The sequence below is a fragment of the Vicia villosa genome, linkage group LG1 (genome assembly GCF_029867415.1).
Source record: "Vicia villosa cultivar HV-30 ecotype Madison, WI linkage group LG1, Vvil1.0, whole genome shotgun sequence".
Classification (NCBI taxonomy): domain Eukaryota; kingdom Viridiplantae; phylum Streptophyta; class Magnoliopsida; order Fabales; family Fabaceae; genus Vicia; species Vicia villosa.
In genome coordinates this window covers 36,638,256-36,710,344 of record NC_081180.1, presented here as the reverse complement: position 1 = coordinate 36,710,344, position 72,089 = coordinate 36,638,256, and the positions used below count along the sequence as shown (strand labels likewise).

At 34.3% G+C, this 72,089-nt stretch overlaps 2 protein-coding genes across 2 annotated transcripts; both read left to right on the top strand.

Annotated features, from left to right (window-relative positions):
• The first annotated feature begins 33,814 nt into the window (after positions 1-33,814).
• LOC131634107 (probable inactive receptor kinase At2g26730) lies at positions 33,815-37,463 on the top strand. Its single transcript, XM_058904776.1, has 2 exons — positions 33,815-35,352; positions 36,456-37,463. The coding sequence occupies exons 1-2, from the start codon at positions 34,068-34,070 to the stop codon at positions 37,118-37,120; spliced, it is 1,950 nt and encodes a 649-aa protein (XP_058760759.1). The 5' UTR covers positions 33,815-34,067; the 3' UTR covers positions 37,121-37,463.
• Positions 37,464-39,249: 1,786 nt separating this feature from the next.
• On the top strand, positions 39,250-39,892 carry LOC131613975 (uncharacterized). Its single transcript, XM_058885631.1, has 2 exons — positions 39,250-39,552; positions 39,692-39,892. The coding sequence occupies exons 1-2, from the start codon at positions 39,250-39,252 to the stop codon at positions 39,890-39,892; spliced, it is 504 nt and encodes a 167-aa protein (XP_058741614.1).
• The last annotated feature ends 32,197 nt before the right edge of the window (positions 39,893-72,089 follow it).

Genomic DNA, 72,089 nt, shown 5'->3' with positions numbered 1-72,089 from the left:
ATTTTAATATTCTAATAAGAAAAATAATATAATCAACTAATTATAGTACATTTGTTTTAAAATCCAATTACTTATATATATTAAAATGCTATAATAATTTTTTAAAGTATCTTTAAACAAATTTATTAAAAAAATTTATATTTCATATCAACTAAATTTCGTCTTAAATTAACATGGTTAAGGTTTTAACTCTTATCTGATTCATAGATTGTTGGACTTTGTTCGTGTTTAGAGAAGGGGTAGGATTTTTAAAATCGACTAATTAAAATTTAGAATATGATTATCACTAAAAAAAAAAAAGTTTTGGTTTTTTTTTTTTTTTGCTGTTGTGGCGGTTCAAACAGCCTCAAAACTCAGGTTGCGGTATTTTAGAAATTGTTTCAAAATATCAGTTTTTTTACGACAGTTTACAAAATTGCCGCTCCATCTCCTTTAATTTTTACAATAGTTTTGGAACTGCCGCAACAACATATTTGTTACAGTTTTAACAGTCACCATTTTTACTTGGTGTTTTGAATGTTTATTGTGATCACGCACAAAATCCAACAGTTGTATATGACCAATTTATATAGCACATAATATGATAAATCACGCAATCACTGGGTTTCAAACCCACGACAATTGTATTCTTTGACTGTTATGATATATAGAGCGCTAACTAGTTTATCACAACGGTCCTATGCCCATGGTGGAAAGTATCATACCTAGAATAACACCTTACCTCACAACGGTTGATCGGTGGTGGTCGTATCCCTTTTCTAACCATTGTGGTATGACTTTTCAATGGTTAGGACTCTATTAAAATTGGTCAGTTGTTCCTACTCATCGAGTTAATGGTGTTGTGGAAATCAAACAAAAAATCTGGGGAACAAAAAGGATAAAGAAAAAGTGAAGTACAATTTGAAAATAAAACTATCATCACTATTGCTCTAGGCACGGATGATATTTTTGTGTGTTTCAAACTGTTATTCTACAAAATAAATGTGGCACATATATTTTGGAAATATTTGTTCAAAATATAGGTGAATGAAATATAGAGACTGTTCAAATCACTTCAGTGAATATACAAATATTTTCTCTTCTTTTACTACTAATAAAGGCGACTTTGCATCTTATGGTGAAAACAAAGGTAAAATTGTTGGTTTTGGAACTATTGGCAAGATCCCTAATTATACCTTTAAGTTGTTTTGATTTTTGAAAGTTTATAAAATAACTTATGTGCACTTATGTGCTTGCAGGTATAACTATCTGGAACCATTAGATGATCATGATGGTTTTGATTACGATAACACCATATGTCAAATAGTATATGTAGAGTCTTTATCTGTTAGGAGAAAGCGTTGATTAAGATGTTATAAAGTCTTCATTTATTAAGAGGAAGTAGTGATCAAGAAGTTCTACCAAGATGCTTTTGTAAGATCAAGATGTAAAGTCAAATTCAATAAGGACAACACCTAAATGTCAAGAGGCATTTTATGGACTCCATAACGATCTCTTGTCAAGAAATGTATGATGATTGTATATATATCAAGAAGTTTTATCAAGTCTCATCAGTTAGAAAAATCAAGTCACATACAAAGTGTTGAATCATTGATGAGTCAAGCAAGAGATCTTGAAGCTTCAAATATTGTGAAAGAAAGAAAGTGTGAAAGCTTTTTTTGGTTTGTGTCTGGGTGATCAGTGTATCATAAAGATATAATAGTAATTCTTAAACTACTTAGGCAACTCACACACATACTTAAAAATAATTTTTAAACCTCTCCATTTTGGTAAAACACCTTAAAACCTATGAAGGTGCATATAGGATTGACCAATAGCGTTCCTAATATTTTAAGAAGCATAAGTATATTGCCTAATCGATTAGGTAATTAGTCTAGTCAATTAAAGAAAGGCAAAAATACTTCTTTATTAATAAAAAATACTCCTAATTGATTTAGACAAATCAGTGTTATAGGGTTTCCTTTGTAGAATTAGGGTTACAATTATATTGAAGCTTATAATCGATTAACCCTAGGCCTTAATTGAGTAGATCATTAAAAGACCACGTATATTTTCCTTTTTCAATCAAATTTCTCTCCTATAAATAGAGAGATTCTCCTCATTTTAAAACACACTAAAAAATATATTTCAATTGTAATTTTGTCGAACAATTGTCTTCAAACACAAGAGGGGGGTGAATTGTGGTGTTTAAAATTCATGACTAATTTAAAAGTTTTCTTACTTAAAAAGAAACTTGTGTTAGTATTTAAAAATTCAGAAGAAAAGCAGTGAAAAGAAATAAAGCAATAAAGTAAATGGAAGAATTTAAAGAGATAGAGTTAGACACGTGACATCAAAATTTATACAGGTTCGGTTGAATATTGGCCTAGTCCTATCCCAAGGAGATCTTCTTGAGAGTTCACTAAAACTAGAGCTTTTATAGGTTATGCCTAAACCTTTGATACAAGTGAAATAATAGATTTTAGACTAGCTTATCCCCCATCCAAAAGATAACTTTAGCAGCAAATCTCAATAACCAAAAAGAACTTTTTACCATACTGAGTTCTATAACCAAACCGAGATTTTAAAAGTTTTCTTACTTAAAAAGAAACTTGTGTTAGTATTTAAAAATTCAGAGAGAAAAGCAGTGAAAAGAAATAAAGCAATAAAGTAAATGGAAGAATTTAAAGAGATAAAGTTAGAGAGATGACATTGAAATTTATAGAGGTTCAGCTGAATATTGGCCTAGTCCTATCCCAAAGAGATCTTCTTGAGAGTTCACTAAAACTTGAGCTTTATAAGTTATGCCCAAACCTTTGATACAAGCGGGACAAGGGATTTTAGACTAGCTTACCCCCCAGCCAAAATAGAGCTTTTGCACGAGCTAAGCTCGCGAGCTAAGTAGGTAATTTAGCAACAAATCTCAATAACCAAAAAGAACTTTTACCATACTAAGTTCTATAATCAGACAAAGGTTTTTAATGGTGGTCTTAAGAACCAAACGCGAACCTTCTAGAGTATTTGAAATATAACTATTGCACAACACCAATATAACACTTTCCTCAAAATTAGTTTTCACTTTAAAGGTACTAAGATAACTCTGGTACAAATATTAAAGAGAGAGGAAGATAGTGATAAATTTTAAGAAATGGCAAATCTCTGAATCTTGGCTTGTTTTCGAATGAGGAGAGACCTCTTTTATATAGGAGAAAATGAGGCTTAAAAATAAAATGATTTATGGGTTGAACCAACTAAATAATCGATTAGGCTAATCGATTATTATCCCATAATAATCAATTGTCTAGGCCACAAATGGAAGATTTTGATATTTGACATTACCAATCATTAAGATAGTGTCCTAATCTATTTTAGACTCAACCAAGAGAAAATAATTGATTAGGTACTTAGGTATAAATGATTATTTAGTGAAAAAAGTCTTATAATCAATCATACACTCCCTTAATCAGTTGGCTAGAATATAAAAATATTTTTAGGTGTATTTATCAAATAATAAAAAGATGACTTAGAAATATTTTAGGTGTTTATGTGTGTTGCCTTAATATCTTAGGAGCTACTCACATACTTTCACAAGACTTTGGTCACTCAAACAAACACGACCATGCAAGCTTTCACACTTCCTCTCTTTCACAACTCAAAAGCTTTCAAGTTACTTTGCCAGATACACCTATCATAGCAACACTTTAATGGAACCTTGAATCTTATACTTGATGAGGCTTGAGATATCTTATATTTAATCATCATCTTCAAATAGTTAGAAAGATATCACCATTGAATTCAACAATCATCAACATTATCATCAGTAAAACACTAAGATGGTCAAGAGTATCTTGATCATTAGCCTCATACCTGCAAGCATATAAATCCACATTCTCCCCCTTTTATTATGATTACATCTCTCAAGGAGATGGTAAAAGAGAAAACAGAGAGATAAAATTTGAAGTGGTTAAACTCCCCCTCACATGACTAGAGAGTATACTTTATTCCTTAATAGAGTATACTCCTCCCTCTTTGGCATAGTAAAATATACGGGAAAAACAAAGCACATAAATTACATATAATCATTTAGATAAATGGAGTAAGAATAAAAAGAAGAATCAATTTTCATATTAATTCATGTATGATTGATTTGAGATTCCTAATTCAGTTCTTATGAAAAATAAGTTTTCCTTAAGAGGAAGCTTAGTAAAAATGTATGCGAGTTGATTAGATGAAGTTACAAACTCAAGTACGCATCTCCCCTTTTCAACATGATCCATAATAAAGTGGTAACTAACCTCAATGTGTTTAGTCCAAGAGTGAAGTATCGGGTTTTAATGAGGTTTATGCCGCTAGTGTTGTTACATTTTATTGGGAAAACTCAAAGATTAACTCTGTAATCACTAAATTATAGTTTCATCCAAATAATTTGCATGCAAAAACTACTTAAAATAACATATTTTGTCTTAGTTATGGATAGAACAACATTTGCTTGTTTCTTGCAATGTCAGGAGACAAGCAAGTTCCCAATTAAGTGACATGTTAGAGCTAGTGTATCCAACCAAGTTACAACATGCTCCTTTAGGGTACCATAAACCCATATGTGGTGTAACAGAGAGATATGTCAGGACATTTTAGACCATATTGAGATGTGACCCTTTTGGGGATGCTTAAAAGCAAGCATAAAGATTCACAACAAACATAATATCAGGACGGGATGTAATGAAGTAACTGATAGATTAAATCATACCTTAATATTTGCTTTCCTCTACTAGTTTTACCTTATCGCCCTTATTTAGGTTGGATGAGGTTTCCATTAGAGTTACTATAGATTTGGCATTCTCCATGCCAAACCTCTTTATGAGCTCCTTGCAATATTTGGATTGATTGATGAAGGTCCCTTATGTTGGACATGTGACTCCATACACAAGAGAAAGGTGAATTGCGGTGGTTTGAAAATCTTTGATTGAAAACAAAATCATTTGATAAATCATAGTTTAAAACCTATTTTTAAAAAATAGTTAAGAACGCAACAGAAATTCAAAGTAAATAATTGAAAAATAAAAAGATAAGGGAAATGAGATAACAATAGAGAATTATACAAATTCAATCAAGAAGACTTAATTACGCCAATAAATTGATCTTGAGAGTATCCATTATGCTTGAGGCCTTTTAGAAGCTTATGCCCACAATCCCCTTTATATAAGGAAATAAAGTTTTAGGTTAAACTCTAACCAAAAATGAACAAGGGATGAAGGAGTTAGTCTTCACATAAAAGGAGATTTTGCACAGGTTGATCTCGAACCAAGACAGGACTTTGATTTAGCTATCCTCTGAACCAAACTGGGTTTTTATACGGGAAGACCACAAACTAAACTGAGATTTATATCAGGATGATCTCGAACATAACGAGTTTTTATATCGTCCAGAACTCAGAAACCGAGTGAGATTTTACACCAAGATGATCTCAAACCGATAAAGATTTTAACTGAGCTGAGCTCAAGAATCGTTTTGGAGACTTTTACTGGCTGATCTTCATGAACCAAAAGAGAGATTTTTTTAATGGCATAGTTGACGAACCAAACAGAGACTAAGACTAATCCCCCATATACAAATAAGAGCTTTTTATATGGTTTAGCTCTCAACCAAAATAATCACTTCATAAGGAAGAATTATTTAATCAAGAGAAAAACATACTCTTGGTAAATTTACAATTATACCTTAACCCATAACAATATCCTCACTAAGACTCAAGAACACTCTCAAAGCACTATGGCTAAAATATGTGAGAAAAATAAGTACAGTATAGAGAGGTGATGAGAGAAATGAAAAGTGAGGTTTTACACATTTTTTGGATGATTAAAAATGATGGAGAATATCTCGATTTATGGGCTAACACTTGGTGTAAGGTTGGAAATAATCCATGGGTCAAATTAGTTACCTAATCGGTTAGGCTAATCGAATAGGTAGTGCAAATAATCGATTGTTGTGGCCCAAAATTAAAGGTTTAGATATAGAGTCATTGCCACTCATTAAGATACTGTCATAATCCATTATAGACTCGATTAGGCTTTATCTAATAGATTAGGCATATAATATAATCGATTAGACAATTTAAAAAAATCCTATCAACCAGACAATCTCCTAATCAACTGGTTAGGCCCCAAAAAAACATTTTTTTGGTGATTTTAAATAAAAATGAAAGGCTTCTCAATGATTTGTGTGTGTGTGTGTGTTTTTATGTGTGTTATTTGGCCATAATACTTCCAGAAATGACCTTCTATCTTTTCAAGACATTAATCACTCAAATGGACACAGTCACGCGGGCTTTCACACTTCCTCTCTTTCATACTCTCAAGCTTTAAGTATTGACATCATTATCATTGATTTTAGCATTACACAATAACGTTGAGTCTTTTGATGAGGCATGATATAATCCATGTTGATTACCATCAACTAAGAGTTTGAAATTTAAACCATATGTGATCATAAACCCTAAGTCTTCACTTGCGAGTCATTGGAATACAATTATGAGAGATGTATTGTCACCATCAAATAGATAATGTTTAAATAACATGCTTGACAAAGCTTAATCAAGAAAAAGAACTTGAAACTATGAAGATATGAACTTGAACTTGTTAAATTATAAAAGCTCCCCTGATCTCGCGCTCAGCGTCTTATCTTGCTTTTTATCAGTCAATTGTAAATGAAGCAAGAGTAGGTCTTGGGTTGCTAAGACGATGCGCACACACATGGAAAAAGTATTTCAAACTTCTCATATTTTAGATAAAACTTTTAAAATATATTCAGGCAAGTGCTTAAATGACAAAGAAGCTTGTCTTATCAATTAGGAAGGTAAAATACACTAAAACTAAGTAAAACGCCTCTTAATTAATCAAGAGGCTTATAATCGACTAAGTGACGTTGAAATTCAAATTTTCCTTTTTTAACTTAAGCTAATCGATTAAGACATGCTTTTAATTGATTAAAAGTTTTAAAAGCCCATGAACATAGTGGGCCATCATTTTCATAAACATAGTCATATGAAGCAACTGCACTTTAAACAAAATCACACTTGCTCCCTCTTCCGGAATAATCCTTCTTGAAGTGGCCAATTTTGAGGCAAGTGAAACATTTAAACTTTGTTTGAATTATCAAAAACCTTAAACTTCGTCTTGGACTATGACTTATATATATATATATATATATATATATATATATATATATATATATTAAATTATGAAAATTTCTTTAGCCACCTCCCTATGGGGGTCACCCCCAGCGAAAATCCCAAAATACCCCTGCTTCGGAAATGAACTTCCGAAGCGCTTTTTTTTTTAAAAAAATTTCCATAATTCGGAAGTGCATCTCCGAAAACACCTCATGGGGGGTGTCTTCGGAGATGAACTTCCGAAAAGCATATTCAAACAGAAAAACCAGTAAGCAGCGGCAATAGAGTTAGCCAGAAGAGAAGGCAGAGTTGAGGAACATCTCATCTTCATGCTCAATATGTAGATTCTTGGATTCCATTAGAAAATCAATTTCTTCGCTTTTAAAATCAATATGTAGATTCTTGGATTTCATCGCCGCGAACACTATCCATCTTCTGGATTATAAACATAGAACTTTGACTTTCCCAGCGCACCCCTTTGTTTGATTTTTTTGTAATGACGTCCCCTGATGATAATGATAAACTATAGCTTACATTGATTGGCTCCTTTGTCTCGCGGAAACTCAAGTTGACAAGACTTTGAACAGCTTCATGTCTCTTACTTTGTTCCATTTTCAGGCTACAACACGCAAGAAAACCAAGAATAAGCTTAACCAACCCCCTTAAGTTGAGAATATTATTTGGATCAACATGCTCGAGTTCAACATCATCATTCACAACAGATGATTCTTCTTTTTGATAGTGACTCAGAGATATTTCTAGCACCAACTTTTTTGTAAATATCAGATAATTTACTCTTGAACAATGGTGTCATGTTATGCTTAGGATACCATACAAAAACTTTCTCGCTCTCAAAAAGCTTCTTCATATGAAGGTTATCTGGAATAAAAACATCTTCCTTATCGGCCAGAAGTATATCATTATTTCCTGATGTCGTAGGTAGTTTCTTCAAACTGTCAGCTCGAGTACCGCTCGCCATCGCTTAACGACGAGGGAGGGTTGATGATCACACCTTTTGAGATCAAGAACGACGAAGATTTAGCGGTTATGTGGACAACGTTCGACCGATTTTCTTCGAAAGGCCCGATCGAGTTGGACGCCAAACTTCAAAGATCGGCGGACGACGTTATCAAAATGTTGACTCATCCCCACCTACCCGTGTTCAACAATATGTAACTTTAATTTTCAATAATATTATCGTTGTAATCTTCACCCGATTAAATAAAGCGAATCGTTGTTATTTTTCATTTTTCTTCTGTCCAGACATAAATTCGGAGGTTCATTTCCGAATTCCATCATGGGGGGTGAGTTCGGAGATGAACTTCCGAAACACCACATTTTCTGAAAATGTAACTTTATTTCGGAGATGCATCTCCGAAATCAATATTTTATATTAAGAAAAACACGTTTTCGGAAGTTCATTTCCGAAAACACCTTTTTTTCAAAAAAAAGTACCGTTTCGGAAATGAACTTCCGAAACAAGGGGTAATGTTGTAAATTCACCAGGGGTGGGCAAGAAGGTTAGGAGGTGGGTGAAGAAATTCTCTAAATTTTTGGTTTCCTTTACTCTCACTCATTCCTTTCGAGACACTTAAGCATTCACCAAAATCATTAACCTTCAAATATTTATATATATATATATATATATATATATATATATATATATATATATATATTAAATTTCTGGTTTCCTTTACTCTCACTCATTCTTTTCGAGACACTTAAGCATTCACCAAAATCATTAACCTTCAAATATTTCAACTTTGATAACTCATATGATTCTTACGTTCGTCTAACTTCATCCAAAGTACTAGTACATTTCTTATTATTCATAAAGGTAACCTTGAAGTGCTCAAATGGTAAGGGTAATGAGTTTAACAAGATTAGAATTTAGACCTCATCAACAATCTTCACCTTAATATTTTGCAAATTATCGATGATCTTGTGAAATTGTGTCAGCTTCTTTATAATAGATTTATTCTCGTTGTTGTTTTAGACACCATCTCTCAGTCAATGAGTTGGTCATATATAATGATTCAAGCTTGACCCACGTACCAATCATGGTCTTCTTCCTTGCAATTTCACTTGATACTTTATCTTCGAGGCATAAGATAATGACATTTTTGGTCTTATTCACCATATCAACCTTCCCAGCTTTTGTTAGGCACTGAGGCATCAATGTCTCTCCCTTCAATGATTATACAAAACTTTGTTAAATTAGTATTGCTTGCATCTTTACATTCCAAAATCGAAAGTCATTGTCTCTAGGAAACTTCTCGATGTTCCATTAGAAATCTTGGTGCTCGTTTAAAAACTTAACCCCTTTGCCTCACGGTGGACACCACTTGTTACGAAGAACTGGTAAAATAATTAAAAGTTCAAACACACCAAGACTTTTATATGATGAACAAATAACATTGGCAACCACCCAAGTAATTTTAGACAACTCTCAATATAATAGGCTAGAACACAAAGAAAATTGTTTACCCAATTTGATCAAACTGATCTATGTTTGGGGGAGAGATAAACTCTCTAATTCACTATGTTTCAAAAGTATTACAATAGATTACAATATGAGTTACAATACATTAACTTTTGAAGTTCCCAAACTAAACTTTCTTTTCTACCTAAGTGTTTTCTAATCTCTCCAACTCTCAATATAAGAATCACACAAACCCAATATGTATAAAGTGTTTCCTAAATCCCTTTTATAATCCCAAAAGATTGTCCAGCCCTAAGAATATAATAATATTATGAACTTCTTCTCATTAGGATTGCTACCTTATCCACCACGTGTTAACAATAAATAAGAGATATTCATATTCATAGCTGTCAAAATATTAACGAGTCTAAGATATGACACACGAACAAACAAATCTAGGAATAAGCCTGAGACCTGGTTGGCTGCCATCGTCACCAGACCTCTGATTCGCTGTCGTCTTTCGATCTTTGAAGGTCGGACTCCATCGACTGACGGCAGGATATGAGCCCTGTAAAAGGGCTATATGCGTCAAATTCGGATACACAAAAAAATCCTTAGAAAACTTATACTTCTCATATATGTCAGTCATTGACTTGAGTGTCAGAGTGTGTGCATGTATCCTCTCTTTCCAAAACGGCCAAAAAGCTAGGAAGATCTCGATCTTCAAGCGATGGCAACCAGAATCCGAGCATTTAGGAAACAAGTTTCCTCGTCAAAAGGAACAATTATCAATTGTAGAAAATAAGTATTTTTATTAATTATGTCGGATTGAAGTTTGTTTTAATTCAAAGACTATTTTTTAAATAATTTTTAAAGCTCTAAGACTCAACTCATTCTTATGTGTTATGTATTTGCTTAACTTTCAATTGGCATCAAATATTTATATATTTGTATGATTGATCGCTTCTTTGATAATTACTTATTTTCTACGAAGATGGCGGACCAAGCTCATTATTGAGGTGGATGTTGATATTTGTTTTTTATATGAGTAATGTGTTTGCAAAAACATTACTCAAGTCAATGAGAGTTTTAAGTGAACTTAAAAGATTTACGAGAACTTAAACCTATAACACTTTATACATATTGGGTTTCTGCCTGATTGCTATCAAATGGCCGTGATTTAATCATAATTTGATCATGTGTGCCTCGGAATATGATAGAATTCATGTAGTTGAATGTGGATCCTTTGCATGTTGAGCCATAATTTTTGGGCTTACCCAATCCCAATCTAAAGGAATTATAATGTACTACCGTGCATCCAAAAGTAACATTTCCACAAACTCCATGTCCTACATATCACTGTATTTATGAAGAATGGGGACTAAAGTGGCCACAATCATGAAGAAGTGACCTGTACTCATTCTTTGTTTCTCTTATATGTATCCCATACACTTTTTCTATTCTTGCGTGCAGTCCTTATCTTACAACGAATGCCCTTAAAAATAAAAGAAAAAAATCCAATCTTCTATATCCTATCGACACACGGTAAAATATGGCATTATATTTACAATAAATGGCCACCACACACCTACATATGAAGCGTGATGACACTGCCATGATCAATAATACATGACATTTTTCCTGTGACACTATCACATGTATGAGTCATTCACTCAGTTCTACGTATGGGCCACTTTTAGGAAACTTTATTTTTCTTCTACCTATTAAAGACAGTGCTCTAGGAGTATGTTGTTTGTCATGTGCACAATTAGATTGTAGTACAGTACTTGTATGAAAACATTATAACTTAAACTAATATGTCTGCATTAAGTTTTACTTTTGCTTAGTTTGGAAATGCTTGTTTCATTGTTTGGCCCGGATGGTTTTGGGGCTTGTATAGATTTGAATGTCTAAAAACCAGTCTAAAATAAAATTAGATCGATTTGAATTTTTTTTTTTTTTTGAATTATCATCTAAAATTGAAGTAAACAACATACTCCCTCCGGCCTGAATTATAAGCAAATATTCTCTTTTTAAGTTCATTGAGTAATGAATGTATCTGGTCTTTTATGTAGACCAGATACATTCATTACTCAATGAACCTAAAAAGAGAATATTTGCTTATAATTAAGGCCAGAGGGAGTATCATTTTATTTTTAAATTAAATAATTTTTTATTTCAAAATCAACTCTAAGTACCGCGCAAACACCCCCTCCTTTTAAAACATATGGCTATTGGGTGGAAAATATATGGGGAAAAAAATTCCATTTGCCGACATCAGCCATTAATGTATTTGCTGCCATTTGCCAATTCTGGTATCTATATGCTACAGTAATTCAAATGCCATTTTACTTTTTTTTTTAAATATCTTAAATAGGATATTCTTAATTTTAATATAAGTAACAAAATACTTGTGATTACGCATGGGTATAATTATTATAAGAATAATATTAACATGTGTGCCAACTTGTGAAAAGCGCTATCTCTGCCACTGTCCAATACTGGATGACATGTCTGCCATTACCTGAGTTTGTTATTAGAAAGTTGGATAGTCTGTGCAGGTCTTACATTTGGTCTGGAAAAGCTTCCATTTGCAAGAAAAGCCCTGTGGCTTGGAAGAGAGTATGCTGCCCAGTCAAGCAAGGAGGTCTTAATGTGTTAAATCTGAGTGTTTGGAACCATGTGGCTTTGCTTAAATGCTTGTGGAATATTAGCATGGAATTAGACATCCTATGGGTGAAGTGGATTCACACATACTACTTAAAGGGTAGGGATTTTATGGCTGATAGTCCGGGCAATAACTGTACCTGGATTCTCAAACACATCTTGGCTAGCAAATCTGAGATTGGAAGAATTGAGAACTGCTGGAATAGCATGAGAAATCAGAGGAAATTCAGCATGATGAAGGTCTATAACATCTTGATTGAGGATGATGCTAGAGTTGACTGGTACCATATGATGACACATAATTTCGCAAGGCCTAGATCAAAAGTGATCCTTTGGCTGGTATGTCAGAACCGGTTATTCACCAAAACAAGGATGAAGAACATGGGCATGCTGCAGAATGCTTTATGTGACTTGTGTAAAGAGGATAATGAAGATCTTGATCACCTTTTGTTCAATTGTAAGGGTACTTTCATCATTTGGCAAGAGATTTTCAAATGGATGGATTTGAAGATGGAGAGTAAACTTGACTTGGCTTGGATCAGAAGGAAATCCAAAGGTAAAGGCTAGCCTAATGTGCTTCTAAAAGCTGCTGCAACTGAAGTATTCTATGGCATTTGGATGTATAGGAATTCTATGATTTTTGGTAATAAAGGGTCCTATAGGGATACTCAAAGTGTCATTAGGTTTATTATACATTCTTTAGTCTATAGAGGGTGGATGAAACCCAAGTATAGAAATCACATAGTTAATATACTCATGTAAATAAGGTCAACTTATATGGGCTTTATAGCCTTGCTTGTAATAGTTCTTTGAAATGAATAAAGTCTTTTATTTCAAAAAAAAAAAAAATACTAACATGTGTGGTGCATGATAAGAACTAACTATAGAAAATTTATCTTAAAAATTATAATATATTTTTATTATTTTTTTAGACAAATTTTTTATTTATAGGTTTTTTAACATATGTCCTAAGAGCACACGTTAGCATTACGCTTATTATAAAATATTTATTAAATATATATGATCTATAAATTATTGAAATAAAATTATAATCAAAAGAATTCAAGAAAACTAAACTAAATATTTCTTTGGATTTGCCCTTTCTTCTCCCTTTCTTTCCTCGGTTTCTCCTACCATCCCTCTTTGTCCACAGTTGCGTGTCTTCTTTGGATAGGTGCTTTGTTGGTGTTTGAATATTTTTATTCCTGTTTGTGTTCTCCCTTTGTTCTCCTCTGCACCCTGGTTATGGTGGTTCCTCTGGTTTTTCTGTCTACCCATCTTCCCGCCTCTTTGGTTTTCCCTTATTTTCAGTGGGTCTTTTTCTGCTATCTATCCTTTTCCCTGATCCTCCCTTCTGTCAAGATGGATCCGACCTGCAAAATAATAACCAACACAGATGAATCAAGCAACACAGGTTTCACGCTTGTTGAATCCCAATCAACAAAAGATAATCCAAGAAACCAAAGAATCAACAATCAAGAAATAGGGAAATGGCTACCGGAAGAAAAGAAAATCAAACAAACATCCCTCTACTAACTATACCACAAAAAGAGACAATAAATATCAATAGTCATATGGCAACGCGATCAAACTATGCAGCTTCTAAATCGCCTGGCCTTATGTTGTATGAAGAGGAGGAAATACAAGAACAAAACTCGGCACAAAAGGTTAGTATTATGGGGAAAATTATCATCGAGAAGCCTATTCACAACAATTCCATGCAACTTGCTCTTGCCAATATATGGTGCAACCCCAAAAATCTAACACTCAAGGAAATCAATACTGGTATATTTTAGTTCTATATAGACAGTATGAATGATCACTTGTGAATCCTAAAAGGGGGCCCTTGGATCTTTTGGAATTCATGGTTGATCCTATAGAAATGGGATGGGCATAACCCAGTTTCCAACCTGGAATTATCTAAAGCACCTAAATGACTTCAGATTTGGATGCTACCTATCAACAGTAAAACTAATCAGATGGGTAAAAAAATTGGAGAAATGATGGGGGAATTCCTGAATACTAGAATCTACGAAATGCAAGACAAAACCATAATTGTCAAGGCCAAAATTAGCCTGAATATCAACACACAAATTATGCTAGGAATGTAGTATATTGGCAGCAATTTGTCGCTACCTCGCGAAAAATAAACTAACAACTGAGACTATCTTAAAGAGGCAACAAATTCACCATCGAATATTTATTTATCCCAAAGAAGAGAAAGGAAAACATCGAAGAAAACCTCAAGAAAAGGGAAAAGAACATGGTTTCGTAACCAGATGTTGGGTAAGAGAGTCGATTACGCAAGGGGAATATATTAGCACCCCTCACGCCTGTTGTACTCAACGGGACACACTCTTGTTGTTCTAATCAATGGGTGTGTATATCTAAAACTTACTTGCTAAGGGGAATGCATGCATAATTGTTTACACATAGGAAACAAAACGAAAAGAGTTTTATTATTGTGCTCGCCTCAGCTTCAAAACCTAATGCCTATGTATCGCCATAGTGCAATAGGGAAATTAGAGGTTTGTAGTTCGTCTTGAAAAGGTTTTGTTTGTTGGTGTTTTTTTTTACAATGCTAAGTTCGCATTCTAATAGTTAATGTTTGTCGCTCGACCTTTGGAGACTTACGCGTTGTTGTATTGTGTAGAATGGAATTCAACATGTCCTTTTTGAAAAGGTTTTAAAGAAAATCCCTAAGGAAAAGAGTTTGAATTTGTTGAGTGTTTTATTAGGTAATCCCTCAAATGGTCCCTCAAGGCTGGGGGTGTTTGAGTACATTAGCCTTTAGTTTTGAAAGTGTTTGAGATATTTATTAAGTGTTTTTGGATTTGATTAAGAAAAAGGTTTTAGTTTTTGATGCAGATGCATAAGAAAGAAACAAAATCTAATGGGAAACTTGATCTTAGTTGTTATCATGCAAAGTGGGCCTATAGTTGAGATTTAAAGAGGGGGTTTCTAACCTAATGTTAACATGCAATGATGGACTTAAATTTGGATGAGAGGGAAACCCTAATCATGTTGTCATATTTGGATAGAATCCTAAAGTCTGGCTCAATCCATATCTTAATCAAAAATTAAGTTGGACTAAACAACCCTAATGAGGCATGTGAATCAAACAAGTAATGATCAATAACACCTAAGTTAAACAAATATTAAATACCAAATAAAAGCTCAAAAGCAAGCCACAAGTTAGGCACAACACAAGACTTGAAGAAATGACTTAAATACAAGACTCGACTACAAGTGAGGATTAAGCAAAGAGAATCACATGTCATGTTATGAGCCAAAGTTAAATCATGGAAGCAAACAATGTTATATTGAAGGAATACTTAAAAGAAAGACCTCAAAACATGAATCAAGTAAACATGTGAGCATGTCATTTTCAATCATCAAGCCTAAGATTATCAAGTTCAAGACATGCAAAAACCCTAACAAAGATGTCCTCTAAGTTGAATCATAGAAAGTTTAGACATAGCATCATGCATTCAAAGAAAACACCAAAAGTTTCTTGACCAAGACAAATGCATTATATTGATGAACTAAAAAAAAGAAAGTAAATTAACAACATCAAAATAAACAAAACATCCTAAAATACTACACATATTCTCTAGCATTTTTTAATTATCACAAGATAAAGAAATAACTTAAAAATACAAGAAAAATAAATAAAAGGACATAATAAAAAACAAGGGATAAAAAAGAGAGGAGAGGTCCATGGGTGTTGAACCCATGACCTGGGGGTACACAGGCAAAACTTCAGCCACTGTGCCCTAGGTGGCGTGGTGATAGTATAGGCACTAAAAAATGCAAATGAAATAAAACAAATTCATAAATGCGTGAAAATAAAAAAAGGAGTAAAAAGAGGGTTCCTTTGGAGTCAAACCCAAGACCTCTAAGTAACAAATCTCAAGCATTACCACCGCACTATGCCATTCATTCGTTTTATAGAATCAATTAAAAATAACATATATTAACATAACGTGCACAGTATTGTTACAACTTCATCTTCTTCATTCGTTACTGTAACTTTTCAAAAATGGTCAAAACAATTTTTCACATAAAAATTGACATGTGAGTATACCATCTCACTTGAAATTTAACAAGAAACACAAATATGACATTAATTTTCACTAATTCATATGGTATAAAACGTAATCGAGCAAAAAAAAACCTAAAACTTCATGATGAAATTAAATCTCATACGTGCAAAATCAAAGATCCAAATTATAGGACTTTCAATCAACACATCAAAACTAACATAACTGCAACAAAATTGATCAAAAATGATGTTTGTATGTATGAGAACAAAGGACAGAAAAGTACATAACAGAGTGAGTTTGTTTCCTCTTGAGACTCAAATACTGAAAGAAAAAGAAGATCATAATAGCTTCCCTGAGTCCCCGAGAGTGTAATGATATCCTCACTTTGTTTTTAGCTGCTCTAAATCGTTTTGCTCAAGTTAAGTTGCACAACTGAAAAATGGAAGTTGGGTAGAGCGATTTGATGGTTACACTGGAATATTGATACATTCAGTAGCTTATATTTAGTGTATGGAGAAAAATTACAAAGAGAATGGAATGATAATGATTTTCAAAAATTTGGAGTTTTGGAGTTATAATAATGGAGTTGTGTGGTGATTTTCTGTGTTTTTTTTATATGAACCAATGTTGGCTTTTTATAAAGGCTTCAAGTGAGTTATGAGATAGACTTTGAGTTATCTAAAAGCTTGTGAGAAGCTGGTATGCTTGTAGTGGAAGAAAAGGTCCAAAAATTCATAGGTTTGAATCACAAAAATTAGGGCTTTTGGCATGGATGGAGACGTTCAAGTGTGATTAGGTGTTTAGATGGAGCGTTTGCAGCTTATAACTTCTGATCACGAGGCTCAAGACATGGTTTATCGGGAAAGTTGTCTTTGTGCAATTTTGGCAAAAATACTTTATCCACTTATAGTATAATCTTTGGATATGCTTGATAGCTTGTTATGCATTAGAAACACCATGAAACAATAAGCATCAACTGAGGATAAGAGGTGTATGCGACCTGAAAAGGTGGTTTATAAAGTTATGTTCTTGATTGGACATGGTTTTGGACCTCTAACTTGACCAATTATGCAATCCCACAATGGCTACTTTGCTCCTTCAAAACTTCATGCTCAAGCAACCAAAAATATTGCTCTTTATATCTATGGAAAGTTAGCATGATGCTCTACAACTTTGATGTTGAATACTTGAAGAGAATCAACTTGCATCATGGAGAAAATAGGCCATCAAAATTGAACGTTGAGACTGAAAAACACTTAGAAAATTTTCTAAGTGTTTTGGCCATTTTCACAACTTTGAGATCTCATCTTACCCTATTGCTATAAGAAAATGAGTAATGCTTTTGAATCCAAACTCTTCACCATGATGTAGTATCATATGAAATTTAGAACTGCAGTCCTTGTTTGCTCAAAATGGATGCTCGAGGAGGAAGTTATAACCTTGGAATGTTGACCACTTTGACATAATTTTTTACACTTAGAAAAATTCTAAGTGTTTTGACAATTTTCACCATTTGACATCTCATATTGCCCTATTGCTATAAGCAATTAAGGAATGCCTTTGAATCCAAACTTTTCACCATGACGTAGTATTATATGAAATCTTGAATTGTAGCCCTTGAGCATAAAAAATGGTTACTTTAATTAGTCACAAATTGGCCATAAAGTCATGCACTTGGAAAGGTTTCAATACTTAGAAGTTTTTCTAAGTATTTTCCTTCTTAAACCCTCAAATTTCTCAAACAAATTTCAAACCCTTAGAGAAAGCTTTTGGCCCCAAATTTTCCACCACCTTGTAGTATCAAATAACATCTTTGAATTCAGACCCTAAGTGTTCAAATTAAATGCTTGAGGAGAAATTTACAACCTTGGAAAGTCACCTTCATGAACATGAAATTTTTACACTTAGAAAAAAAATCTAAGTTTCTCAATTTTATCAATTTCCACAAACTTCTTGATTTTCATGACTTAACTTGATAAAAATATCCACCTTCCATATTTTTTGAAATTTGACTTGAGAAGTCCATGGTTGAATAAAAATCTCAAAAGTCAAAGTTTGACTTTTAGGCATTTTGTTGACTTTTTCCAGTTGAATTGAACAACTTCAAACTAAATGCAACCCTAGGATCATGGAGAAATCCCTAGCATCTTGAGACACCTTGAGGACTATAGAATAATGATTTTGATGATCCCTTGAACAAAACTCTAATTCCTGGTTTCATCTGATGAATGCCAAAACCATAGTCTTCAAACACAATGCTTTGATGAACAAGGAACTTAATAAATGGAGATCTTGATGTGTTTGAGAACCCTAATTCCAATCAATGATGACTTGATTTGTTGATAGTACCAAAACCCTCAGTATACACAATCTCCTGATGAAACCCTAGCACTGAGGAAATCTTGAAGGGGATGACGATCCTTGTGCTTTGATGAGTAAGATCATGATGATGATGATGATGATGAATCAATCCTTTGAGGGACAAGTCTCTCCCTTTTAATGGGGGAAACCCAAATCACAACAAATATTTGATCCCATACCTTTGAAGCCAAAGCTAATGAATGATTATGAAGTTATTAACCTAATGAATTATGCAGATGAATGTGGAGCCAAAGCCAATTAGGGTCGAAATTAAGAGGGTACATTTTGGGGTACAAGACAAACATAATAATGTTTATGGATCGTTAATAGTATTAATTATAGTAGTAATGGGAATGGAAAATCAGGAGGATTATCTTTAATGTGGGGAAATGATATTGAATTGCAAATCCTTGATTCTAATAAAAAATATGATTGATTTTTATATGTCGGTTTCTAATTCTAACAATAACAACTTTGTTTTGAGGGGTACATGCATATATGGCTATCCTAACTCTAATAAAAAAACATCTCACTTGCAGCATGATTAATAACTTAGCTCAAAGATATGACATGCCTAAGTGGATTATATTTAGAGATCTGAATCTCATTACTTGTGATAGTGAAAAAATTGGGGGAAACCCTGTTGACATCAACTTAACTAACCATATAAATAACATATTTACTGATTGTGGCTTACATGATCTTGGATTTGAAGGTAAGATGGATACATGGTGCAATAACCACCATGATGGCACATATATGGTGGCTAAGCTGGATAGGTTCATGGCTACAAAAGATTAGAAGAAGACATTTCCCTACCACACTAATACCCACCTCCCTAGAACTTCCTCTGACCACAACCCTTTAATCCCAGATTTCAAAAAAAGATCTTCCTAATCAAACTTTCAAAACTCAAAGGGATAAACCAAAGAAGTCTAAGAATATTTGTTTAGAAGATTTGGATATTGAATCCATTGTGAAGAATAGCTTGAACGTTTCTAATATTGGAGACATCAAAACTAAGCTCAATGACATTTTTGAAGATGTTTGGAGCTGGGGCAGACAGAAGTATGGCAACCTGTCTCATGAGAATAACAAAATCCTTTACCAGCTTAAGGATACCAGGACACAAATTAGAATAACGGGAACTTTAGTGTAATTAAAGATTTCAAGATTAGGTTGGATAATATCATGCACCAAGAGGAGATAAGGAAGGCGCAAAGGGCTAAAATTCATTTGCTTGTTAGGATGATAGAAACACAACGTTTTTTTCACCAAAGGGCAAACCAACGGAAAAGTCAGAATAAAATTACTATGATCAGAATGCCTAATGGAGATATTTTTAATAAGGATGAGGATATTCAAGAAACTCTTTTTCACTTCTATGAGAATAAATTTCAGACTAAAAATTCTACTATTCTCGCGGACTGCTTTAAAAATTACCATTATAGTATGAAAGAGAAAGATGACCTTGACAGACCTTTCACTAAGGATGAGGTTAATGTAGCCATCAAAAACCTTATAAGCCATGCCTCTCCAGGGCCAGATGGGATCCCGACTAGTTTCTACCATAGTTACTGGCATATTATTGGGAAAGACACTAGTTCGACCATCCTTAATATTCTTAACAATTATGAGAATCTCATAAACCTCAACCACACATTTATTAGCCTAATCTGTAAAATAAAAAACCCTCCAATCCTAATGACTTCAGACCTATAGCCCTATGTAATGTGATCATGAAAATAGTCACTAATGTTAGAACAAGATTGAAAATCTATGTTCAGAATCTAGTTTTGATGATAACAAACGTATATTTTGTGAGTAACAATTTTATTACTAATGGTTTCACTTAGTATGCAGATATTATGCTATAAGCCTTATACATGATTCATCAGAAAGAGAGTACAATGACTACATCATAAACAGGCTCAGATATGAAAGAAGAATCAAACATATAGAAGATTAAAGAAGCCAAAATTCATCAGATGTTCTGATTAAGAACATGCAAAACAAGCCCACTCAGAAGAACATACTACTACAACAGTATCACAACGAGCTAGATTTAAACAAGACAATCTTCAAAGAGTTAAATAGAAATATCAACGTTCATGTATAATAAGCACAAAATCAGAAAGTACATCAGAAGCTTCAAAGGAATTGAAAAAGAAATATCAATATACCTAAAAATCCGTTACAACAAGAAGATCACATGAACAAAAGATCAGAAGTTCTAATAGAGTAACACAGTGACATATAAAATGCAAACAACAACAGAGTCATTTGTGAACCTATGAAGAATCTACAACTCAACATACAAATTGAATAAAAATACAAAGCTTAGAATCAAATGGAAAGCCGTTAGAAACATCATCATAAGAAAAATGGTTACAACGTTTAAAAGGAGCAATTCCCAAGGGTGATTGAAGAAGCAAGCCACATGCTGCGCATTGGAAAGATAAGTTTAACCAGAGAAGCACACCATCAACTGCAATCATCATGTTAAAGATAAGGTTCTGCCAAGAACAACACTTGTCATTAAACCTTCAATCTAGACAAAGTATTCAAAGTATACTCAACAAATCTCAACGGATCTATTTCAACGGTAACACATCAAGCTATAAATAGATCAAACTTCAAACTTGAATGTGTGCAATGTAAGGTAAGCACCAAGTGTGTCGAATATGAGCACCAAGTAAGTACAGAAGACTGACACCAAATGTGTGTGAAGAATGTGTCAATGGAACACTAAAATTGCATTAAATGAATATCTAGAGTGTGTATCCATGGTTCAACTACAGAGAGAAGAAAAAGAGAAAATCTTAAGAGAAACTTTGTAGAAGAATAAGCAGAGCAGTTGAGCATGAAAACACAAAAGATGCAACAAGAAACCATGCTTCAGAAGTTCCACAAGAGGCAACACATACTCAGTATGTGATAATCCAATGTGTTGTTATACACAAACCATATACCTGAAATGAGTAAAGATGAAATCTCTGCTGTTAAGTAGAATCCTCCAATGGAGTTACAAGAAATCCACTGATATCTGATCAGGTCTAATATTGTTCATATTGGATGACTAAGGAAACTGAATAAACTGAGTTGTTGCTCAAAGAGTGTTTCATGTTTACTGATGTTAATCAATATGTCATCAGCTGTAACAAGCTTTAAGATCAGTACTAAAGAAGAAGAAGCTGAAGATCAATATGAAGAAGCAATTCACTAGAGTTACTGCTCTAAATATGCTTTCAGAAGATCATTTGAAGAAGCAACTAAAAACAGAGTTGATGCTCTGAATCTGCTTGAAGAAGAAGCTGAAGATCAAATCAGAAGCAATCAACAAAAGAGTTGTTGCTCTTAATCAGCTTAAGAAGATTTGAAGATGAAGATCAAGACAAGAAGCAACCTTACAAGAGCTGCTGCTCTTAATCTGCTTACAGAAGGAGAAGATCTCATCCAGAAGTTGAAGAAAAGAAGACTGCAAGATATTTGATTATTGTATTTAAATGTAAAACATATAGAGTTGTTGCTCGTAGTATGTAATATCTTAGAAACTTATGATAGGATGTTTAGACACCAGAAGTGACTTCTAGTCAATGTTTCATAAACAAATGTACTTAAGAATAGGAGAAATCTGCTTAGCTAAGAAGCACTCTTGTAATCTCCAGAAGATTGATGAACGTCATATCTCGCTGAGATCACTGAACGGTTCATCATCAGAAGTTAGTCACAAGCAGTTGGCTTGTGCGGGGTGAGTCACAACAGGATGGTTGTGCAGGAGTTAGACATAGCAGTTGGCTGTGCGGGAGTCAATAGATGTTATATCTGGATCAGATCACTGAACAGTCCATTGCAGTTAGTCACAACAGCTGGCTGTGCAGGTTGTTAGTCACGACGGAGGATCGTACAGATGTAATCAAGTTTGGTTATAGTGGATTAAGACCTCTGTTGAGAGGAAAATCACATGAAGAAGGTGGATTGGAGGTAGCCTTATTCATGAGGTGAACCAGGATAAAAACAAACGTGTTCTTTACTTTTTGTAAAATTCATTTAACTTCGTTCAAGTCGTGTAAACATATTCAGAACTGTACTTAGCAAGTCAGAAGCTCTGATAATACATAAGAAGTTTAAATGAACATCTCATTGGTTATGCAACTCCATTCCAAGCATGGTTCCGCAACACAAAAGCATATCTAGAAGAAGAGATACAAAGAAGAAGGAAAAGAATTTAAATAAAGGGAATTTTAAACTGATAAAGAACACAATTCAATCCCCCCTTTCTTGTGTTTTTCTCCACCTTCAACTAAAACCCTTGCTAATAGAATAAAACCTATTATCCCCCGTATTATCAAGGAGACCCTCTTATTACCAACACCCAAACAAAGAAAGATTTTAATGGGATTAAAATAGCTAGAAATGCTCCTTATATCACTCACCTTTTCTTTGCAGATGGTAGTTTAATCTCTTGCAAAGAAGAGGAAAAAGAACATATATGCTCCTCAATATTATTTACACTTATCAAGACAGCTTGAGACAAAAAATTAACACACACAAGTCGGATATTATGTTCAGCAACAACACTAACTAGTGCAAATAGGAAATCTTTTAGAAGATTATTGGCTTTCCTAGAATGGGGAAAATCAATACCTATTTGGGTCTACCTACTCACATTGGAACCTCTAGAAATCTCAGCTTCAATTTCATTCTTGATAGAGTCAGGGATAAACTAAACTCTTGGAAAGATAACAAAAAGTCCTATGCTGGTAGGGCTATATTGATCAAAGCGATCCTACAAGCTATTCCCACTTATATAATGAGCTCATTTTTGCTGCCTAAAGGATTGTGAAAAAATATGGAAAGTACTATTGCTAATTAGCGGTGGGGAGAAAAGAAAATTCACTTGATCAATTGGAACAGAGTTTACACCCCCAAAAAGAAAGGGGGCCTTGGTTTAAGAACCTTTCATGAATTCAATAAAGCTCTGCTAGCTAAATAGGTTTGGAGGATGCATATTGAATCTCGGGCTCTTGTGTCTAGGGAGTTAAAAGCCAAATATTATCCTAAAGTGGATGTTTTTAAAGCCACAATTGGATTTCGAATCATTTGGGTTTAAAATCCTAACACAAAAACCTTTGGGAACAAAAGTTTTTGGAGTTGGAGACCTAATTGATAAGGAAAAAGGTTATTGGAAGACTGACCTCATCAATAATACCTTTAATCAACATGATATTAAATCTATACGGAACATTTCCCTGTATAACTTGGAGGAGGAGGACTCGACTGGGTGGATGGCCAAGATGGATGTCCATTATGATGTGAGAGGAAGTTAAAAATATTTTAGAGAGAGAAAGAGTGTGATGAGTGAGATAGAATGCTCACGCTTCTGGATGTGAAATTGTGAAGGGAATAGCATCTACTGATACAAAGAAGGAAATTTCCATGAGACTAAATTATAAGCCAATTAATTGACACCTTGCTCCAATCGATTAGAAGCCCAAAAAATTAACGACTATGAAGATTTAAAAGGAAAGAAAAGATACAGAGGCTTTACCCTTCATTAAGACGTTATCACAGACATTTAAGGACAATTTTTCACTAACTCAATTGATTTGGTATGATTGTCAATGGATTGGTCAATACAAAATTTTGTCCAAAACTATTATGACAGTTTCCAATTCAATAGGCACGACTCCAAAACATTTTTAGGGATCTATTCTTAAGAAGTAGAGGCTCAAAACTTTTTTTAGTGTGTGTGTATGTGTGATTTAGCCATATATATATTTACGAAAAAGCCCTTTTTTTTACAAAACACGGTTCACTCAGACGCAATAGGGAGAACTTTCACACTTTGAAGCTTCAAGACTTGTTAAGTAAAACAATAATATAGAAAATTTATTGAATCTTATTAGAGACTAGGCTTGAGATTTATTCATGTTAAGTACCATCATTAGAGGATGTTTGCAGTGATCATCAAACCCTAACTTGTCTGCTTGTATCTTTTAACACTTGTGATATTTGAATCCTCATAGCTTATAAAGGTTGTTATGCAAGTTGTCATACAAGTTCGTTATCAAAAACTCCTTTTATTTGTCATCATTAAAAGCATAATATCACGCTTTGATGAATTCTTCCAGTATCCTACAAAACATGGTTCGACAAATATTTCAACTCAAACTTCCAAGAAGTTCCATGGCCGTAAGGATCAATAAGTCCATTTAAATATTACCTTGATCAAAGACCATTAATACCACTAAGCATCATCATGATCAACAACCATCAGGACCATATTTATTTGATATACTCAGAGTATACTTATGCTTTGTAAAACTTCTTTAAATTTGTAAATAGCCTATTTAAAGCTGCAAAGCCTTCATGCAAAACAAAATTAATTTTTCACCTTTGGTACCCAAATATTTTTGGTTCCTAGTGCATTAGTGACTTTAAAAGTTCTACAGCTACCCCCTTTAGACCATCTTATTCATTTAATTTTGCATAACAATAATGTTCCATATGACCAAGCTTATTGTAGAAATTGTATTTGAAAACATGACAATTATATTTCTCCTTAGCATGTCAGATATTACTAAATGATTTATTAGGTTTATAACATAAGGCATTTTTATTGTACGAAGCTCTTTGACTAAATAGGATTAAAATTAATTTCTTTTTATCCTTAATAAATTTTCCTAGGGTTTCATGCAAACAAGTAACATCGTTTCTTAATGATTCACATTTTTCTGATTGACTTCTAATGTTGTTATTTCTTCCCCAAGAATTTTACTTTTGTTTTCAAGAAATTCAAAAGCAACATTGTTGTCTTTTGAAAACATAGAAACAGATAACAAATCGTGTGTAAAGCAAGGTACAAGGAGAATATTATTAAGAGAAAGTGTATAAGATGGACATGAGTTGGAATAAACATAAGAGGAACCTACACAATGTTGAGTGATTGACCATTGTTTACATTTATTCCACAATTACTTGAATAAGGTTTCTTAGTGTGCAAGTAAGCATACTTAGAAGTAAGATGGTGTGAAACACCTGGGTTAGAAAACCTTGCCTGACTTTCAAGATCACTAGGCAAGGAATATTCATTTGTTGTTGACATCATGACCAATGCTAGAGAATCAGAGGTGGATGCTTCAGTATTTTAAGTAGGCAAACTTGAAAAGTCTGAGTTCTTGTCATGAGGTTAAGTAGGAGTAAAATGCTCATAAAATAGATGCCAACAATCAATCACAATATGACCATATTTTCTACAAAGTTGACATGTAGGTCTATTTCCAAATGATGAGCTTCCTCTTTCACGACCGCTACCTCGCGACATACATCCACGACCACGACTGCTGGAGATATTGTCATGCACACCACTTGTTTGATCATTCGCATACTCTATATTCGCTGACACGGATGACACAACCGGCTCTTGGCAAAATTTATCAAGCTGAGCCTTTAGAACATAGAGAAATGCTTCCACATCATATAGAGATTATGGCTCAATGGTACCATACATTTGCATAACAAACGAGTTTAAAAACAGGCTTTATGTGCAATGGTGAGTTTAAAAAATGTTGTATGTTTGCATTTAGAAGAAAGGTCTTCTATTTATAAGCATGGTTTATGGGTTGTGTGTGAAGGAATCAGTTTGAATTGAGCTCTCTATCAAAAAAAAGTTTGGTTGGATTTCAAGTGGAAAGTACATGAAATGCATGGTCTCAAGAATGAGTATGGTGTGTTTCTAGAGTGGATGCAAAGATTAGGTAGAAAGAAAACATGTTTAGCAGACTTGAGATGGAGTGTAATCAGGCCATAATCTCCTTTTACAAAGCTCCAAGAAATGTTCATGTTTAAAGTGGACTTTTTCAAAATGGAAGTGGCAACTTTTGTTCAAAAGAAGAATGAAACTTGAACAATGCTTGGAACACTTGAGTAATGCATCAAGGACTTGTGTAATTCATCAATTAGACAAAGATTTAGAAGCAAAATAGGCTGCAAAGCAAGATTGCATTGTTGGTGTAGAGGTTGGTCATGAAACTGAACATGGTTTTGAAATTCAAAAACAGTTTTGGCATAGCAACTTCCCCTCTTCGAAACTTGATACTCAAGTAAAATAAGTTCATGTTCTTAGACTCTTTGAAAAGATAAGATCAACCTCTAAAATTTTCATATCGGGCATTTGGTTTGAATTAACTTACATCTTGGAGAAAACGGGCCAACAAAATTGGAATTTTAACGGAAAAACACTTAGAAAAATTTCCAAGTATTTGACAACTTTGAGATGCGAACTTGATCAATCCATATCTTTCAATTCTTATGAGATTTTTGGTCCATTATTTTTGCTATGCTGTAGTATCAAATGCCAGCTTTAAGTACTTCCCTTGGGAATGAAAAAGTTACAAGGTTGGAAAGTTGGCCATATGAACATGTATTTCCATAACTTAGAATTTTTTTCAATATTTTCATCTTTGCCCTTTTTACAAGTTACCTCAAATTTCTTGATTTTTCTTGATCAAATTCAACTACTAACCACATTTTCATGAAATTTGACTTGAGAAGTCCATGTTTGACCAAAAATCTCAAAGGTCAAAGTTTGACTTTGAGTAATTGACTTTTCCAGATGAATTCAAAACTTGCAATTTCAATGGGAACTTGTGATCATGATGCAATCTCCATCTCATTAGGACACCTTGAGGCTATATAGATGATAAGCTTGAGGATCCCTTGATTGGTACACAATTGAAGCTCAACCCTTGAAAACTCTAATGTTTGAATTTTGACTGAGGGCATAAAAACTCTAATTTGCTTCAACACTTGATGGATCCATGATGAAACCTTAATGTGGTGAGATATTTAGGAAGAAGAGGACCTCTTGAGATGATGAAGACCCAAGTCACAAGATGCCTGTAATTCAAATCCCTCTATGTTCATGATAATGAAATATCTCAAGCACCAACTTGTGTGCAATAATTAGATGAAACCTAGGTATGTGTGATTGAAGAAGTCAAAAGACTTAATGAAATGATGCACATGGTATGGGATTTTAGGTAAAAGAATTAGGGTATGACACATTGGCTTAGTAATTTAAGAATTACTCTAACATCTTTACAATACTCTAACCACTTAGACATGAACCATGCATGCTTTCACTTTCTCTTTTAAACAATCTTTAAAGACTCAAGATCTCTTGTTTGATTCATCATTGATTCTACACTTTAACTAAGGTTTGACTTCTTTTAACTAATGAGGTCGGATAAAGCTTTTTGATGGAAACCAACATCAGAGATTGCTTGACCATAAATCATCTAGGACTCCACTTAACATTGCTTGATATTAGTGTTGGATATGTTCATAACCTTATGATTTCTATTGATATAGAAATTAAGAACATAACTCTAAACTAATCCTTATGAGTCAAACATTCCATCGACTCACATCCCTTAAACCCATACCATAATTCAATCAGAGAATGAAAGCGAAGGCGTTCCTGAGTTTGCCATTAAAATCGTTGGAGGTTTGTGGGTATGTGATCTTCTTATTCGTAGAGTTCCTTAGGGTTTCTTGAATCTCTTTTGATGCAAATGAAAAGATAATCCTAATAAACTGTGTAATTTAATCGCTCTACAAATGGGGATCATAACCCATATAAATAACCTTAGGTTTATTTCTTAGTTTACAATATTCTAATTTTTCCCATCATCAAATTAGATATTGACTTATGGTATCTACACAATAACCGTACCTTTCATGACATTTATGCTTTTAACTACAGACTTAATACTAATTAGACCAAGATCTTTCATTTCAAAATTTCTTAATAGAAATTTCATGGTTTCGTGCATCATTCCTATATCATTAGTGGCAAGCAGCATGTCATCAAAATACAAGATCAAGAATATGATCTTGCTCCCACTGAATTTATGATACACAAAATCCTCAACAACATTCACCTTGTAAGGACCCAATTTTATTTTCCGTATTTATTTATTTATTAGGTGTTTTATTTTATTAATTATTGTTTGCGTGATAATTAATTAATTGGTGTGTTTTGTGATTATTTGAATATGTGCGATATTTGAATAATTGAATCGATATGTTAAGACTAATAAATAGTTAACGAGCCTAATTAAGTAGAATATAAAATTTAGTGGGTTAAGCCCAATTTGACAAAATAGAGTTAGTGAGAGTATTATGAGAAAAAACCTAGAATTAGAAGAGATAGAAAAGAAAAAGAGGCAAGAAAGAAGAGAAAGAGGGGAGGAGATTCTTGAAAAGGGAGGACTTGAGATTCAAGGTAAGGGTTTGAATCCAAATGATTATGGGTAGTATGATTGGGTAATGTTGTGGGTAATGATATGATATGTGTATAATCTTCATTCTCTCAATTTCATATGTTAGGGCTTTGTAGATTTGTGAGAATTTGTGGATCAAAACATGTTTAATGATGTTATAATGTAAACACATAAGTAGTAACATGTTAGGAACTTGATATATGTGTCAAATTTCTATTTGGAATGATATTTTGGTGGGATTGTAATGAAATTCGTATGTTGTCAAAAATGGGATATTTTCTCCAAAATTTGCACAGTCGCGCCGCGGGAAGGTTTGGCCACGCCGCGCGAAACTCTCTGACTTGACATCGTGCCGCATGGGTGACGTGACGCGCCGCGATAGTCTGTTATGAAAATTCCGTGATTTTGATTCTTGGCTTGGGGGTTTGTATACTTGTGATTTTAGAAGAGTTTCCATGTATTTTAATAATTTATTCAATGATGTTTGGATATGTTTTGGATGGAATTTATACATGTACAAACGCTTGAAAAGTGTATGTGTTATATTGTGAATTGATGAATAATGATACCATACATGCTATGCTATGCTTGAATACATGTGATTGAATTGTTGTGTTCTATTGTGTGTATTGGTTTGGATTGAAATCATGTTGTGTAATGTTTTACAATGTTGGGAGAGATGTGATTATGTAGTTTAAGAGGTTGAGAATCATATTATTTGCATAAGTCTTGTTTGTTGCACACTTACACTAGCATGAGTCTTTGAAAGAGGCAATATCGGGTAACCTCGTGGAGATTGTTTGCTTGTCCCAAACCTAACGAGTATGGGGTTTGAAAGCTTAACGCGTATGAGGCTTTGAGGTGGTTATCTAGTCTAAGAGATGGACGATCGGCTTGCCGGAAATGATAATGGAGGGATCCACATGCATATCGCATAGAGTCACACTTGAGTTACACGTGTCGGTGTGAGTTGTTGTTGTGTGATATGATTATGTGGATATGATTTTGGTTAATATGCGTATATGTGGATGTTGTGATTTGGTATTGTATACTTGATTTGTATTCATCATTGGATACAATGGTTGGTTGTAATAATTGGATATGATTACTTGAATTATGGAACTTTGTCGAATGAGCTAAACATGTGAATCTTGATATATTGTATAAGATGCATGTTTATGTGAAGAATGATGAATTCTTGAAATGTATTCTTGTTGTATTTTACATTTCCCATTATTATGCTTATTCATAATGATTTGAATTCTCACCCTTCTACTTGAACGATGTTCACTGCGACATCGTGCAGGTTCCGACGAGTAGTGAGCTTGTCTGAGGATTTAGCTGAGGAGCTTTCGGTTTAACTTTTGATTAGATAGAGAGTCAAAAGTTTTGGTCATGTAACACTTGGGAGTTTATTTGAACTCATGTTTTGGTTCTTTGGATATTGTTATCTTTTCGCATTTTAACATGATATTTTGAATATGGTTGTTGAAGGCTATGTTGCCTAGTTATTGGATTTCATATAACATAGTTGATTATGTTATTTTGAATTGGTAGCTGAATATAGTATGAGATATATTCATTTAAATGGTTTGATTGTAATTATTCTTCCGCAAGCGATATGCGTAATTAATGAAACATGAAGTTTTCAAATTGTGTTACGAAATGACCAGGTGCATGTTTGTATTTTGTTTTGGGGTTTTCGTTGCGGTGAAAACAACAGGTGACACCCTTTTTATTTTATGCATGTTAATACTCTGTGAATGTTTAATTGTAATTTAGGTTTAAAAAGGGATTTTACATACCTCAAAACCAAATGAGAGAATTACTTCATGAAAATTCTGGTACCACTGACGAGACGATTGCTTTAGTCCATAAATAGATTTTTTCAATTTGCAAACCATATTCTTTGAGTCTCCCGACACAAAGTTGTTTTGTTGCAACATATAGATCGTTTCATAAATATTGCCATTGAGGAATATCATTTTGACATCCATTTGACGGAGTTCCAAATCATAATGTGCAACAAGTGCCATGATTGTCCTAAAAGAGTATTTCGATGAAACTACAGAGAAAGTCTCTTTAAAGTCATTCTTTTTCTTTTGGATATAAGACAAGCCTTATACCTCTCCAAATTACCGTTAGAATCTCGGTCGGTCTTAAAAATCCATTTGTAAATAATTGGTTTTACATGTTCTAGTAACGGGACAAGTTCCCAAACCTTATTGTCTTGCATGAACTTATACTCCTCTTTCATTGCTTCAATCCACTTTTTCAAAATGGAATCCTGCATGGCTTGGCGGAAGTTGATTGGATGAACTTCCATCATACCATTATTTTACTCATGGTCTTGGATAAAGGCTATGTAATCTTCCAGAATAACATTTCTTCTTTCTGTAGTGGATCTCCGCAAAAGGTATTAGTTCTTGTAACACTTGTTCTTGAGGATCTTGAGTTTGTTCTTCATGAATTACCAAATCATCTTGAGTAGGAAGAAATTCAACAATGTCTTGTAGAGGTTCCATATTTGCTTGATCAAAAGCAACTGTATGAATTAGTTCTGGGATTGTTACTGATTCTTCCTCTAAAACAAAGTCTCCAACCTTATTATTCCCCATAAACTCAATATTCTCAAAGAATGTGGTTGTTCCCGTCTCAAAAATTTTAATTTGGGATCATAAAATTTATAGCCCCTAGATCTTTCAGAATAACCACCAATAAAGTAGCTGATCACTGTTCGAGAGTTTGATTTCTTTTCATTTAGCCTATAAGGCCTTGCCTCATCTGGACATTCCCCATACGTGAAAATGGCTCAAATATAGAATCAAGAACAGAACTCTAAACTTATCCCTATGAGTCAAATATGTCATTGATTCACATCCCTTAAACCCATACCAAAATTCAACCAGAGAATGAAAGCTAAAGTATACTTGAGTTTGCCATTAAAGTCGTTGAAGGTTTGCAGGTATGTGATCTTCCGCTTTTAAGAGTTTCTTATGGTTTCTTAAATCTCTTATGATGGGGATGAAGAGAGAATCCTGATAAACTGTGTAATTCAACCACTCTATAAAGGAGGATCATAACTCATATAAATAACCTTAGGGTTATTTCTTAGTTTTCAATATTCTAATTTGGTTCTTCATCAAATTAGATATTGACTTATGCTATCTACATAATAACCATATCTTTCATGATTTTAGTCACATACTTAATATTAATTAGTCCACTATAATTTTGACTAATTAAATAATGACTCTAACACATATAATATTATATTTATGACAAAAAATTATAACAATTAGATATTGAATATGTCTTAATACTTTCATTTTTTTAAAAAAAAAACATCTTGATATTGATAGATCATCTCTGATTAATACTTTTTTTCTTCCATATATATGTATTTTCTTCATAGATGAAGATTGCACATCATAATAGTATTATCATCAGAACCATTATAAACACGTGACAGTTGTAAATAATTATACCTGCAAACATGTAGATTCATAAATTTCATAAATTATAAAGAAACAAAAGACTTATAAAATCTAAAAAAGAAACAGTTAAAGTATAAGTATGGGCAATATAATTTTCCTTATTTTCCTTATGTATCATTTTGGTGATCTAATCTAATTTTCTTTTATTTTCAAACTTCTCTATTTTCTCAGACCATAGATTATGTCCTTTTTTAATCTATTTTTTTCGATTTTCCTTTTTTTTTAATAAAAATTTGAAAATATTTTAATAACGAGGGATGCAAGTCCAAGTTTAAGAAACTCTAAAAAAATATAAATCTTTTCATAAATAAGCTCCCTTGATAGAAAAGTTAAGGAACACCAAATCACATCTAAAAAAATATCTTAAGAGGTTTGTGTCAAAGATGTTTGGATAGCAAATTTAAAAATCTATATATAATTTTTTTTCATGAATAATTATATAATAATTTAAAGTCTAAAAACTGAACGCACGTTTTTAAAACAAATACTCTACATTTAATTATAATTATATTTTTTATATTTTATCCTAAAAAAAGTCAATAATTCAACTAATTTTCAATATCAAAAACAATTTCTAATGGTGTGTTTGTTTCAAGGTTACTAAAATTATTCTTCGGAATATGATTATGGGAATACAATATTCCCATGTTTGATTCAAGTTTTAAAAAGTTATTACAAGGAATTTTTTATTCCAAGGAATATTATTTACACATTATTTTTCAATTCTTATTCCAAGACATAAAGGGTGAGAATAAAATATTCCCATGGGAATAACTTAAACCAACTCTAACTTCCAACTATCACACATTATTATTATTATTTTTAATGTTTTATAATTTAAAATTAAACAAATTTTATTATTATGCCTAAGAATCTAAATTTCTACCAAACACATAGATTGGAATAATATTCCCGGGAATAATAATCCTTGGAATAGTATTCCAAAGAATATAATATTAAGCCATGAAACAAACACACCGTAGGTGTATATATAAAAAAACAGGCTAACAAAACACACATTATCAACAACACAATTTGATCTTACATCTGTCAAAAGAAAGTGTCATCTTCCATGTGCCTCTATCCCACAACAACATATCAGCGACAAACACCTTTGTTTTACTTTGTCACTCTCATTTTTTATTGCCGTCTCTCCCCAAGACCATACCAATGCCATGTAACACAACTTAATGTTAAAACAAACAAAAAATATGAATTTGCTTGCAAGCTGTTCATGGTAGCAACAAACAACAATAATTTAGTTATACAAAAAACGCATTATTTTTTTTTTTAAGGCCTGCACGCGGTGGAAAAGCGCGTGGGAAGTGATAAAACTGAAAAGGCGTTGTGAACGAAATTAAGTGATTCTTAAAAGAAAAGGAAAAAACGTAAGGAGTTAGGACCAGTAAACAAGAGTAGTAGCATCAGCTTTATTTGGTTTTTCACTTTTGTGAGCCTCGTGATACTATTATACTACTGTGTGTGTTTGTGTTGTATTGTTGTACCTTCTCTCTTTTACATTACATAGCCTCTCTTTCTCTCACTCACACAATTTCTATCACTATGGCTTTTCTCAGCTTAACCCAAACCACATTCTTCACCGATCTTCATTAATTTCAATTCAACAACAAAGAAATAATGGCTTCGGTTATTTTTATTATTCTTCATTTATTTCTGCAGCTGAGTTGTTTCCGAGTTAGTAACTCGGAGCCGACTCAGGACAAGCAAGCTCTCCTTGCTTTTATTTCACAAACACCACACTCTAACCGTGTTCAATGGAACGCTTCGGATTCCGTTTGTAACTGGGTCGGTGTTCAATGCGACGCTTCAAGTTCCTATGTTTATTCACTCCGTTTACCCGCCGTTGGTCTTGTGGGTCGGGTCCCGTCGAACACTATCGGAAGGCTAACGAATCTACGTATTCTCAGTCTCCGTTCTAATGGTCTTTCCGGCGAGATCCCTTCCGATTTCTCTAATTTGACTTTTCTTCGTAGTGTATATCTTCAAAAGAATAAATTCTCCGGTGGGTTTCCGTCTAGTTTAACTCGGTTAACTCGTTTGACTCGCTTGGATCTCTCTTCCAACAACTTTTCCGGCTCAATTCCTTTCTCCATCAACAACTTGACTCATCTCAGTGGTTTGTTCTTGGAGAATAACACGTTCTCCGGTAGTCTTCCGAGCATTACTGCGAATTTGAACGGCTTTGATGTTTCTAATAACAACCTCAACGGTTCTATCCCCAAGACGCTGTCGAAATTCCCGGAATCTTCTTTTGCCGGAAACATTAATCTCTGTGGTCCACCATTGAAGTCGTGTAGCCCGTTTTTTCCAGCGCCGGCGCCGTCACCGGGTTTAATTCCGCCGGTGATTAAACCGGGGAAGAAATCTAAGAAGCTTTCCACAGGCGCCATTGTTGCAATTGTAGTAGGTTCTGTTCTGTTCGTAGCGTTACTGCTTCTACTGTTACTATGCTGTCTCCGGAAACGTCGCCGGCAACCAGCGAAACCACCAAAGCCAGTTGTTGCCGCGGCTCGTTCCGCGCCTGCAGAAGCCGGAACATCGTCTTCCAAGGACGATATAACCGGTGGATCAGCAGAAGAAGCGAGGAACAAATTGGTGTTCTTTGACGGAGGAATATACAGTTTTGATTTGGAGGATTTGCTTAGGGCTTCTGCGGAGGTTTTGGGAAAGGGAAGCGTTGGGACTTCGTATAAAGCGGTGTTGGAAGAAGGAACTACGGTGGTTGTTAAGAGGTTGAAAGATGTTGTTGTTACAAAGAAAGAGTTTGAGATGCAAATGGAGATTCTGGGTAAAATTAAGCATGAGAATGTGGTTCCTCTTAGAGCTTTTTACTTCTCCAAAGATGAGAAATTGCTTGTGTATGATTACATGCCCGCCGGTAGCTTATCTGCTCTACTTCACGGTATGTTATTATCAATGTCATTATGCTTAATTTTATGGTAATTAAGTAATTAATCATTCATTATTCATTCAATAGTAGTACTATGCAGTAGAAGTTTTATTCAAAATTTCATGAATATGATATGATTTTTATACTTTCGAGGTGTTTTGTTTCCGACATTTCCTTGTGTTCATATTTGGAGTTATACCTTTTTGATGGAATTAGCATTGTCTGTTTCTGGAATTTTGACTAAATTCCTGTTACAGCTGTTACACTAGTGGAATTTAGGTTATTTTAATTTCAATTACAGAAATATTTTAATGTGTTTATTGGTAGTAGTATTTGTTTATTGTTGTGAAGTAATGTGTGTGCTTAATCTTAATGCTTAGTGCTTGATGACGGAGGATATTACTAATGTCATAATGTTACTTGCATATTAATTTATGAATCAATGGTTTAATAGGAAGAGTGTACCGTAAATGGGAAGTTTGTGATGTTATGCTTTTCCCTCCATAATAATGTAGAACATGCTTCTGAAGCAAACATTCTCAACTCATTATATTATTGATTTGCAAGGTTGTCTTTTTTTATTATTTAATAATTCATTTTCCATTGTTGCATTTTCTTCCCCCATCCAATGCACTCATGATATGTCTCTCCGACATTATTTCTACCTGTTTTTGTTCTTTGTTCTTTTCTTTTTCCTCCTTTAATGGAGAAAAGTAAAGGTAGTGTCGCATTGACTATTTCTCTCCGTGATTGATAAAATAAAAAGGAGAATCAGAATTTCTGTTTTTTTTTTTTACTTTGCTTTTGAATAACGTTAGGTTCACTCAAAGTGAAAGAGAAAAAAACACTCAAACTAAACTACAAACAATCTCAAATTCATGCTTTTTATTTTATACAAGTTCCACGACATTGAACAAATGATTTCATTGTGATATGATATCTTGCTGAATTAAAACTGCTAGAAGCCATGAGACTATGAGACGAAAATAGCAATAAAAATAGATTGATTTGTAACTTTAGCAGTTGACATAAATCATGAATATTGATTAGTTAAAATATCATTTTAATATTAATTATGCATTTGTTTAATTACTATTACAACTATGATTATATAGGAAGCAGAGGATCTGGGCGAACACCGTTAGATTGGGACAACCGAATGAGAATAGCCCTTGGAGCATCAAGAGGACTAGCATGCCTCCACGTGTCAGGCAAAGTAGTCCACGGCAACATTAAATCTTCCAACATCCTCCTCCGAGGACCCGACAATGACGCAGGCGTTTCGGACTTTGGTCTCAACCCGTTATTCGGAAACGGATCTCCATCAAACCGGGTAGCTGGCTACCGCGCACCCGAAACCCTAGAAACCCGAAAAGTCACATTCAAATCCGACGTATACAGCTTCGGCGTTTTGCTGTTGGAGCTATTAACAGGAAAAGCACCCAATCAAGCTTCACTAGGTGAAGAAGGAATCGATCTACCGAGGTGGGTCCAATCCGTTGTTCGCGAAGAATGGACCGCAGAGGTTTTTGATGCTGAGTTGATGAGGTTTCATAATATTGAAGAAGAGATGGTTCAGTTGTTGCAGATAGCGATGGCTTGTGTTTCTGTGGTGCCTGATCAGAGACCAAGTATGCAAGACGTGGTGCGCATGATTGAGGATATGAATCGTGGGGAGACTGATGAGGGTCTTCGTCAGTCGTCGGATGATCCTTCGAAAGGATCCGAGGGTCATACTCCACCTCAGACAAGGACTCCACCTAGATCACGCACACCGTAGTAAAACCTCTTAAAGAAAAAAAAAGTAAAGTATTTGTTGAATTAAAATTAAAATTAAAGATCATAAGAAAAAAGGACAAGACAAGGTGGTGGGTCACTCTTATGCCTACTCTGCTCTGCTCTTTCCGGTGGTGGTCCAATTAATGTGTATTTTATTCCCTTAAATGTATTTTATTTTAATTTTTTATTTTATTTTATTAGTTTTGATGATTTTTATTTTTTACAGGGTGGAGAGTGTGATAATTGTTCATGAAAGTGGGGTTTGGGGGTTAGTTGTTTTCCTTGTACCGATTAAGATTGACCATTTAATGATTTTTAATTGCTATTTTCCTCAGTTTTTTTTATGGTTAAATGTTTATTAGCAGTAGTAATTGTTTTGATAGGCTTGTCGTATGTTAGTGTGGTCATTATAAGCAAAGCGGTTGTTACATAATGATAACATAAACTTTGCAAAGACGTCACTTGCTTTTGATAATTACTCATAGTACCAAAACAAGTTATAATGAATAAGCATGAAGAAAAGTAATCATAAACAAATGTAATCAACATTGGAATTAATTAAAATAATAAGTTAAGCAAAATATGTAAAATGAATCACACGCGCTCTGGTGAGAGTGTGATGAGCATATCACATGTAAAGCAAAAGAAGGACTGATTCACATGGAGCCGGCCAGGATTGGTGGGAAAATGTAGCTAAATGACAGAGTTGCCCTTGGTGTTTTTGTGTGGAGAACAGGCTGGCGGGAGTTTTGTATTGTGAGTAACGAGGAGCTTTTTGTTTTTTGACCCAATGATATTGGACCCCACTAGTTAATCCGGTTGTCCAATCTTATATTACTAGTACTAATTACAGTTTGGTGTTCTTATTATTAGTTGCTTACTAAACACATCATATGCTAGTTAGTTACGTTAACTTACTCACTAGTCGTTTTTTCTCTACGTACAAATTGTCCCTGTATTAAGATTTGATGTCAAAGGAAACGAAAAGAGTTATGGCGTTTCACAAAGTGTAAGTTGCATTCCAGTACATCGATTTCAATTATTTAATGTTAATAGAGCAGTTTTATTGAGTTAAGATGGACTATGTAGTAACTGCAGATTAGAAAACAGTGTTATGTTTTCAATATTGTGGAGCTACTATTTGACGCTAGTACGTAGGAGAACGCGCCAGCGCTTCAAAACTTGTTCCATCGCATTCATTCCTCCATAATTCAAAGCTACTAATAGCTGACATGTGGTGAGACATTGGGGGAGGTCGCAAACTGTCATTTACTTGCATGTGTTTCTTTGTCTTTACCCTTCAAATTATTTCAAAAAGTGCATAGTAGTGTAAAGAAAACTATTTAACAAATATATTTCTTGTAAAAAAATGGCATTTAAAAAAAATATATTTCTTGTAAAAAAATGGCATTTAAAAATTTTGTAAAAAAGTGAAGACGATATCTCAATGCACCACATCGATCTCTTATACACCGCGCAAAATTTCATTTTTGCCATCAATTTTTGTAGATACACTTCCGATTCCGAAAGCATCATATTTATGTAAAAAAATTGATAGATTCCGTAGTTACATCTACGGAAGTATAATAAACTACTATATATAGGGAAAAATACAAATAAATTCAGTTCAGGGATAGTTCCATAGGTTCATTTACGGAATGACTTAGTGCCATATTATTTTGTAGATGCATCTATGGAAGTGTCTGATATAGTTTGAACCAACATGATCACTCCCTCCATTGTTTCATTTCTTCAAACTCTCCATATTCCACACCCTAAAAACCCTACATCATCAATACCTTATTTCACTCCAAGACTAAACCGGTTAAGACAAAGGGAGCTCTGAAAAAAGTGAAGCCTACGTCGAATGACAACTCGACTACACGAGATCCTTCATATTGTGAGCACGTCGACAAACTCTTTCCCGACTCACCTACTCCTAAATCTCAAAAAAGTTCAAACAAATGAGTTCGCATTAGCAAACCGCCTCCTACACCTATTGCTCCGAAAGTTTCGATTCTGACACCTATTGCCACAAAAATTCCATCAATTGAAGAGGTACATATTGCTCCAAAAATTCCATCAATCGGAGAGGTGCATATTGCTCCAAAAATTCCATTCATCGACGAGATGCTGGTTTTTATGCAAAAATACATCGACCGGATCGTCAATGTGGTTGGGGACAGTAATTGCAGATTCTGGGTCGTATCGGCTTTGCTTGGTAAGGGAGAGGATGACCATAAGCTTGTCCGTCCTGAACTTATCGAAGAGTTGATGAACCATAAAGACTCGTACACGCGGGTATTTGGAGACAAAGCTATATTTGAATTGATTCACAGAGCTCTTGTTCCTTGGTTGGGCGCTTACGCACCGACTTCAAAATGGACGAGATTCCCGGAAATGGGACATCTTATTGCATGCGCATATGACATGGTATGCATTGACTTGACACAATATGGTTTTTCGGAAGCCTTTTTTTCGCTCCGCACCTCCTACAAATCCGAATGATCGTATTATGTGTGTTGGATAACTCGCAAAATCAAAATATTTTGTGCAAGTTTACTTGAAACAGGGATGCCCCATACCACCTACGTCACCAGAATGGGCACTTCATCATACCGAAGCTGCTGATACGTGGCGGGATCGTTTTGTGGATATGATGCACGATTTTGAAAGGTTGAACAACATCGAAAAGGAATCAAATGCCGAAAAGTCAAGATTAGAACCTCCAATAAATTTAGCCGGCGACAGTTCTTTTGATGTATTTATCTAGTTTCAAAGTGTAATATATGCACTCTATAACATTGCAATATAATCCTTTTTTGTGTTTATATGTTTGTGTCTATGTGTTTCCAAGTGTTTATGTTTTTGTGTTTATGCTGCTACTGCATTGAGTTCTGCTAAAAAAACTAACAGGGAAACTTTCGTAGATGTATCTACGAAAGGGTCTGATATTAAAAATTATGGGTGTTTACGGTAGATGCATCTACGGAACGGAGAAATCTATGATACTTCTGTGGATATATCTACAGAACATTATGTGATAAAAATTGTGTGGTCCATCCAAAGGCTTCTATAAATTTGGGGTTTCTAGGGTTGAATTATTACACACAGACACAAACACAAACCCTAAACACAAAAATGGCTCACATAAGGCAATGTTCAGGACAACGAACATCATCCAAGCGTCTCGATCCTGAACCGATTTTTCTCAGAAGGGATGTGTGTCTCACATTGGATCCACATATTTGGATTATTTTTTAGCTTTTTGATTCTTATTTGTAAGTTAGTTTTGCTTTGTGATTTGCAGTTGTTAGCACTTGTTTGTGAATCACTTTAAGACTCTCTTGTACCCTCAATTGATTATAGTGGAGCTATTTATTTGGTCTGGACGACTAGTAGTTTTTACTTTCTTTTTGAGGGTTTTTCAACGTTAAAAATATAAGTGTTCTTTTGTGCGTTTATTTGTTTGATTTGTCGTCTTATATTTGTTGTTGATCCTTAAGGTTCCTACAAGTGCGAGTAATTTTTATATCTGTTGCGTATTGTCTGTTACTGTGTTTTAATTTCCCATTAGAGCTATATCAGAGCTCTTGGTTAAGAGCTATTTTACTTGTTTGAATGATGGAGTAAAATATAAAGATAAAGATGGTATTGTTGAATAATTCTAATAACCATTTATGGAAGGGTAATGTAGCGGGGAAAATCTGAGACCGAAGCCATAGGATTGACTCGACTCGATATTTCGTTTGAAATCGCCACCGCGCTTTATTGTTTCTAAAGGAAAAGGGAAAAGAACGTAAAACCCAAAGTTTTTTTTAAAACAAAAGAGAACTCAGGTTCGGGTGTTGATTATACAAGGGGAAGGTTTTAAGCACCCCTCATATCTATGGTAATCCACAGGAACCTTTTTGAAAATCTGTGTCGTGTGTGCTAAAAAAAAGAGTTTGTTTTATTTTAAGAATAAGCTCGGCAAGACATTAAGCCTTGTGCCTACATACCTCCTCGGTGCAATGGAGAAGTCAGAGCTAATGTAATTCCGCTTAACGGGAAAACATTTTAAAAACGAATAAACACTTTATCGTCGTCGAAGAGAAATACTCAGCCGTTGATCTTGAGCATGAGAACAAATGAGTTCTTTGCATCGCAAATGAAAGAAGGGCTCCAACTCGGATGAAATCAACGAGTATGCCACTAGCTCTCTCACGCGGAAAAGATCTCATTATATCAATCAATTTCAAAATCGTGGGGTATAACCACTCGTTTCGACAATTAGTCGTGTCTAAACTTTTGAAGAAAAGCCACTAAGGGCAAAAGATATTTTTAAAAGAGAAGTTTCGAAAAGATTGCAAACATAAGAAGGTTTTTGAAAAAGGGAGAAGATTTTGAAAATTTAAGAATGGGAGGAGATGAAGAGGCTATCCTATTGCGTAAAATAAAAGCTAAGAAAAAGAACAGTCTGACCGAAAAAGAAGCCAACACTTGACATTATGGGTCAAGGTAGATTTCCCATCCTTTGGACTATTAATACCAACACATTATCACTTGGGGATCCAGATGAACTTATTATCTTTAGCACCACTTTTGCATTAAGCACATTAAAATTCTGACAAAAATCGGGCAGAGTAACGGCTGTTTTCGGGTAAAATCCTTATCTCAATGCCTTGGACTTAACCATCAAGGACTTTCAAGGAAATACCTGCATACACAAACAGACAACAATCCAATGCCAGACAGACAGAATAACAACATAGTAACAATAGAATAAGGGTCCAGAGGCACTAAGTCCATAAGTCCGAATCTCCAAAATGCTCGGGATAGTAACCAATAGTCCGAAAGAGAGCCTTAAGTGTTTTTTAGATTTTTGTTATTTATTAGTGTTTTAGTATAAAAGTAAAGTATGGTCCAAGTGGACAAAAAGAAAATAGCGGAAACATAAACATAGTGTCCAAGTGGACAAAGAGAAAATAGCGGAATGTAAATATGATGAAATGATAAAGCATAAAGCAAAATATAAAGAGAAATATAATAAATTGCGTAAATTAAAGTCAATTGTTAAATGTTAAAGATAACCATCTTGAAACTTGTCAAGTATGTTATCAAAGTTAGTAAGAAAGATCGATGGTGAGTGAAGGATGTTCTCGGATTTAAATTCAATGGACATTTATCAGAAGCTTGATAAAATCATAGCGACTACACGATAAACCTCCATAAGTCTTAAATCAACCGCATACAATTCTCTTCCATATTTGATCTTTTTAATTCGGGACACGAAATGTTGCGCTATGTTAAGCAGATCGCCAAGTGACTTATGTAGAAGTCACCCTACAACGAGGCCGGTCAACAATCTTTGTGCTAATACATGCTAGAAAACGATATGTAGATCGCTCTCCGAAAGCAATACCGCACGAAAAGAAAAATGAGGAGTGATCTAGTCTTTACCAAGAATCCATAAGAATCCTCAAGGTATTAAGACTTTCATCGATCAAAAGAAAAAGAAATAAAAGATGGAACCACATTATAAGCTCCTTTCATCCATAATTTCAATCACTTAATTTTGCGGATTTGGATTCTCATACTATCGACGCCCTAAGTCCATTGATATTAGAGAGAAATTAGGCCTCTAATTTGTGATTCAAAGAAAATATCAAAAGAATGGAGTAGAAGAAGAGTTAGAACCAAAAACAAGTCAAAAATAGCAAAAACAAGCATTCTGCCTCACTGGAAATCGATTTACCTCTGTAGGAAATCGATTTCCTGCCTGCAGAATTCAGATCTGGCGCAAAAAACAGAGTGGAAATCGATTTCCCTCTGTAGGAAATCGATTTCCTGTGCACAGTTTTCAAAAAAACAGCATTATGAACCATAAAACTTGATTTAGACAAACATACAAACACCTTATGATCACATATCCATTGGAGCACGAATTTTCCACCAAATCACCATCAAATAGGACCAATATAGCATCAAAGATGCATTGAACACAAGCAACAAAGATCTACATCTTAGAATTTAGGAATTTACCAATTCTTGAAACAAATTGTTGGAGTAACTTCAAGAACAAGCACAAAGTGTATAGATCTTTCACAATTGGAGATGAACAACCAAAGAAAAGAGAGAAATGTAGGAGGTTTAGTTCAAAACTAGTAAGATTCAATGTGAATCTCACTAATTCTATGAGAATGAACTTTGGGTGAGGGTTTTGGAAAGGGTGAGAAATGAATTTGCAAGCATTTTTTTGGCTCTCCAAGCTTGAGAAATGAGAGAGTAGAGACCTCTATTTATAGGATGAGATCAAGAGTAGTGGCAATTTGGTCATTTGCTCTTGGTTAATTAACTTGTGTTTAATTGGTACTTAAATGGTATTTAAATGGTAAAAATGGTAAAATGAGGTTTAAGTGGGTTTAATGAAGGGATTAATTTTGGTGAGGTGGAAAAATGGCAAAGTGATCAAATAAAAAGGTGCCAAAATGATGTCAAGCTTCCCTCCTTATATTTTTTTGAATTTTGCGCATAGGAAATCGATTTCCCATAGGGGTAAATCGATTTCCACCTTCAAATTTCCAAAAAAATGTTTTCTTGCACTGTTTTGATTTTTGCCCGATCTTTTACCTGTAAAATATAAACAAAAGAGACAAAACACATATTTTTTTGATTTTGGTTAGTATGAACAAATAAAAAGCTAAAAGTGCTTGATGATTCCCCTCAGAGACAATCACAATATCAAAGATAAAGCCCCACAATGATGCTCTTGATTAATGATTAATATGCAATTGATGTATAATTTTAGGGTCAAAAATTGGGGTATGACAGGTAAGATGAAAGACTTATTATTTGTGAAGAAATTTACTGATTTTTAGTTCCGCAAAGCCGGATTCTGTGTCTGATGAAGAATGGGAGTTTAAACATCAACAAGTATGTGGTTTTATTTGACAATATGTATAAGATAATGTTTATAATCATATTGCTAATGAGTCACATGTCAAAACTTTGTGGGAGAAGATAGAGTCCTTGCATGCCTCTAAATCTGGGAATAATAAATTGTTCTTGTTGAATAGCTTCATAAGTTTGAAGTATAATGAGGGGACTTCTATTTCAGATCACTTGAGTGAATTTTAAGGTATCCTTGATCAGATGTCAGGAATGAGTATTAAATTTGATGACGAACTTTTGGGACTATTCTTATTGCTATCTTTACCAGAGTCTTGGGAAACGTTTCAGGTTTCTATTACAAGATCTGCTCCTAGAGGTATTGTTTCTTTAGAATCAAATAAGGGTGGTATTCTTAATAAGGAGATGAGAAGGAAGGCACGTGGTTCTTCATCTCAATCCGAGGTACTTGTCACTGAAAATTGGAGGAGAAGACATAAAAAAGAACTGAAGGGTGGTAGAGATAATAACAAAAGAAAGTCCAAGCCACGATACAAGAATCTAGAGTGTCATTATTGTCACAAAACAGGACACGTACAAAAGTATTGTTGTCAGTGGAAAAGGGATAACAAAGGCAAAAAGGTAAGTCTAAACAAAGAGATCACGATGATCATGATGATGATTGTGTTACTACTGCTACTAATGATGATCTTATTATTCTCCGTGATCATGAGTCTGTTAATCTTGTATCAGACAAGAGCATGTGGATAGTTGACAGTGGTGCTATATTGCATGTTATACCAAGGAAATATTTCTTCACATCTTACACTTCTGGTGATTTTGGAGTGTTGAAGATGGGTAATGATGGTATATCTAAAGTAATTGGTGTTGGTGATGTTTGCTTGCAAACCAACATGGGAATAAAATTGTTGCCTAGAGGTGTTAAATATGCTTCAGATGTCCGCTTTAATTTGATCTCTGTGCATATGCTTGATGATCGTGGTTATGGCAATCACTTTGGTTTTGGAAAGTGGAAACTCAACAAAGGTAACTTGGTTGTGGCTAGAGGGGAGAAGCTTCATAAATTGTATTTGACAAAAGCCTTGGTTGCTAGGAACATTGTGAATGCTATCGACATGGAAGCATCTTTATGGCTTTGAAGACTTTGTCAAATTAGTGAAAAATGGCTGAATGTTTTAGCCTAAAAGGATGTTCTTCCTGGATTAAAGAATGCATATTTGGAGAAGTGTTCTCGTTGCATGGCTGATAAACAGACTAGAGTATCTTTCAAGAGACACCCTCTCTCTCAAAGAAGTCAAAGTTGTTTCAATTGGTACATTATGATGTTTGTGGTTCATTAAAGGTAAAATCCTTTAGTGGTGCACTTTATTTTGTTACCTTTATTAATGATTGTTCTAGGAAATTATGGGTTTATACTTTGAAGAAAAAAGACCAAGTGTTGGAGAAGTTCAAAGAATGTCATGCTTTGGTAGAGAGACAGACAGGCGAAAAGCTGAAACGTGTTCGTTCAGATAATAGTGGTGAGTATTATGGACCATTTGATTCCTATTGGAAGCAGTATGGTATTGCACATGAAGAATCATCCTAAAACTCCTCAATTGAATGGTTTAGCAGAGAGGATGAATCGAACACTAATTGAGAGAGTAACGTGTATGCTCTCTGAAGTTAAGTTGCCAAATAATTATTAGGGTGAGGCAATTTACACGGCGGTGCAAGTTCCTAATCTCACTCCTACTGTTGCTTTGAACAATGAAGTTCCAGAGAAAATTTGGTTTGGAATGAATGTAAAGTATGAACATTTGAGAGTTTTTGGTAGTAAGGCTTTTGTGCATATTCCAAAAGATGAAAGATCCAAGTTGGATGCCAAGTCAAAACAATATATCTTCATCGCCTATGGGCAAGATGAGTTTGGTTACATGTTGTATGATCCTGTAAGGAAGAAGCTTATTTGAAGCCTCAATGCGGTGTTCATGGAAGACCAAAATATTGAAGACATCAATAAGGTAGAGAAGACTACACCCAAGAAAGATATCAATTTGTCTAATGTTGATCTAGTTCGGTTACCTAGTCATAATCTATATGCTATTGGTGGTGATGATCAAAATGGTGAGCCATATGATTATGTTGATGACCAACAACTTGGAGATTAGGAAAATATTCCAACTAATGATGATGAAGGGGAGAGAGATATGTCACATGATGAGAATCTTGGTGAAGCTCTAGAATCATCTCGAGTTCAACTTAGAAAGTCTATCAAGCAGAGACAACATTCTACAAGGTATAATTCTGATGAGTATGTGACCTTGACTGATGAGGGTGCACCCGAGTGTTTTCAAGAGGCCATGGAAAGTGAGGAAAATAAAAAAGGGTTAGATGCAATGCCTAATGAGATGAAATCATTGCATGATAATCACACATATGATTTAGTGAAGTTTCCTAAAGGCAAAAGCGCTTTGGAGAACATGTGGATTTATATAGTTAAACATGAGAGCAACTCTAAGTCTCCATGGTATAAAGCTAGATTAATGGTGAAAGATTTCCGTAAAAAAAGAGTGTTGATCTTAATGAGATTTTCTCACCTGCTGTAAAGATGTCATCAATTAGAATTGTATTGAGTTTGACTGCTACTCTTGATTTAGAGGTTGAGCAAATGATATCATGAGACTTTGGTTCGAGAAAGAGACCGACTTACTTGTATAAAAAGTACCCCATAGACAAGGGTAAACGTCCCACATATGGGTAAAGAGTGTCCCATTGAGAGAGTCAACGACGGTACAAGTGTATGTGGAAGAAAGAGCTTCCACTTGAGGGGGAGCATTATGGACTCACACTTGAGGGGGAGTGTTGAGAATATAGCAAGTGTGAGCAGTGTGGATAATAGTCCCACATTGGATATGAATGTGGTGACTTGAGCATTTATAAGTGGGAGAACTCACACCTATCACCTTAAGGTTTTAGGTGGACAAGTTAAGTGTCTTCCACAAAAGTGTGTTGCTCAAAGGAAAGTCCCACAAAGTAAGAATGCTCCTCGCTCGACCCTCATTTTTTGTTGCGCTAACACTAGGGTGATGATTGTTTCCACTTATAAGCACATGTTCATACCATATATTATTCAATGTGAGACTCTTAACACACTCCTTTGCGCCCATGACTAGACAACGAAGTGTGGAAATAAATAGTGAGTGACCCAATAGTGGAAACAGACTAGACAACTAGAGTGTGTAAACAAATGGTGGGTGACCCAATAGTATGTGGCCCACCAGATTTTAAACGAGACTCTTCATACCATGATAGAATTAGAGTTTAGTCTAATTTTTCCCTACAAAACCGACTTGTAAGGTAAAGATCATTCTCATTTATAAACACATGTTCATGTTCTATATTATACGATATAATATGAACATTATATTATGACAATTTATTTTACTAATATAATAAATTAACGAATCTTTAGATGATAATATAATGTAACACTACTTTACATCATTCATTCATTCATATATATGTCTATTAAACTCTTAAATAACTTATTTTAGTTATGTATCTATTTTTTAAACACATTAAAATGTAACCAAATAGCAAAATAGTGAATCAATTGCCTATTACTAAAATATGATATGGATGTTGGATATACCACGTAAAAGAAATAGACCGATGGAGAATCCAATGGAGAGATATCGTTAATTAATTATGCACGACAATATTTACCTCTGTTATATACTGCGTCATGACCATTTTGGATGTGACAATATTGCAACTCTTGATGGAGATGTTCTTCCAAGATTTTGTTCATGTCGCTGTGAACATAAAAAGTTTTGTTGTATCATATTCATTCATGTGTGCTTAATCAATTGTTTCTATTTAAGGTGTGAGATATAACTAACTAGTGCGGAGAAAGTACATACTCATATTTTCTTTAGATTAAAATTCAACCGTACCTTCTATGTATGGTGTATGCCTAACTTTCATTGTCTCACTATTTGTGTCTAAATTGTTTGGTCGAAAATGTAACATTTTTTCCCTCATGGGCTCCTCCTCCTCAATGGGTTTTATTAGGTATGTACTCTAAACACAAATAATAGGGCCTAGCATTAATCCCTCACGAAAGTGAAGGAGGTGTTTACTGCCACTTCCAAAATTAAATCTGACATCTCTATAATTTTTTATAATACTCAAAATATTCTTTTTAAAATTTAACCAAAATATTCAAAATATTCATTTTTGTAATTTTTTAGTTTTTAATTTTTTCACCTCACTTTAATGAAAATTTTTGTTTGATAACTGTCTTTTAGTTTTTAGTTTATAATTTTTTATTAGCTTTTAGTTTTTTCTCAAAAACTATTTGAAATAGCTTTTGAACTTGTGATTTTTTCTTTAATATATACTCTTATTGTTTTAAAAAAAATATTTGTATCTTTCAATGTACTACCACATGTTAATATATAATAATAATAATAATAATAAAAATAAGTTTATGTTCTAATATTTTACAATAAAACTGCAATGATAAAACTGAATTCAAAATTACAATACTATTATTTTTTGTATCTCGTTAAATTCTATTATAAAATTTATATAAAAATTTAATATATTTTGATGTTATCTTTAATTTTTCATATATATTAAAATTGTTTTGCATGTTTTTATTAATGTATTTATTTTTATTGAATAAAAATTAATTTAATAATATAATAAAATAATAAAACCATACATTTCTTAATTAAAAATACTTTTTTATATTATTTTATATTTATCAGTTAGTATAACAGTTAATTTATCAGACACTTAAATTAACTTATCAGCTATCAATCATTAGCTATCGATTAATTTTAAAAAATAGAACCTTCATGCCAATTAAATTTCCATCTCAAATCTAACATATTCCAAAGGTCCGCAACAAGACCGTTTCCATAGTTTCATAGTTTAAATAAAAGAAATGTATTTTGAGAGATAAAATTCATCATTAGACATTTTTTTTAAATACTCACACCGGTGATTTCATTTTCTAAAAATCCAGTATTTTAATATTTAATAGAGAATTAAATTCTAATGACCAATAAAATTTATTATTGGAAATCAGTTTTTTCTTCTACTCATACTGAAATTTTCATTTTGAAAAGATCCAATATTTTCATATTCAATTTTATCCCTAGAAGTCATTTATTTTCTAATATCCTCCGGTAATTATAAAAAAAGTGGGAAAAATAATTTGATGAAAACAAATATAATATATAATTTTACAAACAATCAATTATAATTTTTATTAAGTAAAAAATAAAAATAAAAATTTCTAATCACAATCACTCTTATGAATTCAATTAAAAATATATTAAATTTAAAATAAATTTAAATTTTCTCTCTTCTCTTATTGATTGTGTCTAACACTAAAAATTTATATTCATATTTATGTAAATTTTTCTTAAAAGTTAGTCATGTGTGATTTGTTCTTTAAAAATTGTTTTTAATTTGTTCGAACAAATGTATTTATTTTAAATGTTCAAGTTTTTGAAAGCATAATAGTATAATTGAGGATATATAGAAGATAGGATATTGACCTAAAACAGACACTCATAAAAAGATTGTTGTTGTTCTTGCAATGCACAAAACGCACACAAGAAAAAGATACATGAACTTTCCCACAAAACTCAACCTCAGTGTCATGACATATAACTTTAATAGTGCAGAATTTTAGGGACAATGATGTTTGATGTAGGTAGTTTAGTTCACGTTGACACAAATTAACAATAATGGCAAGTCAAGATTTATTTCAACATATGCTAATGTTCAAAATTCCAGTCTTCAACAACACAATGAATTAATGTGGCTTTTTTTCTTTACAAGTTCATCTTTTTAATTGAGGCCGACCAACGTAATTCTATTCCATCCTCCACTTTCATTGTATGCTTAATATGTTAAATACACGCATGCACATGTATTCTCACTTTTCTCTTTCATATCGTCACGTGTCCATATTTAACTTGGTCTTACCAAAATGTATAATATTCATCTCGGAGTTATCAAAATGTATCAAAATTTGAAAAAAAGTGTTTTAATGACTTAAAATGAAGAAGATTGTAGGCGAGTTTGTGTGTATAATATTCAACTGTATGTTCAATGAATATTTATCTCGTTGTTACAAAAATGTATCAAAATTTGAAAAAAAGTGTTTTGATGACCTAACACGAAGAGGGTTGTAGGCGAGTTTGTGTATGTATTATAATTGTTAGAAGTCGAAGATAAAATATCAAAAACTACCAGAACTGTTACAACCATTAAAAATACGTGTTTGAAAGTGGAATACTATTAATGCAGACTCTGTCAGGGTTATCAAATATTTCTTCGAAATGTGATATTATTTGGGCTATGATTGATCGATTAACGAAATCAGTTCATTTGAATCCACTGAATATGGAATACTTGTTAGAGAAATTATCTCAATTGTACATTAAGAAGATTGAAAGATTACATGGAATTTTGTCGAGTATTACATTAAATAAAGTTAAGTATGAAATTAACTTATCGACCTCAAAATAAATGGAAAATCGAAAAAGAACCATTCATTCCTTGGAAAATTTATTAAGAATATGTGTTTTGGATGACAAATGAAATTGGGAGAAGTTCACACCTTTAATTGAGTTTGTGTGCAACAAGAGTTTCTCATTTCAGTATCAAAATGACACCATTTGAAAATTTGAATGGAAAGAATTGTAGGAATCCATTCAATTGGTATGGATCATGAGATAATTTTTTTCCTGAATCCAAGATAATTTCGAATACAATCAACAAGGTCTAATGATTTAAGAGAAGATAATAGTTTCATATAGTATATAGTAGGCACAAGAGTTTTTAGGACAAAAGATCTATGAAGTCATCTTTTTAAATTGAAGATCATGTATCTTTAAGAGTCAGACTTACTAAAAAATTATGATATTATTGAACGGGAATATGTTAACGATTAGACTATATTTATTGGACTATATGAAGTGTTTGTTGTTGAACAAGTGACTCTAAGCACATATGTGTGTGTGTGTGAGAGAGAGAGAGAGAGGGTGGGGTGGGGGGGGAGGTGAATTGTGTTATTCAAAATTCACGATTAATTACTAAAACAATTGCTTGTGTTAATATAGTTAAAATATAAAGTTAGAAGCATCAACAAATAGAAGGAAAGAAATATAAATGACCGAAAGTAAATAGAGAGGGATAAGAGAGAATGCACCATAATTTATAGAGGTTATGTCGATCTCTTGGCCAACTCCTCTCATCAAGAAGAAAAACTTATTGAGAGTTTCACTAATAAAATATTTTGAGCTTTTGCTAGGTTATATCGTGAATCTTATAACAATCGCCTGAAAGATTTTCATAGGATGATCCATGTGAAGCTTTTCACGAACTAAGCTAACGATCTAAACAAATGTTTTGCAACGACAACCTCAATAGTCAACCAAGAAAACTTCAAGATAATCATACTCTTGATAAAATAGTAGAACACAAGTGCAATAGAAACCTCACAAATGTATTTTATTAATACGGCACTACAACAACTTCAAGTGAAAGAAAGAATAAAAGAGAGAGATGTTAAAGTGAGAAAAGAATGATTTACAATTGATTTTTTTTGGGTGAAATAGTGAGGAGGCATCTCCTCATATAGAATTTAATGTAGCTCAAAAGGGAAAATAATCTATGGGATTTTTAATGCTCATAATCGATTATGACATAATTATAATAGATCATACAACGCAAAAATGGAATATTTTCTAATTGTGTGGTTACCAATCGACTATCAACTCTAATAATTGATTATGAGGCGTTACAATGGAGATAATCGACTAGGTATAATGGATAATCAATTATCCAATGTAAGTTTCACTCTTGATTGATTATTTAGACTTGTAATCAATTAGATATATGCGAAAAACATTTTTTTTGTGATTTTGTCCAAGTAAGAAGGTCCATGTGAGTGTGTGAGAGTTGCCTTGGTAACTTTTGAGTTACCCTAACATTTTTATAATAATCTAATCACTCAAACACCGCACTAAGCACACGATCGATCGAACAAACTTTCACACTTCATCTCTTTCACAACTTTAAAGCTTCAAGATCCTTGCTACACACTACTACAAATAATACATTTTATGACAAAACTTCCATCTCGACAAACCAATTACCGGGATATATGTCATGGGAGCACCATAATTTATTTATTTATTTAATATATACAACCTATTACCCCAGTTATTCTCAAAATCGAGGGAATATATCTACTAGGGACCTCACTTTGATTCCCTGGTACTGCATTTTCTGTTTTTAGGGTCAAAGCGAGTTACTATTTCTCACTTGACGCCTTTCACTTTTCCCTTTTTTTGTTATTTTGAATTACGAAGTTAATATTTTCAAATGCCATTTTTATCTATTAATTTTTTTATTTTTAATTTGTATAATTCCTTAATTACTTTGCCTAACCAAAGGATAATATCTTTTGCATCAATATTTTTAAATGAATATTTACAAATGAATATTTGCAAATTAATATTTTTAAATGCCTTTTTTATTTAATATATATTTTTTAATATTTAATTAATCTATTCCCTCATTATTTTTTCCATAAATCGACGTGTATGTTCTTTTACATGAATTCCCAGAATATGACATTTTTCTATCTTTTACTTTTTAATTTATCTATTCCCTCGGTTTTGCCCAAAACCCGACGTGTATGTTCTTTTGCATGAGTACTTCTCTCAGAACTAGACTTTTACTTTTCATTTACCTTCGTTTAATTGTCATTCTCTTAAAAAAACTAGGCGATTTTCATTTTCATCAAAACTCAGATTATATTATCTATTCTAACATCAAATCGAATATCAACTCTACAAACCTAACTTGTTGAAGCTTCGTCATCATGTTTTCAGTATGTAACACACCACTGAGATGTTGTTTATCACTAAAATGGTGTTAGGTTGAGTAAATGTTCATAGAAATGGTAATACCATTGAAATGTACTAACCATAGTTCTTACAAAATAGAAATGATGTTACGTACTAACTAGAGATAGGGTTTCTTAAAGTGGTAATACCACCAAAATGATATTGTTTGGTTTAGTAAGAACTATATTTCTAGTTGCTATGTTTCTATGGTGTGAGTATAAATATAGTTAGTAAGTACTATATAGTAAGAACTATATAGCTAAGGTCTGAGTATAACTATATCACCAATTATTCTTTTGAGTATAACTTGTTGTTTTGTTTAGTATGAACAAATGACTCACATTTGTAGTTAGTATATTTCTATGGTCTGAATCATTTTGGATGGAGTGTTGTGTGTTATATTACCCATTGTTGTTTTGAGTATAACTTGTTGATTTGTTTAGTACGAACAACAGACTCCCATTTGTAGTTAGTATATTTTTATGGTCAGGATCATTTTGGATGAAGTGTTGGGTGATGTAGCTTAATTTGAAGTTCATGTTGGTATCTCTGTTATATTTTTATATATTTTGTATCCATTATATTTAATTTGAGTATAGTATAATTCATATGCATTAGGTTCCTTATTAGAGATTTGTTTATTTGAGTAATATAGTTTTTAATTTAGACAAACATGGGCGATTAGACAAGCACCTCACTTACAAACTCTACCATAACCTCTAATAATACTAAAAGTAAAAGAAAAACTAGACTGGCCTCAATCAAGTGACAAAAGCCCATGAAAGTAGTGTTTGCTTCCCAGTTGATATTAATATAATAACTGGTAAGGCTTAGGGTGAAAATGCTATTGATTTAAGGGGTTACACAAGATTACCGGGTATAAGCAAAGTTAGTCATTTGATAGATAACTGGCATGACATTGACGGTGATTGGAAAGATAAATTATAGACCAATATTACAGTATTTATTATAAATTTTATGATTTGACTTAATATTATCCACTCCTGCATCTTGGCTAAGAGAAAAAAAGGAAAGGAAAACAGAGCTATAAATATCTATCCACACATATTATCTTGTGGAGGATATGATATACTAAAGCAAAAAAAATGATTAATGGAAAAATAAAACAAAGAGAACTAGAGCTGTAAGATTCTGTAAGTATAAGATTGCGCCTAAGAGGGGGGGTGAATTAGGTTTTCAAAAATTTAATCGGTTTTATGAGAATACTTCTAATAATTTTTGGTTAAGTGTTTGAAGGTTTCTGTAAGGTTCTTTTCTTTTCTTTGGTAATGGTGATGAATGCAATAAAGTGCGGAAAAGTAAAGAACGCAACGATATATACTGGTTCCCCTCACAATCCGAGAGTACTCCAGTCCCCTTTCAAACACGAAAGAGATTTCACTATAGTTAGAATTATTGTACAAGCCTATGCCTACTATCTAACCTATAGGGTGATCAAAGGTTCTTAACACCTTTAAGATCAATCAACACTAATGTGAATGAAGAACAATCCTCTTCAAACACACCACTTACTTCCAACAATCCTGGATAGTAAGGAGATAATTTTCTTTGAACTTTTACAAGAGATTTAGATGAAGTTTGTATAGCACTATCAATCTTGGATTGATCTTCTTCTTCAAATAAACAATTCTCAAACTGAATATAAGTGTTCACAATAATGTATGCATGAAACTTTGAATGAATTCTCTATGAAAATGTGTGTAGAAAGTTTCATATAAAAATTCTGGTTTGTGGACACTTGGAAATAATGAAATTTATGAGTATGAATTGTTAATGAAGAAGGTGAATAATGATTTTGAAATATGTAGAATTTATAGTGTGTTAAACACCTCTTTGAATGGTTATTTTTCCATGAAACAATGCAATGATCAAGTGGTATGAAAAAGAATTCGTTTGAATAAGATCATGCAATGAAAAAACACACTGGTTCAGTAGGAACCGGTTCCTGCCTGGGACAACCCGGTTCCTGCTGAACGTTACAGCAGAAAATTTGAATTTTGAACGTGGGAACCGGTTCCTGCATAGGGACAACCCGGTTCCCCATAGTAAACCACAGAATGCTGAAAATTGAGAATGCTGGGAACCGGTTCCCCCATAGGGACAACCCGGTTCCTAAAACCTTTATTTTGAATTTTAACTATGAAAAAGGTTTTAAATGAACTTTTGAGGGATGACACTTTGTAGTATGATTATGATATGCATGAAAATATATTTGTGAACAATTATATGTCAAAGTGAGTATTGTTTATACCTTTGACATTTTAGCTTGATCCTTGAATCTTCACAAATTCTTCAAGATTTTGAAATGATGTATTTTTGCTTGATACTTGAAATTCTTTTTGCACATCCTTTATAAAAGCTTGATGTCCATATTGTCTTCATCAAAACACACTATGCTTGAGAAGCTTGCATGTACATTCTCCCCCTTTTTGATGATGACAACCAAGTCTTGAAAATATTTTGAAAAAGTTGTTTTGCTTTTGAAATTATGTTGAACAATGCAAGGCTCCCCCTATGTTAGAGACTCCCCCTAAATCCATGATTCCTTGATTTATGGTGATGAGTTTTATTTGATAATTTTAACAATGGCCTGCATTTATCTTTGAAACAAAACAACAAAAACACATGCATATTCTTCTCCCCCTTTGTTATTATCAAAAAGGATGGGGAAAAAGATAAAAAGTATATATGAAAAATAACACAATGTAAAATACCACAAAGATAACACAAAAATGAAATACTACAAACGATACGAAACGTAGTTTTTTACGATTACAACATAAAACATAAAATAGTCCTAAACATCACGAACATAAATGGAACATTGTCTAGAACGCATAAGTAAAATACGAATAATAGAAAGAGAACATTACATAGAAATTAAAGCACATAATTTAGTCACTTTCATCCATGTGTTCTTCATCATCATCCTCTTGTTCTTCTTCTTCTTCATTACTTCCTTCCTCTCCCTCATAATGAGCTAAGATACGCCTTTGAGTCCGTTGAATTTTCCGCATTTGTCTTCTCATAAGGTTATGCTCATAGTTATTCTCCCTCTTGTTGTTATCAATGGATGTTTGAATAGAACAAAGCTTGGCAAACATCATATCCATTGTGTATCCACCATCGGGACGTTGAGGATCTTGTGGCATGGCTGGCTCAAAATCAACTTTGTAAACGAATCTACCTTCACGATCCGTAACTATTCCTGTATTTTTAAGAGCGGTAGCGGTGGTGATAGCACACTCTTGTTCATCCATATTTTTCTTTGGTTCCCGTTGGAGAAGAACACCAGCATTCCGAACAATATGAGAGATGGCCCTTGCATAAGGTAAGCCTCCTTTAAGGGAAGCCATAAGCTGCATGTGGCGCATAATTGAAAGCGCCCAATTGACTTCAATGCCCCGCCTTAGAGCAAGCAAAACCATCAACTCGAACTCATTGACCCTGGAATGGTTAGAATTCTTTGGAAATAAAACATAAGCAATGATAAGATGGAGCATCCTATCACTCACTGATAAGCTTGAACCGAACATGTTAAACTTGATAGCAAGCTGTTGGCGAACTGACTCGCGTTGAGTTGGTCGGCACATATCCACAAAAACATCAATCTTACTATACGGTTGCCAATCCTCCGGTATGTTACCTTGAAGGAGCACTAAGCCTTGAGATGGAATTCCTAACACTCTTCCAAATTCCTCAACATCTAAGCATATTTCCTTATTTGAAACTTTTGACAATAATGTGAAATCATCAAATTCATCGGTTACTATCCTAAGATTGTGGTAAAACTCTCTAACCAAATCCGGATAATAATCACCATGGTCAAGCACAAAATTAGCTACCCCTGCATTAGCTAGTCTACCCGGAAAATTGAAGCTGTGATTAGGGAAATCGGGTAGTTTACCGTATTTTGCCGCAAGGAGTTTTCGACTCCGGATGTTGAATGTGAGTCTCCGACTCTTGACCGTTGGTTGGATCTCTTGAGGATCTTCACTTGTCTCTCCCATTTTGTTCTTTCCCTTTGCACTTCTTGAAACTTTGGGTGCCATTGTTGAAAGGAGTTGAAAGTTAGGGTTTAAGTTGAGGTTTTAGGATTTGGTGAGTGAAGAAGGATTTGAGTGAATTGTGTGAAAGAGTGGAGGATTATATAGTGTTTAGAGGTAGTGGGTAATTTAATTTGGAGAGTTATGGTGAGATAATGGAGCTTTGAATGGGGTTTGACTATGGAGGTGGAAGGGTGTTTGAAGAAGATGAAGATGAATGTATGTGAATAATGAAAGTAAATGTGTGTGAATGAGAGTAAAAGAGAATAAATGTGTGGTGTGAACTAAAGTAAATAAATAGAAAGAATAAGGCAAAACAATAATGACCACACATACCTTCATGTACAGCCAAACAAGATAAGCAAAAATCTGGAAAATGTACGTGGGAACCGGTTCGTCCCTACATGGGAACCGGTTCCTGAGACACAAAGAAAACACGCCTCTGGAAATTAGTATGGGGAACCGGTTCGTCCCTACATGGGAACCGGTTCCTGGACTGAAAATTTCCAAAATCTTTTATTTTATGAAATATAAAGCATACATATCATACATATTTACCAAGTCATAATGAATGAACATTTATAAAGCACTTTTAACTTTAAAAATTTAGAAACGTGTACCTTTGATGTATGAAAATGACGAATAAATTTTAAACATCACCTTCGTCTAAAATTCCAAGCTCTCGTCGAATTTTGTAAAGCGATTCTTTTGGGAGAGGCTTGGTGAAGATATCCGCAAGTTGATTATGAGTATCTACAAAAGTGACTTCAACATCTCCTTTAATCACATGATCGCGAAGAAAATGATGTCGAATGTCTATGTGTTTGGTTCTTGAATGCATGACCAGATTCTTTGTAATATTTATAGCACTTGTATTGTCGCATCGAAGAGGAATACATCCGAGATCAAGTCCGTAGTCACGAAGTTGTTGCTTAAGCCAAAGAATTTGTGCACAACAACTACCCGCTGCTATGTATTCTGCTTCGGCCGTACTAAGAGCAACACATGCTTGCTTTTTACAAGCCCATGATACTAATGCATTTCCAAGAATGTGACAAGTACCACTTGTTCTTTTACGATCAGTTTTACATCCTGCATAATCCGCGTCAGAATAACCAATTAAATTGCAAACACTACCTTTAGGATACCATAAGCCAACGTTGGTTGTTCCTTTGAGATACTTCATGATCCTTTTAACCGCCATAAGATGTGATTCCTTTGGATTTGCTTGAAAGCGAGCACAAAGACAAACACTAAACATTATGTCAGGACGGCTTGCCGTCAAATACAATAAAGAACCAATCATACCTCGATACTTGGTAATATCAATTGGAGTACCGGATTCATCTTGATCAACATATGTACCGGAGCCCATTGGAGTATTCATTGCTTTACAATTGTCCATATCAAACTTCTTTAATAGTTCTTTACAATATTTGGATTGATTGATAAAGATTCCATCTTTGAGTTGCTTAATTTGTAGTCCAAGAAAGTAGTTCATCTTTCCCATCATAGACATCTCGAATTCTCCTTGCATCATCAATGAGAATTCCTCACACATTTCTTTGTTAGTCGATCCAAAAATGATATCATCAACATAGACTTGAACCAATAAAGTGTTACTCTTGATTTTCTTAATGAACAAAGTTTTATCAACCTTACCCTTTTCGAAACCTTTTTCACACAAAAAATTGCTAAGTCTATCATACCATGCTCTAGGTGCTTGCTTTAATCCATAAAGAGCCTTTCTCAACTTAAAGACATGTGAAGGATTCTTGAAGTCTTCAAATCCCGGGGGTTGTTTGACATAGACTTCTTCATTGATGTAGCCATTCAAGAATGCGCTCTTGACGTCCATTTGATAAAGCTGAAAATTTAATGAACATGCATAAGCAAGTAAAAGACGAATAGCTTCTAACCTTGCAACCGGAGCAAATGTTTCTTCAAAGTCGATTCCTTCTTCTTGATTGTAACCTTGGGCCACCAATCTTGCTTTGTTTCGAACAATTATACCATTCTCATCAAGTTTGTTCTTAAACACCCATCGAGTACCTATGATGTGTTTGTTACTTGGTCTAGGAACAAGTTCCCAAACTTGATTTCTTTCGAATTGATTTAATTCTTCTTGCATTGCATTTATCCATTGATCGTCTCCTAAGGCTTCATCAACTTTGGAAGGTTCAATTTGAGAAACAAAAGCCATGTGTAAGCAAGCATCTTTGAGATTTAATCTTGTTGCAACTCCTTGACTAATATCACCAATAACTTTATCAATGGGATGATCTCTATGAGTTCTCCATTCTTTTGGTAGATCATTGGTGTTTGATTCTTGTTGTACACTTTCTTGTTGTACTTCCGGTGCCTTCACAATTATATCATTTGAAAGTTCTTCCGGTGCCTTCACAATTGTATCATTTGAAGGTTCTTCCGGGGGTAAATCTAAAGGATCATCATCATCACAAACAACTATTTCCTCTTTGGAAGTGTTAGTCTCATCAAAAGATACATGCATAGATTCTTCAATAGTTAAAGTTCTTTTATTATAAATTCTATATGCTTTACTAGAAAGAGAATAACCAAGAAATATACCTTCGTCGGATTTCTCATCAAACTTACCAAGATTGTCTTTGTCATTGTTGAGAACAAAGCACTTGCATCCAAAAATGTGAAAGTGAGCAATGTTTGGCTTTCTTCCTTTGAAGAGTTCATATGGAGTCTTCTTTAAGATAGGTCTAATGATTACTCGATTTCCAACATAACATGCCGTACTAACCGCATCCGCCCAAAAATATTTAGGAAGATTTGCATCACTAAGCATTGTTCTTGCAAGTTCCACTAGAAACCTATTTTTCCTTTCAACTACTCCATTTTGTTGTGGAGTTCTTGGTGCTGAAAAATTATGAGAGATACCATGTTCTTCACAAAATTCTTCAAACGATGCATTTTGAAATTCTCCACCATGATCACTTCTTATGGATACAATCTTTAATGATTTTTCATTTTGGATTTGTTTTGCATACTTCTTAAAGGCTCTAAAAGCATCACTTTTCTGCACAAGAAACAAAGTCCAAGAATATCTAGAATAATCATCAACAATAACTAAAGCGTATACATTACCTCCGAAGCTTCTTGTCCTTGATGGACCAAATAAATCCATATGCAACAATTGAAGTGGTCTTGTTGTAGTCACCACATTCTTTGGTTTGAAAGATGATTTGGTTTGCTTTCCCTTTTGACAAGCATCACATAGTTTATCTTTGACAAACTTTATCTTAGGTAAGCCAATGACAAGATCATGTTTGGTTAACTTATTTAAATGATCCATATGAATATGGGCTGCTCTTTTATGCCATAACCATGATTCATTATTGTTTACCAAAAGACATTTTACTTTCAAAGATAAATCATTTAAAGAAATCATAAAAATGTTATTAATTCTTGTACCTTTGAGTTTTACCTCATTGGTGACTTCATCGATGATCAAGCATTCTTCCTTAGTGAATTTGATCTTGAAGCCTTTGTCACAAAGTTGGCTAATGCTTAGAAGATTATGCTTTAGTCCTTCAACATAAAGAACATCTTCAATGGATGTGAAAGGTGGTGCACCAACTTTGCCTTTGCCAAGAATTCTTCCCTTATTGTTGTCTCCATAAGTGACAAAACCCTTGGCCTTTAACCTTAGATCTGAAAATTGGTTTAGGTCACCCGTCATATGCTTTGAACAACCACTATCTAGATACCATAGGTTTGAAGTGGTCTTCAAGCAAACCTACAAAACAAATTAAGTTTTGTTAGGTACCCAAATGGCTTTGGGTCCATCATAGTTAGTTCCTTTCTTCACCCATACATAATGTCCACTAGGAACACTAAAGTTCCTTACATAACAAGCATTGGGTGTGTGACCAATAATACCACAATAAAAACAAGTAGGTTCAAAGTTACTTCTATATCTAGGAGGATAAGATTTCTTCTTAACAAAGTTCTTCCTTTTAGGATAATGTTGCATTACTTTAGGCTTAATCACTTTCTCTTGAATTGGTTGGTTACTAGCCTTGACAAAGATAGTCTTATTGGATGTTGGTTTATCAAATTTAGAGAAACCAAGTCCGCTCTTATCATTGGAGTATCTTTGTGTGCTAAGAACATTTTCCAATCCAATTTGCCCTTTTTCATATCTTTCTAAAACACGTTTTAATTGGACAATTTGGAAGGAAAGTGATTCACAATTCTTGCATACAACATTATCTTCTTGAACACTAATCATTTTTTCTTTGTCATCTTTATGTTCTACTTCAATTATCTTAACCTTCTCTTCTAACGATGATATTATTTTCTTTTGAGATGAGATAGTTTTATAGAGAATTTTGCATTCTTTTAATAATTCTTCTATTGCACCTTGCGCACCATTATCAAAAAGAGAATTATCATAACTAACCTCGCCTTCTTCATCGTCGGAGTGGTGTGATGCCATTAGTGCTAGGTTTGCACTTTCGTCATTATCGGAGTCCGATGAGGAACTTACTTCATTATCTTCCCATGCTATGTAGGCCTTTTTATTTTTGAACTCCCTTTTGCCTTTGAATACATTCTTCTTCGAAAGCTTTGGACATTCCGGCTTTATGTGTCCTTGTTTCCCACATTCATAGCATGTAACTTCTTGTGATGAAGTGGATGCTTCCTTATCTTTATGCTTTGAGAATTTCTTTCTTTTGACATAGTTAGTATTATCAATATTATTTTTATTACCAAAAAATTTGCCTAACCTTTTTACAAGAAGCAAGAAGTTTTCATCTTCATCCGATGCATCTTTCATTTTGCTTTCTATTGAATATACTTTTAATGCAATGCCTTTGGATTTCTTCTCTAAGTTTTCATGCTTTTCCAATCTTCCAAGTTCTGTCTCATATTCTTGAAGTTTTCCAAATAATGTTGCGGAAGTAAGTTTTGATAAATTCTTCTTTTCGGATATCGCCGTCACTTTTGGTTGCCACTCCCTTGTCAAAGATCTGAGCACTTTAAGATTAAGTTCTTCGGTAGTAAGAGTCTTACCAAGTGCTTTCAAGTGATTTGTCAAATGTACGAATCGTTTTTGCAAATCGAGAATAGTTTCTCCGGGCTTCATTCTAAACAGTTCGTACTCTTGGCTTAAAGTATTCAACCTTGATCTTTTAACTTCAGCGGTACCTTCATGAGTTTCTACAAGAGTATCCCAAATTTCCTTTGATGTTGTACATGTTGATATTCGGAAGAATTCATCCATACTAAGAGCACCATGAAGAAGACTGATCGCCTTTTTGTCAGCAAGAACCCTTTTTCTATCATTATCATCCCATGACGCTTTAGGTTTCTCCGATCCAACACCATTAACGACCGTTGTAGGAACATGAGGACCTTGTAGGACAGCCTCCCAAACTTCTTCTCCTTGTGCTTCTAGATGAGCCTTCATTTGGATTTTCCAAAAGTCAAAATATTCACCACAAAACAATGGAGGCTTGTTGTTAGAACCACCATCTTTGAAAACCGGTCTTTGATTTGCGGAAGCCATTCTGGATCTTTAGGAACAAGTTACCTATAACTTGCTCTGATACCAAATGTAAGTATAAGATTGCGCCTAAGAGGGGGGGTGAATTAGGTTTTCAAAAATTTAATCGGTTTTATGAGAATACTTCTAATAATTTTTGGTTAAGTGTTTGAAGGTTTTTGTAAGGTTCTTTTCTTTTCTTTGGTAATGGTGATGAATGCAATAAAGTGCGGAAAAGTAAAGAACGCAACGATATATACTGGTTCCCCTCACAATCCGAGAGTACTCCAGTCCCCTTTCAAACACGAAAGAGATTTCACTATAGTTAGAATTATTGTACAAGCCTATGCCTACTATCTAACCTATAGGGTGATCAAAGGTTCTTAACACCTTTAAGATCAATCAACACTAATGTGAATGAAGAACAATCCTCTTCAAACACACCACTTACTTCCAACAATCCTGGATAGTAAGGAGATAATTTTCTTTGAACTTTTACAAGAGATTTAGATGAAGTTTGTATAGCACTATCAATCTTGGATTGATCTTCTTCTTCAAATAAACAATTCTCAAACTGAATATAAGTGTTCACAATAATGTATGCATGAAACTTTGAATGAATTCTCTATGAAAATGTGTGTAGAAAGTTTCATATAAAAATTCTGGTTTGTGGACACTTGGAAATAATGAAATTTATGAGTATGAATTGTTAATGAAGAAGGTGAATAATGATTTTGAAATATGTAGAATTTATAGTGTGTTAAACACCTCTTTGAATGGTTATTTTTCCATGAAACAATGCAATGATCAAGTGGTATGAAAAAGAATTCGTTTGAATAAGATCATGCAATGAAAAAACACACTGGTTCAGTAGGAACCGGTTCCTGCCTGGGACAACCCGGTTCCTGCTGAACGTTACAGCAGAAAATTTGAATTTTGAACGTGGGAACCGGTTCCTGCATAGGGACAACCCGGTTCCCCATAGTAAACCACAGAATGCTGAAAATTGAGAATGCTGGGAACCGGTTCCCCCATAGGGACAACCCGGTTCCTAAAACCTTTATTTTGAATTTTAACTATGAAAAAGGTTTTAAATGAACTTTTGAGGGATGACACTTTGTAGTATGATTATGATATGCATGAAAATATATTTGTGAACAATTATATGTCAAAGTGAGTATTGTTTATACCTTTGACATTTTAGCTTGATCCTTGAATCTTCACAAATTCTTCAAGATTTTGAAATGATGTATTTTTGCTTGATACTTGAAATTCTTTTTGCACATCCTTTATAAAAGCTTGATGTCCATATTGTCTTCATCAAAACACACTATGCTTGAGAAGCTTGCATTTACAGATTCTTCCATAAGCCTTTCTCGCTGCCCATCTCAACCATCTCGCCATGAGAAATGGAAGTTGATACATCAAAGACCAGGAGGCGAGTTTGAATAAGAGGCTACATGCGAAGTGCCTGAAAAGATTGTAAGTAGATACTTTTTTAACCATACTTATTTTAGTTTATTCAATTTGGTAAAAATGAACTTTTATATGTGTCATAGTATGTACTTGTTGAAAATTCCAAAGATGTTATCTTTATTCCACAAGAGCGTCATGACATCTTGGTAGAAGTGATTGGAACCGAGGAGCATGGTAGGCGTGTTTGTGGTCTTGGAAGAGGTGTCGACTTGAGGTTATTTTTCGGACCATCGCAAACAAGCATTGAAGTAAATTGTAAGTAAGAAGTTGAATAAACAATTACTCAAAAGGTGGGGGAGGTATTAGAATTGGAGCGAGAGAAGGGACTCAGGAGGCGATGGAGAAGTGAAATCCAAAGAAATGTGAGAGGGTGCATCTGGAGGAACGAGAGAGGATATTGCAGGATGTGCAGGACAAGGTGCTAGAGAAGTGAGAGAGGATATCCAAAATTAAATATTACTGAAACTTTTTGACATTCTTTTATTTTTCGATAATGTATGATTTGTGCTTTGCGTGTATTAATTATTAACTATATCAAAATTATTTGTAGTTGCGAAAATAACCCGACAATTTTTCTTATGAATACTACATTATTAGACTTATGTTAAAGAGTGTCTCTAGAGGCATTATTAGTTCATGGCTTAAGATATTAAATTTATCCATATACACATAATTTATTTATATTTTTTAAGTTAATGTTGTTGTTGTTAGTTTATCATTATTAATTTTTTTTAATATAGGAATTTAGTGACAAAACACCATTCCGACAACAAGATATAGACAACATCCGATCATGTTGGACCTGTGTCTTCCTATCTATTATGAATTTAACAACGCTAGTTTTTCTTAGTTGTTGTAAGCATTGTATAGAGGTTTTATCATTATAGGTTCAAGTATATATAGGTTCACATATGTATACGTTCCCTTGGTAGAGGTTTTATGCATCCCAAATGTGATTATATGTTTTCTACGCATTATATAGTTCTGTTTTCAAATAGGTATATGTTCTCTTTATGAACCATTTTGGATATGTGTACATTTGATTTTATAAAAAATGTAATTTGGTATTATGTGTTTATGTTATGTATAAAACATAATATTCTCATTCAGTCATAAAACTTGTAGTTTCTATGTAAAAAAATATAGACCAGTCAAAATATGATTTAAAACAAATTAAAAATGAGGCTATACCCCTCGGTTATAATATCAAACCGACGTAAATACTTCATTTTCCCCTGGGATATTAACAAACACCAAGAGGCATGTGGTTCGTGTTATATAGTTTTGAAAATAAAAAATGTTGTTGATGGAGATCGAACCAATGATCATTTCAACTTTCCACTCGGTGGATAAAAAAACGGTGGGTAAGTTGGCAAGTTTTCATGATGCCCTTCATTATCTCGGATGTGAAACTGAGGTAGAATCCCTTTTGTAGTCGAGGTTAAATGTGTTTTTTGTAGTAGTGATATTATCTTTGACTTTAACACTTCATTGGATTCTTGAACCTTCTCTTTGATGAAGATTGATATAACTTCAGGATGGACAACATCATTAGAGACCACTAAAAAGATATCCCCAGGGATCAAACTACAAGACTCTACTGAACACCGAATTCATCATTAAAACCATTATGATCACTCAAAGGATGGGTGCATCATCATCTACAGTACCTGCTGTAGCAACCTGCCTAAAAATTAAAGGTTTAGAGTCGCCACCTATTCTGAAGGGCGAATAGGAAACCCTACGCAGTTTAGAGATCGGGGTAAGTTATTATAATCAGGTCGAGGGAAGGTGTTAGGCACCCTCAACCCTTTCCTAAAGGCTAACATTGTAAAGATAAGGTTTATGGCATTATGAGGTTTATAGCTAATGAATTAAAAAGGGTAAAAAATACAATTTAGGGATGAATTGAAATTTTAAGGGGGGAGACTCGCCTTGTTACCAAGTGCCTACGTACCTCCTTATGGAGGATCAGAGTCAACGTAGTTCGGGCACAGGGTTGTACGCCTTAGAATTTGATGCGGAGGTGTTTGAAGGCTTTTTGAATGGCCTACCGTAGTTTTGAATTTGATTTGAAAGGCATTATGAATTGCCTGATTGGAAAGGATGAAAATCCGTAGTGTCGTGGTTTAGTGTGTTTTAGATGTTTTGGGCGTACAACCCTGGTTTGATATGGCACCGTTAGATGCAGTGACCAATAGATTTGGTCAGTATAGCTAACGGATTAAGGGGCATTGCTGGTTACTCAGATCGATAGATTGATCGTCGCGGGCAGCAAATTAATTGTGTTTTAAATTAAACATTTTTTATCTCTCGTCTAATGTGACTAATAGATTTAGTCGGGTCGAGGAGAGAATTAATGTTAATGTTTTATTATTTTTATCTCTCGTCTAATGCGACTAATAGTTTTAGTCGGGTCGAGGAGAGAATTAGATTGAATGTTACTGTTTCACCAAATGAGCAATGGGATCGGGCAAACCCTAATGCATATAACCTTTCTAGGGTTTTTGTGATTTAATATTAATTGAATCAATTAAGTCGAATAATTGACATAATCGAATAATCGGGGAAAATGTTATATTCCTAATCCTAATCCTAGTTTGATATTCTAATCCTAAATTAAAAATTAATTAAATTAAATACACTTAACCTAACCTAATCCTAATAATTAAATAATATAACAAAATAATATATACAAACCTGGTAGTAATCCTATGCAATGCGCCTGTGAAGCTCCATGGTGCACCTCCCGTTTTGGCGCATTAGATCTGAACAGAGGGAGATCAAGCGGCTGGGAGGGCGAGGGCGTATGGTGTCCTGTTTTGGCGAGCAGCACTGGATCCGTGAATAGACAAACTAATAAAATTATTGTTGCCAAGGGGAATCGAACCCAGGAACCTCTGCTTGCAAACGCACCTTCTTGCCACTCCAGCTGTGATAATAACCTGTTATATTTATGACACCAACACAATTTAACACAAACAAAGTCAAGGAATTCAAACAAAAAGGGAATATCCAGCCCTGGTATTCGACTCCCTCGTGGAGTTCTCTTTAGAGGACCTCAGGACTACCTTCATCCAATATGTACAGGGATAATTGGTGAACCAAGAAAAGGGAAATTGAGAGTGTTTGATGCAGATTATTGTGGAAAAAGAGTGAATGGAATCCAAAAGAGTCGGATCGATGCTTGGAACGGTGAGATGTGAAAGGGCTGCGTGAAGGTCCGTGATTGGTCGTTGCGGTTCCAGATTTGGAGGATGGTTTCGACGGTGGTCTGAGGGTGGCGCCGGCGCTAGCGGCTGAGTGTGTCGCCGGTGGCGGAGAAGGCGTGTGGGTATTCGCGAGGAGAGGTCGAGCGGTTGTGGTGGTGGTGGCTGTGTTGCTTCCTCCGGTGAGTGCGTTTGTTTCGTATGGTGGGCCGGAGTGGAGATCCTCTTGGTGTTTGCTCGATTTGCACTGACTTTGCTTATGGCAAGCCTTGAGTTGTTACATGTTATGCTGTCAAAAAGAAACACAAACACAATATTGTTGTTAGCTTAGAGTTGGTGTTGTATCAGTATGGTTACAAGGTTTTTTTGAATTTCCCTCATGAAAGGGTTTTGCAGTTTGTAAAAAAGGAATATGTACAATTGTGAATTGGTTTTTTTGGGTGACAATGAAACTTTGGAGAAGCACCGTTTATTGATCTGTGAAAATATGTCTGTGTATGTGTAATATCTGTGGGAGAAGAAATCAGGGTTGGTAATGAGGGTTTTGCTCTCTTTTTTCGGTCCCCCCTTTGTTTGTTAGAAAATCTTTTCTTTTATATTGGTCAACTTAGGATATTTCTATACCTAATGGGCCTATTGCCCAACTAAATTAATGAATAATCATAATAATAATAATACTAATAATCCTAATAATTAATAAAATCTATTTAAAATAAAACCTAATTAATCCTAATTCTACCTAATAATAATAATATTAATAAAATCTAATTAAAAAACCTAATATTAACAAAAATTAATAATGTTAAATATTAATAATTAGTCATGATAAAATAAAATAAAAATGATAATAATAATCAAGACAAATGTTACTGAAAACCCAAAATACCCCAAAAAAATGATAAATCCTTGTAATAATTGGGCCCAACGTTTGGGTCCTAAACACCTGTTAATCACGCCCTTGTTTTAACACAACCTGATTTATAAGAGAGCGAGTTTGACAATAGAAATGTCAATTCCTATGGCTCTTAATTTTGACTCTTGATGGGTTAAGAGACGTAGATCTGATCGGGCAAATTTTGGGGTATGTCAGCTGCCCCTGTTCAATCTTCTTAAACCTGAAGAGTCGGATAGGCACGTCTGCCTATTGTGATCTTAAAGGTAGAAGATGATTGAACACTGAAAATGCCCTGAAATTTGCGTTTGTCGGGAAAAGTTCTATGGGAGATGGGCTTACAGATGCCATCCAAGGTAAATACCATTTATCAGGATGTGAAGTAGATGCTTTCGAAAGGAACCACTTACTTTGATTGTAGTGTGGCCTAAAAAGGCAACCTGAATTTTATGCAATGTTATGATGCATGCGATGCCTGGTGCAGTGAGCTTATCAAAATAAATGAGAGCCATGTATGTATATGCATAATGTATGAATGAGGTATGTTAGTTGAATGATGCATGATTGTTAGTTATGTTAATTGAAGTATGTTAGTAGTTCTGAAAAGAAAGATAAAACCTTTGTGTGTTATTGATGATGTTTCGAAGAAGATCACTGCCGAGGGACTAACGTGATAAACCCGTTTGAGAAACCTTTTGAAAATATTGTTGCTCGAGCGTGAGAGAAAAGAACCGTCCTGCTAAAGCCTGAGTCTTACATAGCGAGGACTTGTAAGAGGGATCACTTGTTATGATTCTAACAAGCTCACATGCACCATTAGGATAATTTGCTAGGGTTATAACAAACTCACCTGCACCAATAGGATCATTTGCGAGGGTTATCGCAAACTCACCTACACCAATAGGGTCATTTGCGAGGGTTATCGCAAACTCACCTGCACCAATAGGGTCATTTGCGAGGGTTATCGCAAAATCACCTGCACCAATAGGATCCTTTGCTAGGGTTATAGCAAACTCACCTGCACCAATAGGATCATTTGCGAGGGTTATCGCAAAATCACTTGCACCAATAGGATCATTTGCGAGGGTTATCGCAAACTCACCTGCACCAATAGGGTCATTTGCGAGGGTTATCGCAAAATCACCTGCACCAATAGGATCCTTTGCTAGGGTTATAGCAAACTCACCTGCACCAATAGGATCATTTGCGAGGGTTATCGCAAAATCACCTGCACCAATAGGATCATTTGCGAGGGTTATCGCAAAATCACCTGCACCAATAGGGTCATTTGCGAGGGTTATCGCAAACTCACCTGCACCAATAGGATCATTTGCGAGGGTTATCGCAAACTCACCTGCACCAATAGGGTCATTTGCGAGGGTTATTGCAAACTCACCTGCACCATTAGGGTTATTTGCTAGGGTTATAGCAAACTCACCTGCACCAATAGGATTATTTGCTAGGGTTATAGCAAACTCACCTGCACCAATAGGATCATTTGCGAGGGTTATCGCAAACTCACCTGCACCAATAGGATCCTTTGCTAGGGTTATAGCAAACTCACCTGCACCAATAGGATCCTTTGCTAGGGTTATAGCAAACTCACCTGCACCAATAGGGTCATTTGCGAGGGTTATCGCAAACTCACCTGCACCAATAGGATCCTGTGCTAGGGTTATAGCAAACTCACCTGCACCAATAGGATCATTTACAAGGGTTATCGCAAACTCACCTGCACCAATAGGGTCATTTGCGAGGGTTATCGCAAACTCACCTGCACCATTAGGATTATTTGCTATAGTTCTAGCAAAGTCACCTGTATGAAAAGAATTGCCTGCCATGGTTCTGACAAGCGTACCTGTATGAGAAGAGATCATTTGCTATAGTTCTAGCAAACTTACCTGTATGAAAAAGATTCACCTGTTTGGAGACTCACAACTCGAGGGTCGGAGAAAATACACCTGTCATAACACGAGGGTTGGAAACTTACGACACGTGGGTCGGAAAATACACCTGTCACAACACGAGGGTTGAGAACTCACGATACGAGGATCGGAAAATACACCTGTCATAACACGAGGGTTGAAAACTAGACTTTCGTAGTTTTTGAATGCACTAGATGATATGCATATGCTAATGCGTATGTATGTATGCTTATGCAATCCCGGGATTTTATCTCCTTAAACCCATTGAACTTGTTTAATCCATGTTTGCCCCTACACCACGGCTATGCTTATGCCGGCTTTATAATGTGGATAATGCTTATGCTCAAGTGTATGTTGACTGATGTAATGAGTGGAACGAAATAATGTCTTCTATAAGACTACCTGAAAAGGTTTCTGGAATGGATGTGAAAATTCGTCTTAAATAAGACTACCTGAAAAGGTTCTTAGGATAGAAATTTGTCTTAAAGAAGACCACCTAAAAAAGTTCTTAGCAAGGAATGAAGAATGTCTTTAAAGACGACTACCTGAAAAGGCTGAAAGATGTCTTTAAGAAGGACTACCTAAAAAGGAACTTAGAAAAAGGAATTTCTTGAAGAAGACTACCAGAAAAGGTCCGTAAAATGTCTTAAAGAAGACCACCTGAAGAGGTTCCTGAAAAGGATGCCAAATTGTTCTGAAAAAGACTACCTGAAAAGATACTTAGAACAAGAATGTCTCGAAGGAGACTACCTGAAAAGGTACTTAGAAAAGGAATGTCTTGAAGAAGACTACCTGAAAAGGTTCTTGGAAATGGCGATGAATGTCTTAGAAAAGATTACCTGAAAAGGTTCTTATAATGTCTTAAAGAAGACTACCTGAAAAGGTTCTTGGAAAATGACGGAGATTGTCTTAGAGAAGATTACCTAGAAAGGTTCTTAAAAAGAATGTCTTAAAGAAGACTGCCTAAAATGGTTTTTGGAAAAAGAATGTCTTAAAGAAGACTACCTAAAAAAGGTTCTTAGAAAAAGAATGTCTTAAAGAAGACTACCCCAAAAGGTTCTTAGAAAAATTATGTCTTATAGAAGACTACCTGAAAAGGTTCCTAGAAAGGATGACAATTTGTCTTGAATAAGACTGCTTGAGGAGGCTCCTAGAAAGGATCGTGAGATTTGTCTTAAAGAAGATTACATAAAAAAGTTACGGTGTAATGTATCAACCAATGTATGTAATGCATGATTTGTATGTATTTGCATGATGCCCCAATGATAGGTTGTTGATAACCAAGCGTATATAGCTCGCTGATGTTGGATGGTTGTTGGATGCTAGCGCGATTTCCCAATTCCTGTTTTTTTTTTAAATTTGAAGATCGTAGTCTGGAGAAAGATTTGTCGGATGTTGTAAAGTGCGAGAACGCCTTTCCCTTATTTTTGTGCGCCTTGCCCCAGTTTGACTCCTTGAATTACTCCACGCCTTTGATTTTATGAAGTCCTCCATGTCTTTCACCTTTTGAGGTTCTCCACACCTTTAACCTTTCGAATTGTTTACCTTATGGATTTGATGTCCAATGCCCCAATGTTTAGTGGAAAAAGATGCCTATGATCTCCAAGCCATGAAGGAAGTGCCCCGAGCAATAACCTTGCCATATGCTTCGACGTTTGAATTGAAGGGTACGCCCTTGATCTCCAGGATATGGAGGGCTATCCATAGTGTTCTATCCTTTGAATTTGAATTCTTCCCATGTTTGACATGCCCCTGTTTGTTATTGCTTCGAGGTGTGCCCCAAGTCAGTTGAACCTTTAGGAAGAATGCCCCAAGTTAATAGGATTTTTGCTCGTATTCCCATGCGATCCTTGAGTTTTTGCCCCTGTTAAGGGGAACCCCCTAGATGTGATTCCCCCCATTCCAGAGTCTTTATTAGAAAGATCGCCTTTGATTAAACCAATTTCGAGATCTCCTCGATGCTAAGTGTATACTCGTAGGTGACGTTGTACCCTTTGAGAAGTAACTCCAATGCGATGTGTATGCAAGTTTTGAAATCGAAGTCCGTTATGAATTAGGACTGGATGGT

Bases quoted from the DNA above. Each gene is read 5' to 3' on its own strand.
- LOC131613975 (XM_058885631.1), top strand. From the start codon at position 39,250: ATGCTGGTTTTTATGCAAAAATACATCGACCGGATCGTCAATGTGGTT. The intron at 39,553-39,691 runs GTATGCATTGAC...TACTTGAAACAG, and splicing joins TTGCATGCGCATATGACATG to GGATGCCCCATACCACCTAC.
- LOC131634107 (XM_058904776.1), top strand. From the start codon at position 34,068: ATGGCTTCGGTTATTTTTATTATTCTTCATTTATTTCTGCAGCTGAGT. The intron at 35,353-36,455 runs GTATGTTATTAT...ATGATTATATAG, and splicing joins CTTATCTGCTCTACTTCACG to GAAGCAGAGGATCTGGGCGA.